The sequence below is a fragment of the Carassius carassius genome, chromosome 3 (assembly GCF_963082965.1).
Source record: "Carassius carassius chromosome 3, fCarCar2.1, whole genome shotgun sequence".
Taxonomy (NCBI): domain Eukaryota; kingdom Metazoa; phylum Chordata; class Actinopteri; order Cypriniformes; family Cyprinidae; genus Carassius; species Carassius carassius.
In genome coordinates, this window is record NC_081757.1 from 38,183,037 (window position 1) to 38,243,984 (window position 60,948).

A 60,948-nucleotide genomic window follows, 5' to 3' on the forward strand; every position below is an offset into this window, starting at 1 on the left:
CTGCTGCATTCTGGATCAACTGCAGAGGCTTGACAGTACATGCAGGAAGGCCCACCAGGAGAGCATTACAATAGTCCAGTCTGGAGAGAACAAGAGCTTGGACAAGAAGTTGGGTTGCTTGCTCTGACAGGAAGGGTCTAATCTTCCTAATGTTGTATAAGGCAAACCTGCAGGACCGGGTAGTTGTAGCAATGTGGTCTGTGAAGCTTAACTGATGATCCATCACAACTCCTAGGTTTCTAGCTGTCCTCGAAGGAGTAATGGTTGATGAGCCTAGCTGTATAGAGAAGTTGTGATTTAGCAATGGGTTAGCTGGAATCACCAGGAGTTCTGTCTTCGTAAGGTTAAGCTGAAGGTGATGGTCATTCATCCAGCTAGAGATGTCACTCAGACAGGCTGAAATGCGAGCAGCTACCGTCGGGTCATCTGGTTGGAATGAGAGGTAGAGATGGGTGTCATCAGCGTAGCAGTGATAAGAAAAGCCATGCTTCTGAATGACAGATCCTAATGATGTCATGTAGATGGAGAAGAGAAGTGGCCCAAGTACTGAGCCTTGAGGAACCCCAGTAGCAAGGTGGTGTGACTTTGAAACATCACCCCTCCAAGACACACTGAAGGATCTGTCAGAGAGTTAGGACTTAACCCACAGGAGTGCTGTTCCAGAGATGCCCATCTTTCTGAGGGTGGACAGGAGAATCTGGTGATTAACAGTGTCAAAAGCAGCAGAAAGGTCCAGTAAGATGAGTACCGAGGATTTTGAAGCTGCTCTTGCTAGTCGCAGGGCTTCAGTAACCGAGAGCAGAGCAGTCTCAGTTGAGTGGCCACTTTTGAATCCAGATTGGTTGCTGTCCAGGAGGTTGTTCTGTATAAGGAACATAGAAAACTGGTTGAACACAGCTCGCTCAAGTGTCTTTGCAATGAATGGAAGAAGGGATACCGGTCTGTAGTTTTCAAGAAGCGCTGGATTTAGAGATGGTTTCTTGAGCAGTAGGCTTACCTGAGCCTGCTTGAATGCTGAGGGAAGTGTTCCAGAGTGAAGAGAGGAGTTGATAACGTGAGTAAGCGAAGGTATGACTGCAGAAGAAATCGCTTGAAGGAGGTGAGTGGGGATCGGATCAAGTGGACAAGTAGTAGGATGATTGGACAGGAGAAGTTTGGAGACGTCCATCTCTGAGAGTGGGGAGAAGAAGGAGAAAGAGTGTGCGTCGGTCATTGTGAAGTTGTCCTCAGTCTGCGGTGCGGAGAATTGGTCGCTGATGGATCTTGTCTTATTTGTGAAGAAAACTGCAAAGTCGGCCGCTGTAAGAGTCGATGGAGGAGGTGGTAGCGGCGGATTAAGAAGAAAAGAGAAAGTCTTGAAGAGTGTCCGAGCGACCATTTCCTCTCTGCAGCCCTGAGTTTAGAGCGATGTTCACGGAGAACCTCAGACAGCCAGGGGGCAGATGGGGCTGTGCGTGCTGGTCTAGACAACATTGGGCAAAAGTTGTCCAAGCAAGATGTTAAAGTGGAGCAAAGAGTGTCCGTAGCGCTGTTCGTGTCCAGAGCAGAGAACTGAGAGAGTGCAGGAAGCGAGGATGAAACCACAGAAGATGATGATGAGGCGAGATGGAGAGAGTGAGCATAGGTTCTGTCAAAGGTGACCTGCGTTGGAGTGTGAGACACTTCAGGAGTAAGTGCTAGGTTAGCAGTAATGAGGAAGTGGTCTGAAGTGTGCAGTGGAGCAACTGAAGAGTTGTCCACATAGCAACAGCGCGTGTAGATGAGGTCCAGTTGGTTGCCTGATTTGTGAGTCGCTGTAGTAGACACTAGCTTGAGATCAAATGAGGTAAGCAGAGTTTTGAAGTCAGCAGCCTGGGGTTTATCTAGGTGGATGTTGAAGTCACCAAGCAGTACCAGAGGAGTACCATCTTCAGGAAAGTTTGAAAGCAGCACATCCAACTCCTCCAAGAAGTTTCCCAATTGACCTGGGGGACGATAAATGACCACAAAGTGGATTTTAACAGGGTGAGTTACAGTAATGGCATGTGATTCAAATAAACCAGTACCTGTAGGTGATGGCTGAAGATCAGATTTCCATTCTTTTGATATAAGGAGAGCTGTCCCTCCACCCCTCCCAGTGGTACGAGGAGTGTGGGAACAAGTGAAGTTAGTGGAGAGGGCTGCAGGGGTGGCAGTATCTTCAGGTTTGATCCAAGTCTCTGTCAGTGCCATGAGGTTGAGACCGGAATGAGCAGCAATAGAAGAAATGAAGTCTGCTTTGTTAACTGCAGACTGGCAGTTCCAGAGACCAACTGGAATAGAGAGCGTAGTAGTAGAGGTCAGAGGGACAGGCCGTAGGTTTGTCAGACAGGCCTTCCTGCGACGTCCATAGCGTGCTCTCCGAGTGTTAGTAGTGATAGTAGAGATCTGAAAGCACATAGTGACTACAAGTGTAAGAGATATTTGAGAACAAGGTATACAAAAAGTAAAGAAAGAGGAGAAAAGCAATACTCAAGTGCCCTGTCCGTGTCCTTGCTCGGTGGAGTCGCGCAGGTAGAGTCGATTGTCTTTACACTCGTCGGTCTTCACACGAGGAGGGCTCACACGAGGGCTGCTGCGACCGCTGCCGCGGTGAAACTTAGCGCTTTTGTATTAGCCTGATTACCTGTGATTGAAGTCAGCTGGCCACGCCTCACTATTTAGCAGATCGAAACCAGGCAGTCCCGCGATAGGCAAATGCAAAACCAAGCGCCACTTTCAGCACGTATTAAACAGGGTAAGACACACACAATTTAAACCTAAAACTTTCCTAGATTTCAGGAAACCTGTTTGAAAACAATCTGTTTGGCTAATGTAATCACACAAAAATTGTGCTGACTAATATGACAAGCATCTTGGATTATGCTGACACTAGTAGTGTGGATGCAGCATCATACAAAAGCGAGTTTTAACTTACCAGTTCCACAGTTCGAAATGCCCTATTTGCAGACATCCATAACTGGGTGGTTACTGAGATGAAGTGAGTAATAATAAAGTTGTGTCGATTTATCTTTATGTTCACTAAAGGTACAAGAACATGAACCTTTAGTACACTCCTTTAAGTATAAATAGTCATTAAATATATGTGATAGATAAACCTCCAAAACAATTTTTTTTATTTTTGAGGGGTTCCAAAAGAAATGTCTGAGCGTCAATAAGCTGAAGCCTTCATCTCACACCGTTTGTACTTATTGTATTATGATGCCAAATCATAATTTTTTAATGCCTGCTGAACGATTTGTTTAAACCTACTGTAGGGATTGGCACTGAAAAAGGTGGGGGTTAAGGGTCCGTTTGTGCGAGAGGAGAGCGTGTGGGGGTTTTGGGGAAGCAAGGGTTATCGACAGGCATGGCGCAACGAATAGCTGGCGCCAGACGAGCTCCACAAGCCTGGGGAAGATTTAGCACCAAAGAGAGTGGAGTGTCACAGCGAATGTGTGTGTGTTTGGGAGTGTGTGTGAGAGGGTCAGGCTCTGAATGCAGTTCTGTTCAGGGCAGATTTCACGGCTGGCTGATCACAGGCGTCCATGGCTCGACCCTCGCGACAGCTGCAAGGCCCTGCCGTCAGGCCCGCTCTCCCCCTCCTCCCCGCTCCGGCACAAAGGGGGCCCTGCCTGGCCAGTGTGGCCCAGCACGGCCCAGTACAACGCGGCAGCGGCTGACAGGCTGCGGTCGCTAACGATGGCAACTGTGTGAGGTATGCATGTGTCGTGTAGAGGGGTACGAGGGGCGTCATGCTAATGGAGCAGGCAAGCGGGAAATAGAGCGGCCTCCCTCTCGCCCTGTCCAGTCCGAGGGGTTCCCAATCCTATGAGATTATTTGTCTTTCTTCTCTCTATTTACTTGGCCCATTTGTTTCAATAGCATTATTTTCACTCCTTCTCAAATCTTTTCCTCAAAGAATTTACTCCATCTGCATCTCCTCATGGCCATCCAAAAAAAAACTACTTATTACCAGTACACGGATGCTGTGGCCTCTACACATGGGGGTTAAACTGTGTCAAAGTTTTCAGAAGACAGGCTGATGTCATGGACAGCTAGATTTACTGTGTCTCATCAATGGGGCACAGCACCAGTGAATGACAGGATGATAAAGATAGGGCATGAATGGCCAAAAGAATTGATAAATGATGGCTGACCCATTGCAAACGAGTGGGAACAATCTGAAAACTGCTGACCATAAACTTTTGAACTTTAAGGATATCATACTATATTTTTTGTAACACAAGGGTGTATAAAGCTGAACTGTCATAAACAAGAAACAAATAATTGTGCTTGATTTTATAATCTGTTACAGAAACCATAAAGTCTTAAGTTTCCTTTGAAAATAATTTAAACAATGAGTACAATAAGAGTACAGTAAAATTAAATTTCATTTAATTTGCTCTGATGGGATTAAAATATAGAGTTTGCATCTGGATGCTGTACATCTGGATTTGGTTGACTCTCAGTCAACCGTCCCACAATGCACTTGGATTCCAATCTTATATCCTGAATGCATATTTTCTGTATTAATTTCTGGCGTTTTCTCTGTTTTTTATTTACTTATTTAAAATTGGAAGGCTTATCACCATTTGTCGGAACTACCTGAGGTGATATCAGCATCTGGAAAACAGCAAAGTACACATTCTCTACAAAGCAAAATTTGTTCCTGTGCAATCAGACAACTATCTCTTGCCTCGTGGTCATCACAGCAGCAAAGTCTTCCTCTGACCCAAAAGGATAACCCCTTTGACCCTTCAGGGTCACTAGGCTAGCCACCAGAGTGTGCCTCAAAATACTGTAATGAGCTTAGACTGACCTGACACTGCTGGAGTTTACCAGAGTGCAACTAAACCACTAACAGCCTTAAACTGTTCTGATATTAGCTTTACACTGAAAAGTCTTAGCAGGACGCAGACGGATTGACTGCAACAACCAGTACCAGCCCTGATAGCACGTTTTTAGCATAAGCTAACACATTTAAACTACACCTCTTTTAGCACCTAGTCAACAATGAAGCTGCAGAGTGTGATTTAAAATGCTTTTATATGCAATACATATTACATGCTGTTTTGGAAATCCATGATTAGAGTTTCAAGAATAGTAACATAAGACAGCAATCTAGTAGCTTTATGCACCTCTGGATACAGCGCAAGTGGTTACATTTGAGCCGAAACATGCATTCCATACACCAGGACTGCCTGGATGTGCTGTGCAAGTGGAGAGAGGTGCAGCTAGCTGAGTTTCACTGCTCAAGACTGGGCTTATTGTCCCGTATCTGTGGGAAAGCCACATTACTTCCTTCAAGAGCGATTACCAGGAAACTTAAGATGCTGTATCAATGACGCTTCTCACGTTTGCCACAAGAACACAGAGATCTGCCCCTCATATCTACACACATGCACTGAAGGACACATATACACTCACCAGACGAAGACTAACTGTGCTTTATCACTTGGCCTAGGTGTGAACATAAGTTTTTTCAGCGTGGCATATGGACGTGACCTGTTGCTTCTTGGCAGGGAGACAGATAAGTCGCTCATTCTGACAGGGCCAAAGACGAGAAGATGCAAAGGCAAAAGGTCACCGTTATCTTACTACACAGGGGGAGATATTGCAGCTGTGCATCTTTATTTCTCAAACAGACTATATTTGCAGCATGGAATGGCTAAATGAGTTGTTTAACCAGGACACAAGAGTCAAATGCGATCTGCACTGGTAGGTTGTTACATAACAGGGTGCACTCTTGCAAAACAAAGCAGAGAGAAGTCAAAGAGATTTTCCTTACTCTTTGGACACGTAGCTCTTGCTCAATTAATCAACTCCGCCACATGCATCAAAACTTCTCAGTTTATTTAGAACAAAGGGAGCATGGGCTGATTGGCGCACACTTGTTGCCTCAGGCACGGTGCATAACGACCTCTAGTGGTGGCCGAAGTAGCTTCACTATGCTTGTGTGAGCCAGAAACACTGTTGACAAGGACTAATGGCCCCCTTTGCAGCTAATGATGGAGCTATGTAGACAGCTGCTGCGCACTCCCTTCAAATGCCAGCACTGACCCCAGTCTTTGAGGATGAGGGGAAAAAAACTCTCTCTTTCTTATTTTTTCTTTCTCTCTCTCTCTCTCCCTTCCCTGTGCATGAAAGTATCCCTATTTTGCTATTCAAAGCTCATCACCCCATTCGCTTCCTTTATCTAAACCTGCTTCTTTTGGCTTTTTCTTCTTCTCACCTGTATGCAAATTGGCCAGCATTCTGTTTCATTAATCTGGGAGAGGTAGGGTGAGATAGCAGCAGATTGCTTCCGCTGCCGCAGAATGTTCGCCGCACTTTGGCCACAAGTTAATTTATTACTGGAGAGTTTGGAGCGCCTGGCACACAGGGGATGTTTGTTAAAGATCCTTTTCACTCTATTCAGTCGGCCAGAGCACAGCGCTTTGAACCCCAGCTATTCCCCCTAAAGAGTGCCCATTCAGAGTGCGCAGGCAACCTGAGGAACGAAGCGAGGGGGCAGTTCTTGAGAAAGAGAGAGACATAGATGGAGTGGAAAGAAAGAAAGAAAGAAAAAAAGAAAGAAAGAAAGAAAGAAAGAGAAAGAAAGAAAGAAAAAAAAAAAAGAAATGTTCTATTTTATACAAAGGGTTATTAGGGCGACGCCAAGCGGAGGGGTCTTGTATTACCCTAAAGTGGGTTTATTTTGCAGCAATGACCAATGGGCTACACATTATCCTGGTTATTATATGGCCAAGAGACCACGAAATGAAACAAGACAGTCAACATTGTACAGTCACTTATACAGGTTAGTGGTTATTATGCAGAAAAACTTTAATTCTACAAATGACTAATTAGGAGTGTTGAAATCCAGTAAAACACCCGTTTACAGCATCGCTGTGCAGCCCTCATAGCTGATCATTCTTGCACAGCACCATTCTTTCAGGTTCTGTCTCTATCCGAATGTGCCTATGTCATTATTATATACTACGTTAAAAGCAGCACATCAAATGAGCAGTGTAATAATACAGAGTATTCATAAAACATTAGGCGAAAACACCTGAATGGCCTACTGTTGACTAAGATTCTAAATTGTGCATCCATTGGACACTATTGGACTGAACTATTTTTATCACATACTCTCTAGTAGGTGCTATATTTGATGAAGAGAACTGAACAACCATTAAAAAAGTATAAAGTTCTATAAACTCTTCTCTCATGGCCACATGGGAGGGTAAAGTATCAAGCAGAATTGAATCAGTGTGTAAATAGTAGGTCGTCCAGGTACTATTATAAATACTATGAATTTGGATATACACTCTTAGAAATAAAGGTACTTCACAATGCCATAGAATAACTTTTTTTGTTTAAATGGTTCCATAAAGAACCTTTAACATCTGAATAACATTTCTGTATCATAAAAGGTTCTTTGTGGCGAAAGAAGGTTCTTCAGAATATAAAAAGGTAAGAAAGAGATGGTTTCCTAAAAGAACCTTAGACAGAATGCTTCTTCGTGGAACCAAAGATGGTTCTTCTATGCCTGGCATTGCTTTGAAGCACTTTTAATTTGAAGAGTGTATTTGGATACCTGCGTACTTTGATGCAGGACTTGATTTTGAAAGAGTTCATGGTATGTGGTGCGTCCTCTGAGGATAAAACTCTTTTCATCTATGACTATGTTCACAATATAGCACAGCCTCTGATTCTTTGTTTAAATATAACATCACAGATTAAAGGAGTAATTGTAAAGTGGTCAACCAAGTGTGCTACATCATTAGTGATACAGGTTTTTTTTTTAATGCCAAATGCCTATATTCTTATCACTCCAGTAGATTTTTCACACACACACACACGCACTCCTAAGCAGCTGCTGTTCACAAAAGACTGGGCAGCGGGAGTGTGGGTTGAGCTGGAGCTGAACAGTGCTGAACTTTTTCTCTCTCATTGTCTCTCACTATCTCCCGCCCTCCTTATCCTCGACCAGACCAGAACAGGGAGCGGCCCGGTGATAAAGCGGCACCTGGCAGACAGGTGTTTGGGAGAGTCTGTCAGGGGTCGCAGGAGATTAACTGTCCTCGCTCACCTGAGCAGAGGAAGGCAGGGGGCAGGTGCATCTGCTGGGGCTGCCACGCAAACTTAAAATCAAAAGGGTCCCGCGCGGCAGGGACAGCCACCTAATTACAGTTAAGGAGGTTTGCGGAGAAGGCGTTGAATTGCAGCAGCTGAGGAGAATAGAGGAGGAACAAGAGGAGTGGATGGTCCAGTCTCTACATGTCAAATCGAGGACCCTCCTTGATCCAACTTGCATTGTGTAGGTGCAGTGACACCTTCTACTTTTTTTTCGCCATGCCCTGCCAGAGGGTGAGGTTGGACAATTCTTTCACTCCTATTACAGCAGAACCAGGCTAGTCTTCTCCTTAATTACAGCTTGAAAAAAGATGGCTGGGTTTTTTAGGAGCGGGATTCGAGGATGGGGTCCAGGTGCTGGGCGGGTGAGTGGAGTGAGCAGAAGTAGAGGGAGGCAAGAAAGAGGGGCATCATTAGTGTTTAAAGAGGCATTTAGCTGAACTTCCCGCCAAGGACAACAGAACTGTCCAATCTCCCTAAACAATGGGTTCTTCACAAGCATTCAACAATATTTAAAACCTTTGGGTAACATACGTGGAAGCAAGCTGGTAAAAGATCAACAAGTTTGATGAGCTTAAACCTTTGGTCTTGCTAAACGGCATACAGTATGGCATAAACAGTACTGCCAGAGTACTGTCACTTTATTGCATTTTGACATATTTCCAAGTAATATGACTTTAAAACCCATCAAAATAAGGGCAAAATAATTGAATTTATCCACTGTTTTTGTTTGGATTGTAAAAATTAATCTTTATATACAGAAATGAAGGTAAATCTGAATGTGATGGACTTAACTGCATTACGGCCTTGGATACATCATAAAGAACAAGTGACTCATTTTAACATACAAAAGCATGTTATTACATCTTGAGTAAATGTTATGAACTCAAAAAACACAGCAGCTGCTTTTGCTGCACTGTCCACATTGGTTGTCATAAATGCAGGGCATCCAAGTATGGGTTCACGGAAGAGGTGAACATTTGAAGAGGTTGGTTGTTTTGCTAACTTCAGCTTGTTACAGAAAACATTAGACAAGCTCTGCAGTCTCAACACTATGCCTGTGTAAGAGTTGCCAATGTTGAGTTGTCAGTCACTGAAATAAAAAACATGATTAATGACTTATGTAATTCTTTATTTATTAATATTATTTATAATATGATCAGACTACTAGGGTGTAAGTGTGCACTTTATACTGATTTTTCAGTACAGGTCTTTCAATTCACCATACATGTCTGCCGAACAAATGCAGTGTTTAATCATTGTAATATGTGTGTTTTGTCTACCTGCTGTACCAAATATATCCCAAACCATAATTTTTGTGTAACGTTATGCCACTACTAAAAAATAAATAAATACAAATTAAACCTATTTCAATTGCATAGGCAAAATAAATAAATGATAATAATCTGATTTTGGCTTCCTGTCTGGACCAGGCCTTATAGAAACACGTTTGACTTTTAAATATGGGTCCTTTTTCAAAGTCCCTATCCCATTTAATGTCAGATTTTAATTAATATGGTTGGTGTACATTTTCTGCTTAAGAAGGTGGTCTAGAGTACAAATCATAACTTTAATACATTTTGCAGATGCTATCAATGCAAATGTGAACAACTATGGCATGTAATTTTCATCTTTGCACCTACCTATTCATACATATTATAGTATAATCAATGCATTCCAAAAACAAAAAGATAATACAACAAATAAAATTTAAGGACATATTTTCCTCCTCTCTCCCTTTTTTGAGTCCACATAATTCAACCACAATCTAATGTCATTAGATGAGCAAATATTGCTATGTTGGATTTCTTAAACAAACAGAGCAATGAAAATGCCACAAAATCATTTTTGGGGGGACCCACAGATGATTCATTTAAAGTTGTTTGCAGGTTAAATTGTGAGAAAATGGAACCTATACACATAAAAGAATAATAAATGTTGATGACCCTTCACTGCACTCAGAAGCAGGTGAGATGTTTCTGCTAAAGGCCCAATAGAGATCTGTTGACCTAGCTAACATCAGCAGCCGCAGGGGGAAGTTGAAGCTAAAGGAATGGCAGTCAGGCTATCTGACAGCTGAAAGTTTTGAACCTAATAAGATCAACACATGCCAAAGCCCCACTTCAATATCGTTCTGACAACACTGCAGATTTATGGATAAACTGAATGGATTTGTGGTCACTTCAGGCATGTAGTTCCTCTATGAAGTCGTAATCGTCCTATAGATGCATTTACTTACTCTGAACAGCATTTACAAGAAATGGTGAGAACTGCGTTCTAACAGACTGCTGTAGCTGACAGAAATGGGAAAGGACACTTGAAATACAGCACTGCGTAATGAGAACTCTGTGTGTGAGCAAGTAAAGAATGCAGTGGGAGGCAAGGCCTAACAAGCTGCAAATTCCACATGTAAAACCCTCAAAAGAAGTAGTAATGGGAAAAATCTCAATCATCAAACAAGCAGGCTGCAGAGACAAGATAAGCATGGGAGAACTAACAGACAGTGGCATTGCTCACATACCACTGTGCCTGACATCACTTTTTACAGCTGTCAACATTGTTCGGACCTGTATTCCAGTATATGATGGGGGACCGAAACCTGTGACTCTGTTTGAGCTGATGATCCGAACAAGTGGAAAACAGAAAACACAAGACAACACTGCCACTTGAATAAAATACTGCCACCTGTTGAGCTTTGCTGGAGAGATGCCTGGACATGTGAATTGGTCTTCAGTGGTCTGGGAAGCTATCGTGAAAGTTTAGCTTATGAATTAGAGGTAGAATGGTTGTTTATACTTATCTGATGTATGAGCTGGTAGTACAGAAAAGCTGGATGGAAAATTATTATAACCCTAAGCTGTACCAAATGTTACTAAGGCTACATTTTTACGCCCAAGGTGTAGTCAAAAATAGAAAAGTGTTTCTCTTGTGTTTTTAAAAAATTCACGTATACACAACAACATTTTCAAAATGATTTGCGTTTACACATATCCATGGAAATGACCAAAAATGTTGTATTACGTATGCCAGGCCAGTAGTTGGAACTGTCACCTTGTTAGTAAACAGTACCTGTAGGGAAGTGACTATTATATATGTATAGGATGCGACTCCGCTGTTGGATGATTATTGGTGGAGTAAATCCGCACTTTGCTGAAGAAGCGTTAGCAAACTCTTAAGCAGCAACAACAGTACCAGTACTCTGCCATTGTTGTGTATGTTTGTTCGTGCTCGCCTTTGAAGTCAAAACACACTGCGCATGTCTATATACCTAACACATAGTACATACACACATGATGTCACCATTTTCAAAGATTCCTGTATTGGGTGTTTACACGGAAATGATAATGGTGCAGTTTTAAAAAACTTGCACTTTGAAACCTGTTTTCAAAAATATGCATTTTCTGTTCCCAAAACGCCGTTGTTATGTAAATGTAAAAGTTTACATTTTTTTGGCATAAAATGTTGTCATGTAAACAGCCCCTAAGTCTGACAATGCTTATGCTTAGAATGGACTTGCTCTTTACTATTTCCTTTATACTGCATAGTAAATAACACCTTCTGCCTACAGTAACAATAAAACAGTATGTACTTATAGGTATTCCTTTTGAATTAGTAATTACTTTGCAATACTTTGCTAAAAAGATATGTTCTGCATAGCAGGAGAAAGTGGGGTAAGTTGAGCCAGTGGGTAAGTTGACCCATCCCCTGTATATTTGGCAACTGTACACTTTTACTGTCATATGAGAGGAAGGTACCCATTTACTTTAAAAACCTAAGTGAAAATGCAGCATAACAGATGTAATGGCTGTCACATCAAAGCAAATTGATCCAGGTCTAGCTATATTTATGATGCATATGGGTGATTTATGCAAATAATTTAGCTAAGTATAAGCCTTTTTCTTGAAAATGCCAGATATGGGGCAAGGTGAGCCAAATGCTGTGATGTGGGGTAATTCAAGCCAGCACTTTAACTTACCCCACCATAAGGCACTAAATTTAAGTTAAATCTCTGACGCAAAAACTGTGATATTAAACAAATGGTTTAGTTGATCATATACATAAGGCCTGTTCAACATTCCAGAAAAGCTACCATGCCAAGTATCTTTTGACTAAAACTTTTATTCGTTTCAGTGACATTTATTCCTTCATTCTAATTCAGGTTTTGTTTTTTGGTTTTAATTTTAATTTTAACAAACTTTGTTTAGTCTGTTTTTGGGCAGGTTAAAACATTGATGTTGAACATATTGTTTCAGAAATGCAAATAATTAAAAATTGAAAATGAAACTTTATTTGACTGGTTTAATTTGGTTTAAGTTAGCTTTAAGAAAATAAATATTACTGTTCGTAAAATGAAATATTATTTATTAAGTAATTTTTTTTAGAAGAGCTCAATTATCTTTCACATGGGTTGACATGCAAGTAAAAGGCGGCTCATCTTACCCCACTCTCATCTACTATGTGTGCAGTATGAATGTAATTATTGTAATCCCAATATTGTTACTGTCATTTGACCTACCAGCATCGGTTTAGTCACTTCAAATATGTAACAAATCCTCTTCCGTTGCATCATCATGGGATAGTCCAGGCACACTTATATATGAATACTAAGAATTCAGACATTCTACTCTTTTCCACCTACTATAGTATGGATGCCATTTCAGATGCAGCCACAGACAATTTTATCAGTAGCCAAAACTGGATTGGTTTTTAAAGGGGTCATCGGATGCTTCATTTTTATTTATTTATTTAACCTTTATTTTTCCAGGAAGGTCCCATTGAAATTAAAATAAATCTCTTCTTCCAGGGAGTCCTGGCCAAGATGGCCGCATTAAAGCTTCACATAATTACAAAACACATAAAACAAATTCTAAACAGACAAGGTAAATACAAAAACATTAATCAAATGTCACCAAATTAATCAAAAACAGCCACACACTTTTTTAGCCACACACGATTTTACATCACAATATATTTTTAAACACATTCAAAGAAGGAATTCTTTCTAGTTGAGCATTAATTTGAAATTCATTCCACAGCCAAGGAGCAGAGTAGGAGAAAGCTGATTTTCCATGTTCTGAGTGTATCCTAGGCACTTCTAATTTAATGCCAATCGATGATCTAGCCAAAAATCTTCCAAAATTTAGAAGTATCGTTCATGTTATTATTAATTAGATTAAGATAATATTGACTTTTAGAACTTTTTATCAATTTTGTGCACTTATTTCATAGAAATCTATAATTGGACCAGTCCTCATCACTATTTGTTTTCTTTGCTTTGGACCAGGCTAAATTCCTTTGTTTAATAAGGTTAGAAACAGATTCACTGAACCAAGGATTATTTTTTCCACTCACCCGATATCTACGTAAAGGTGCATGTTTATCACAAATTTTAAGAAAGGTAGATTTAAAATAATCCCAAGCATCAACCACATCAGGTATAGACGAAACTAACTGTCACTATTATACACATCATGCAAAAAAGCTTGTTCATTAAAATGTCTGTTTACTGTCGTTTAAATATAAATCTGGGTGAACTCTTAGGCAACTTAAAATTTCTCACACAAGATATTGCACAATGATCGCTAAGGTCATTACAAAAAACTCCTATCGCAGAAAAAACATGAGGTATATTAGTTAAAATAATATCAATCAAAGATGATTTGCTCATACTCTTTCCATTTAGACGAGTTGGTGAACTTATCAATTGTTCCAAACACAAGGAGTTACATATGTCCTTAAATGAGTCCAATGACTGAGACAACCAGTCCCAGTTTAAATCTCCCAGTAAAACTAAATCAAAGTTAGCCCAACTGTGCAACATATCTGTAAGCAATGAAATTGCCTCAATTGAAGCTTCATGCACTTTTACAAGTTGTTTGAAATGAAACGTGTGTTGGCGGTTTGTGACTCGTTTGAGAGAGACGGGGCATAGAGGACCTACAATAATGTACAGTATTTGAAAAACAATGTGTTTTTTGAACATTAAAGCATGTCAACATATTCTGTTACACCAAATACACAAAATAATGATGTTTAAAAAAGCATCATATGACCCCTTGACCCCTCATATGAGGACACCATTTCCTCTTTCTCAAATCCAGAGGATCTCATGTGATGCCTGTCAAGTCTGAAAAGAGCTGTTTTTGGCAGGGTAAAAAGAGTGTTGTTTTAAACAGTTGATACATTTTAACCAAACTACGCTACAGACTTTTGATTAAGATGCTGAGGAATCATATCAACTTGTGGAAAATGGGCATCTGATGACCCGTTTAAGGCATGGCTTACCAAAGTGTCTATTTAAAAAAATTAACCCACCAGACCATCAAGACAATTTCAAAACAAAAACTTTTTCTTGAAGAAACATTCCTACTGAAGCATCCACTTGGATATGTAATTGTGATACCCTTTCCCCTCCTCATGAGTTCGTGTCCCTAAAAAAAGTGTTAGTAACTTTTTTTTTTACTTTTTTTTGAGTAATCCTCAATATTATCACCTAAATTGGAAACTATTACGCAACTTTGCCTACTAGCGCAAAAAAGTTCTGTCACAGAAAGTTGTTATTTGACAACTGAGCTGAAAATCTCTTTGGCAGCTCCACACATTCCAGAGCAATATGGATCTCCTCACAGCTGACAAAGCCATTCCTCAGAAGAACAGCTTGTTTATTGTTTAAAGCCTTCACAATCAGGCTGTGTAAACTACTCTTTAAAAAGATCAATAATCTAGTTTTGAATGTTCAAAGCTATTTATGAAAGTGCTGCTATCTAAGCAATTCTGACCACAACAGTCCTGCTTTAAGCTTGACATTCTCACTGAAATAGAAGCTGGAAGAATATTATTGTGTAAACATGTTAAATCATTCCCAAACTGTATAGCCATAGGCGTTTACATAGTAAAATAAAGCAGGGTACAAACATACCTTAATGATATATAGGGGAGAGTGGGGTAAGATGTGCCACTGTTTAAGTTGTTCTCTACAGACAAAGAAAAAAAGTGCTTATACATGTAATACTGTAATTTACATGGTTTACAATGCTAAGGTGTCAGTTACACTACATGTGAAAAGTTTGGAATAATTAAAATGTTGAACGTTTCTGAAATAAATGTTATATAATATATAATATTTGATCAAAATACAAATGTTTTCTATTTTACTACATTTTTAAATGTAATGTGATGGCTGAATTTTCAGCAGCGGTTACTCTAGTCTTCAGTGTCAGACGATCTTTCAGAAATCACTGTTAATATGCTAATTTGTTACTAAAATATTATCAATTTATTGGTGCTCAGTTATTAATAATGGTTCTTATTCTACATTTGACTTATTTAAAGTTGAAAGTTAATATCATTAATTATGCTTTCCCCAAACTGTTAAATGCAATATATATAAGAAATTATTCTTGAGCACCAAATAAGCTAATTATTTTTATAAGGGAACATGTGGCAGAACTGTCACATGAGTAATGGCTGTCTAAAATTCTAGAATATATGAATACAGAAAAGTTGTTGTTTTTTTATTGTAATAATATTTCACAGTATTACTGTTTTTACATCATTTTTGCTTATATAAACACAGCCCTGTTGGGCATAAGAGACTTTCAAAAGCATTTAACATTATTCCCCATTTGACTAGTAGTGTATTTTTTCACCCAAATAAATTTGATGTGATAAAAATTGACCTGCGTGTATAAAAAAAAGTAAGATATTGACACATCTTACATGAAAAAAATAAATAAATAAAAAACCATTACTTTTCTCACTCAAATTCTCACTGAAGCTACAACAGATCTGGAGGAAAAAGTAAACAAACAGTGGAAGGGAACTCTGTGTTTTTGTTTGGAAGATGAGGTGAACGACTCTGATGTGTGTTCAACACAAGGCCAGGCAGACCACAACACCTTTGGGAAAACATACACTGTGTAAGAGGTTGTGTTTGTATGTTTAGCCCCCTAAATCAATGCAAAGAGAGTGTGTGTGTGTGTGTGTGTGTGTGTGTGTGTGTGTGTGTGTGTGTGTGTGTGTGTGTGTGTGTGTGTGTGTGTGTGTGTGTGTGTGTGTGTTTGTGTGTGTTACTTAAAATGATCTACTTTTCTGGAGGCTGAGGAAGTCCATATAATCACCTGGGAGTTTCCAACTGACCTATAAAATGGTCTTGCTAAATAGACTGTGTTGGAAATTAGACATTATGTTAAGACCTCAAGCACATAAGCATGCATGGTCCACTTTTCGGGGTTATTACACTTTTACTAAAACGAAATATAAAAAAACTAAATGAAAATAAAATATAAAATATTTTTTGCCTCATATGTAATGTCATCTAAAGTTGGTTTGATGTAAAGCATGCTACAGAAAAGCAATGATATAAACCAGATTCGCCTGTAGACATTAAACAGAGACATTTAATCATGAAGTTGATCTCAGAACAGAATTTATTGTGCATGACAATAATTCAGAAAGTTATATAGTAAATTTACTATAATACAAAACACTTCTCAATCCTCCTGTCAGGAGTGTGTTTCACATTACAGTAATGAGAATCAATTTCCTTTTACTTTTATTTTTACGGATGAAATATGATCTGGACATTACTTGAGAATTTTTGAGGGATTCACCCATAAAGATTTCTGTAAAATATACAGTAAATTCTAACATAAATAAAAGCTCTGAACAAACATAATGTCACAGTCAAAAATATAGAATCTACAAATCAATAAAAACACAGATAAAAGTATTTAAACAGTAATGAGTAATGTCCCTTTGTTTCCATGACTTTTAAAACAATCTATACATTGTTTTGTTGTTTGATTGTAACAGGCTTAAAAAATAAATACAAATATGGATTTTGTAAAATGCACAACGAAAATGTGACTTTCAAACTCAAAGAATGAAATTCTTTTAGACATAGGGTAAATCAAAAACTGTGGTATCGATACAGTATCATAAACACTACTGTAATTTACAGTCTGTCTTGAGCATTAAACAAGGACTCTGGGACTCTTGATTTGAACTAAAGCCTATTTATACATTGAAGTTCCTCTGAACATTAATTGTGTGACGCTCTGGTAAAAACACATACATCCTTTCCCAGGCCGACCTGAGGTTACACAGATCCTATAATTGGAAACAGGTCCTCCAAAATGGATGGATATGTAAACATGAAGCACACACAGACGTGATGGAGTCCTGAAGAATCCTGGGTGTTTTGGTGTAATTATGTGTTAAAGGCGTCCCGTGAGGTGGAGGTGGGGGGGTGAGCTAAGGGTCACCAGGAGAGGTGCAGATGAGGATGTTGTTGTAGTTGAGCTAGTAGCTCTTCTTCTGTGGGCTCTCGAACATGCTCTCTGAAGATGGCAAAAGAACAGAAAAACATCAGATATTTAAACAACCAAACTAAAATTTCTCTCTCAGTTAAAGTTACAATTCACCCAAAATGAAATCTTGTCATCATTTTATCACTTTCCACTTGCTCAAAATCTGTAAGGGTTTCTTTTTTTGTGATATTTTGCAGAATGTAGGTAACCAATCAGTTGACAGCAGCTATTGATTTCCATAGGAATGTTTTTTCTATGGAAGTCAATGGCTTCCGTCAACTGTTTAGTTACTTACATTCTTCTTCGGGCTTGTTTATAATTAAAAGTACGGCATAATCATCAAGTTCCCTCTGGGCTACCCTGTCACATGAAGGAAAGACTAATAACAATATTTAATACATTGAGTACAAAGATTTTACTAGTTTCAGCGTAATCATATTTTATTGGCTTTCATTAAAACAGTTATCAAATCAGTAGAATCTCATCTGTAACCCATATATTTATTTACAAAATAGTTTATAAATCAATTTTAATAAATAATTACTTAATAAAACATGTATTTTAATATTTTAAAAACAGGGTAACTGCAAGTCTGAGTCATTGAATGTGTACCACAACTTATTTAATTGAGTAAAATATTCTGAAATGTAAGATGTTATTTTTTTTTTTTTTTTTTTTTTTTTTTTTGCCATATCGCTCACCCCTTAGTTTGGCACATGATTATATAGGAACATCATTCCAAGACCAACAAAGGATGGTGATCCAGGCAAATCACAGATATAAATAAATAGCAGAAATACTGTATATAAGGAAATGAAGATTTGCACTCCGTCTTAAGGAGTGATAAACAGCTGGATAAACCACAGCACATTCCACTAAATTAAATCATTACCCTTCCCTTCCTTAATCAGAGAGGAATGTGAGGGAAAGCTGTGAGGAAAGAGCAGAATGCAGCCTGAAATACTGAGCAGAGGAGCCTTGGGCAAAATCTGTCAAGTATTGGCACATTTTTGTATTAACTTGGTTAACATGTCCACGAAATGCTTCCATTTTTCTACAAACAAAAAGTGTTTGCCTTTTACATCACTTAATATGGCTCGACACCATGAGATTCAAAAAAATAATAATGTGTACTGACTATGAACAAAACGAGCATTCACTTCAATGAGTTACTGAACTGAAGTGAGGTCCCTATACTAAAGGTAACACTTTAGTATCTGGATCAATTCTCACTATTAACTAGTTGCTTATTAACATGCCTATTATTAACACATTGGCTGTTTATTCATACTTATTAAGTACATATTCTGCATCCCTAATCCTACCCAATACCTAAACTTAACAACTACCTTACTAACTTTTAATAATACTGAGGCAAAAGTCGTAATTAATGGTTTCTTAATAGTGGGAATTGGACCTTAAAATATAGTGTGACCATTCAAACTCATTTTAAATATATTTTCAGCTCCATCTATTGAATTATCACCAGTCAGACAGACATTCTGATAACTTAAGGGTGTTCACTAAATAATTAACAAAATGAATCTGAAACAGCTCTACTGATAATATACTACTGATTCTCGCGGTTTCATTTTAAAGTGGAAATGTTGCTATTAATAGAACAATTTTTTTTTCTTGTTTTCTCCCAGGTCTCTGGAATCATTGATGAGAACTTTCCAGAGGCTCCATTCATACCTAAAAATAAGCTGTACAGTGCTTTGATAGGCAATTCTCTCCACATCTTCAACAGAAAGAGCATTGCTGCGGTCCCACTTATAGGTGAAGTTCTAAACAAAGGGGGAAAAAAACAAGGTTAACAAGCGTGCTTAGAAACGATTGTACTGCCCTGTCAAGAAAAGGTCAGAATTTATTGATTCAGTTACAAACAGTAATGCTAACTAACAGGATGTGCTACTACTGGTTATTAAGCAGAGGTTAGGGGTTAGTATTGGTTTCAGTGTTGTATAGGCAATCAACACTGTCACTGACATGACCAATGAAATCTTTACAATCAGCTGCAGGATAGGGTGCGTGTTTAACTGTTTTGGAAAAAATGTCATGCTATTGATCATTTGTTCAGTAGTTCATCAGATTTCAGTCAATTTCCTTTTGGAATAGGACGACTAGGAATGTGCATTAATAAAGTAAATATGGTCAGTCTTGAATTATTTTACAGCAAACAATCTACTTACCTCCAAAATAAGGGCCACAAACAGGTTGACCCACATGACTGAAGATGTCAACCACCAGGCCACAAAGTACACCAAGGACCACCTGACATGGAAGAATTATGGATACAAATTTACAAAACCCCTTTCAGTTAAAGCACACGTGTTAAGGGTGTGTGTGTAGAGCGTCGCACTTACTCTGTAGTGTATCTGGTGTATGCGTCTGTGAAAACATGCCAGTTATTCACCACCATGATGTTATAGAGAAGAACCAGAGAGGACTGGAAAAATATGACAGGAAAAATACAGTTACATTTATTTTTTATTTAACAGTTCAATAATTAACATTCATTTGCGAGACCAGAAAACTGTTTTCCTTCATTTTTATGTAGGCTTAAACCTAAAATATAGGTTTCACTCTTGAAACTCGAAATAGTATTAAAACAAAAACCCAATTTAATACTATAAACCTAGCAAATCTGGTCAAATCCTCTGACTTCTTGTTCCTCATACGTGCTAATTATGGCATTCTGGGAACTTGTTAAAGACCAAGTTCCCAGAGGCCTCTGTGCAACTTACAGCAAAATCATCAAAGTTGTTTGGCCAGTACTCCAGCTGTTCAAAAGTGCCACAATCCATGCTGAAGGGACCATCCGTATGGTTCTCTATTCTGGCATTGAAGATTAGACTAAAAGGAGAGCACACAGAAAGAGAAGAGGCTCAGATGTCAAATCGATGAAAATAATGAGAAATGTTTCTCAAGCATAATCATGTGACACTGAAGACTAAAGTAGGTATGGATGCTGAAAATTCACCCATCACAGTAATAAATTACAATTTAAAATATATATATAAAAATAAAAACAGTTATTTAAAATTGTAATAATATCTCACAATATTATAGTTTTTAATGTATTTTTAAGTTTCCTGTTAAATGTGCAGTTGATGAACAGTACCTTGTGTTTGATGGAGGGGTTATAGCTCCCTGGAAAAGCCAGGTACCAAGGACGGCAAACACATAGTACACTACCTGCGTCAGAGAAATGTACAAGTGACCATCAGTACGATCAATCACCATTCATAATAAAACTGTTAGTAGAAAGAGTCTGTTCACTCACTAATAGAATGCCAGCAAACGCCCGTAAGTTTTTCACCAGGTCCACAAGAGTGCTGGCCACCACGGCCATCAACTAAAGTAAGCACAAAAAATCTTTACACATTCATTAAGCATTTATTACATCTTAATGTCAGATGGTATGATAAAATTCTGGCTCCTGGCTCTTCTATCTCTCTAGTATTTTTAAGCTTTTTATTTTGGTGCACTGAAAACCTTTTAACTTTACTGGAGACTGGCAAAAAACTATTTGAAAAAAGAAATGCAATGGTTGCCAGTATGTTTCATACAGCTTTAGTACCATTTCTCCTTGTGTGCATTTGGAACCAATGTGATTCATGTGAGAAGGCCGTCACCAACCTTGATTTCTGGAATTATTCGGAGGAAACGGAAGACAATCAACACGTTGACCAGTCGCACCATCTCCCACAAAACCATCACACGTTGTGGAACTGGATCTCTGTTAACATAAGAGGAAAACATCACATTAAACATTTGGAGACGAGATCAGAAGATTTGTTCTTTAAATTGAGCACACTCACACATCCTCAAAGGGAATCCTGTTTGTGATGATTATGGCAATCTGAAATGCCTGTTGAGAATAAAAGAAAAACACAATGTATCTCCAGTAATTGCCTTCGCAATGCAAACAGCTATGTATGCCGCAGAATTCCTAATGATAATTTTAAATCAGAAAAAAATGACAACGGAAATGTGTTACCAGAAGAAGAACAGTGAGGAATCCGTCAAAGATGTTATTCCTGTAAGACAGGTAACCTCTCCAACCAAAAGCCACTATTTTCAGCAGCATCTCTATTAAATAGTACATGATGAAAATACAGTTGAGGATCTAGAAGACAGAAAATATATTTACATGAATATTAATAGAACCACACGGAAAATGCAGAAAACACATATATCAACTATTGCTGATTTTTACAAACGAACCAACAACTAATATTTATCTACGAAATTATATATTTACAGCAACATTAATTATTTTCAGTGAATGAGACAGTCACCTCCATACAGAAGTTATTTTTCTCTGACACAGATTTCTCTGAATTCAGAACCAAGACAGTCTGCAGAAAAAGAAGAACAGAGATCAGAATATGAACTTCAGGATTCAAATCTTTTTTTTTTTCTTTTCTTTTTTTGCATATGCTATCCACAAGATGGCACCATTTTACAAAAAAACAAAAACGTGCTCTACATAAACTTTGTAATCCATTTTTGAGAACATTATTCAAATATTTGCTGATCTGATTCCAAATAATTCTTTAATTTTTTTTAATAACAATTGTAATTATTAAACTAGTTTTTAATTGAAGCACTCTCAAATTTGTAGATTTAATTTAGAATATAATTATAATCTATGGTCAATGTTTAAATACATTTAATGACTTGTTTGTGTAAGAGTAAAGTGTTACACTTGATTATTTAATATTAAAACTTACATATTTCAATCCAATTCAATTTAATTTGCCAGTTCTATGTCAAGAGCCCCTTGCAGCTTAATAATGAACCACTAGGTGGTGAACAACCAATGTGGAAAACCCCATTTTATTCTACTGAATGCAGGAAAAGTGTGTAATGTTCTTTATGTAGGGTGATATATAGTATGATAATCAAAGCAGGTAAAAGGAAATACGGTATCTTACACAGATACAAATGACATTTGCCAGAGCGACAACATTCCCCAGCACAGTAATATAAAAGTGACTGTAGATTTTCTGGATATATCGTAGGACAGGAGAACTGTACTCTGGTTTTGGTGGATGCTGAAGGAAAAAAATAAATAAAAATAGAACAGTTAAAATGTCTGTTGACACCAAAGCTGAATTCAGAATTAAATTAAAAGTCTCTTTAGAAATTCCAATTCATCTGAAGAAATGAAGTCAAATTGAAATGAAATTCAAAAAAAACTCTGCTACAAGTGTGGTTTAATATTACATTATATTAATATTTACATATTAATTGCCCATTAACATGATCAAACACAAAACGTGGGGCACTTCCTGAAAAAGTATATACTATTAATATTCAATGTTTGTATAAGAATTTTCTACACAATTTATATACATTTTATTATATGTGACCCTGGACCACAAAACCAGTCTCAAGTTGTAGCAATAGCCAAAATTACATTGTGTGGGTCAAAATGACTGATTTTTCTTTTAAAAATCATTAGGATATTAAGTAAAGACCATGTTCCATCAAGGTATTTTGTACATTTCCCACCATAAATATATCAAAACTTCATTTTTTAATTAGTACTATGCATTGCTAAGAATTGCTGGGACAACTTTAAAGGCATTTTTCTCAGTATTAAGATTTTTTTGCACACTCAGATTCCAGATTTTCAAATAGTTGTATATCGGCAATATTTTTTTCCTATCCCAATAAAGCATACATCAATGGAAAGCTTATTTATTCAGCTTTCAGATGATGTATAAATCTCAATTTCCAAATAAAAAAATTCCCCTTATGAGTGGTTTTGTGTTCCAGGGTCACATAGTTTTATATTCAATAATTTAATTTCATAATTAATCATATTATATGTTATTATACATGATTATATTTGTAATAAGAATTTAACTTATTTGTTTGGAACATCGCTGTTTTGTTGTTGTATTGGATTCATCAAAACTTATTTTGTGAGTTTTGTGAATTGCCATAAAGCTGTCATCCTGATTCCAAATCTAACTCATAAAATGCAAGGGAACCAATTCTCAACTTGCCCAACCCTGCTATGCACTAATGTCCAGATAATTCTAATACTAATTTAACCAACTTGCACAAACTGTTCAAAAAGTATGACTTCCTGAATTCAGAATGTACTGTAATGTAAACTGATCCACAAATGTAGACGATCAAACCTCTTTCATAAAATCCTTATCCAGCTCATTAAAGAGCCTCTGGAAAGCCTCGCCATTAATGAAGCCGTCTGGGAACTGCTGAGCAGCCTGGAGGAAACAAAAGACAGGTAAGACATACAACCATGTCACACACTATTTACTATAACAGACTATTCTGCCATCTGTATTGACCTTAATGATAGCCTGCCTGCAGTATGACTTCATGTGGACTCTATCCATGACCTGCAGAAACATGTTCACCGCCACTCGCTCCCTGAGCAGCAACAGGAAAAGTCATGTGACCAGTCATAGATATATAAAGAGGAAATGTTTGCTGTAAGGAAGAAAGACTGAAGTGCTGGAGAGGACTGGATCTTACACATGGCCTTCAGACTGAGTGCTGATGTGCCCACGGCCTGGACAGCACAGCACCTCGAAAGCAGCCCGAATACCCAGACGCCTCCTGATTATAGACGTCTGAACCGACATCTAAACACACAGACCATAACATTAATAATTAAAAGAACAGTTCAACTAAAATCAACATTTACTGACCCTCATTTTGTCAAAAGCATGTACGACTTCACAGAACACAAGAGGAATTTTTGAAGAATTTTCACGGCACACTTTTCCATACAATAATAATTATAGTACGTCTTAAAATGAATTGACAAACAGGGTCATACGGAAAACTTTTATTGTGCCTTTTCATTTTTGGAGTTTGATGTACTCTGGTCAGTTCTGTTGTATGGAAAAGGGGAGCTTGAAAATGATAAAATACTTTCTTTGGTCTATGAAAAAAAAATACGGAATATTGATTGCTGAACTATTCCTTTAGCAAACAAACACAGATTCCTAAAACAATGTCTAATGTAAGTCACGAAACCCGTTACTCACCTGTAAATATCCCCTGAACTGGTTATAAATAATAGCCGTCATTAGATTCATTAACAAATATGTCCCTGAAAGAAAAGAAAAAACATAAATAAAAATGTCAACGTTTAATGCAGGTATAACATTTTAAATGCAAGTAATATTAACTGCAGTGTGTGCATGTACAGTAAATATACACTAAAAGTCAAAAGTCTCTTATGCTCACCAAAGCTGCACTGTTAACATAGTTAAACATTTAAATAGCATAAAATTTCATGCAAATTTGATGTAATTTATTCCTGAGTTTTAAGCAGCCATTACTCAAGGACACATTTCTTCAGAAATAATGCAAAATCTTGTATGATTCCAGTGTTTTGACCAGTAGTATATGTCTGTATTTGTGTGTGTGACTGAGTGCAATTAAAACTTACCAAACACACTAAAGAGTATAAAAAATATAGAATAGCCACGGTTCAGAGAGTATGCTGGAATCATGACTGTTGAGAGAAGACAAGTTGACATACACCCAGATTACAAGAAAGGTCACAGGTCACTGTAGACAGTTTCACATTTAAAATGAATCAAGATACCTGTGAAAGTTTAACAGAACGTTGTGACAAGTCACAGGACATCATGTCATGTGGTTAAAGCTAATGACTCATTGCCTCCACTGCAATGAGCCAGAGATGACTGAGAATTCGACACGGCGGTGCCAAAATGTCATTTGTGTCTCTGACCATCTAAAACTTTACTGAGTCATTCAGAGATTTGCACCTTCTGAGAGACACATTTGCAGTCAAATGATGACGTACCGTCAGGGTTATTGGCTGTCGTTAGCAGCACTAGCAGAGAAGACAGGGCCTTTGGCAGGTTTTTGAAGTAGGTTTCCCATTCTCCATTCTTCTTAGGGTCCTACAGAAACACATCTATTCAGTCAACTGTAGCAACTCACTTTGAATAAAAGTGTCTGCTAAATGATTCCGTGTAAATATTTGCTCCTTTACAAATTGCACAAGGGAGAAGAGTAGGAGTATTTCAGTGAATCATGCAGCATGATTTACTAAGAGTTGCAGTAGTCAATTTACTGGTATTTGCACCATTTTTGCACTACTCCCACCACTGCCAGGAGGAAGCATTGCTTGGTAGAAGGGAGAGACTTTTTCCACTCGTATTAATTTATAGGAAGATGTTATCCATACATATTGTATGCAAAGCCACGTTATTTTTAATTTGCTCTGCTTTTTTGCTATCTTAATTTGTGCTGATCTTGGTAGATTAGTTGTTCATTATGGAAATAAGATGTTGCATCTGTTCTTTAATTTACGCATTGTCAGTAAATCACCTGCAGAACTTTCCACTTCCATCTGCAGTGATTTTTTTTTTTTTTTTTTTTTTTGGGGAACTGTGCTCTCACACTAATTTGTCTTGTTTAGTAAATCTTGGCAACACTTTTAGGTGAAAACAAACAAACACTTGAACAGCTTTCTTTCCAACCACTAGTATATGGAAATAATTTTTACTTTACCTCCTGATCACACTGCAGAAAACAGTGATTTTCTTCCACAGTAATTTTGTACAAAATGTCTCTTAAAACAAGAACAAATATCTGCTCTTTGAATTAAGTTATTTTTTCTGAGCCCATTGGCAGATTATTCATATTTTAATCAAACTTTCTTAATTTTGATACATTTCAGACTTCTTATGTCAATTCGCTCCATAACTAAATGTATCTTAAACATAAACTCATTCTTACATTTGCATGTAAATGTATCTCGATTTAAGGACGATTATATTTTTTTTAACATTTTATAAAGAAAAATGTTTTTACTTTTGCAATGTATGCAACATTTAATGTCATGACTTTCTCAGTTTTAGACTTCCTGATCTTATTTAAGACTTTTTAAAGGCTTTTTTAAGACCTACACAAACCCTGATTACAATTTTACATTTTCTGAAGAAACTTTTTAGCGGTGCTTTCCTGTGCAAAAATTGCTGCCAGGATGCTATAGTGTTGTGGATGGATCCTGTGTGGTTTCTGAGGTATTCAGCATGAAGCTATGTGGTTACAACGGTGCTCTACTAAGGTTGCTATGTGGCTGCTTACTGGCTATGTCAAAAGATCCCACATCCAAGTCTCTATATACTGATCTCTAGACATGACTCTGGTTTCCCCATCAACGTAAGCCTTTTTTGCCTTTTTTATTGTCTGCCCAGTAAAAATCTGATCTCTTGAACATCTCTTACGTATCATTCATGTCCAAAGCACAAATTGTAAGTAGGATTTATGTGGCAAAATGTAATACTTGGGCACAGGGGCTTGTTTAAATCAAAAAGTGGGGCAATTTAAGTATTGATAATGTAATAAGAATGTGATCACTTCTTACATCTGATTTGGCAAAGATCAGCATTCCTATCATGGTGAATAAGCAGATGTGTAACGCCAGAAGCAGAATAACACTGAAACAGAAAGATCCGGTCAAAGTTTATCTGGTCATTTTTAAATTATAACAGTAGAATGCAACTGCACACAAATTGAGAACTGAAAATAAGGAATTAAATGGAGGCTGTTATGGGGGAAACCCCTTATTACAGAAAATATGTTATTACCTTGCTATTTCTGGAAGAGTCCTTTTGATACATTTTAGAGTTTTCTTCATAAGGGAAGAGTTTTGCAAGAGGAAAAATGGGCGAATTAGTCTCCTGACTCTTAAACTCTGTGGGACAGAATGACAGGGAAACATTACAATCAACGGACCTGACTATGACAGCCGAATGAGACATTTACTTATTTAAGATTATTAAGAAATAGACTGTCCAAAAATGTAAATTTCCTTCCATTTCCCCCAGATCATATTTGATTGTGCTTATGCAAATGAGATGTAAGTGACAATGGAGGGCAAGATTTAAAATACAAACTTAAATTTTGGTCTGTTCTTCAAATGAGGGCAAGTTAAATCAAAGAAAAAAGAAAGTTTTTATTAAAATTTTAACTGCACTTTAAAGAAGTTCATTTCACTTGCATTTCGATGCATTATAACAACATTTTATTTTGCCAATAGAGTTGGGCAGATTACATGTGGGGACTTTCGATATTTAATTTAATGAAACTACATAAAAAGGTATATTTATGTCATATTTAATTAATTTAATAATTTATTGTCACATCAGACTTAATACAACTTCAATCTTCAGTTTAATTTAATGCTTTAATTGCCATTTCTTTGTAATTATTTGTGGAATTTACTAGTAATTTCGAGTCAAAACTTTCTACACCAATTTTTTATAGCGTAAATATTGTCATATACTGTTATAGTGTCAAGAGGCACCACAAATAAGCAGCTTTGTAGTACAGTTCTTATAAACTCACCTCACTGCACATCATGCTAATACTCAACATCCAATCAATAACTGATGCTGCAATCACTATTATATAACCAATCAGCCATTTGTTCATACGAAACTCCTCCCATCCTATCAGATAACTCTGCAAAACAAACAAAACATTCAATAGGTTCTTATATATAATATTAAGCAGCTTAAGTCATATTACAAAAGAGGTCTGTTAAACTCTGTCAAATGGCCTTGAATGATAATGAATGACAACTGGATATTTCTGGATGTCTACCTTCACAGTGACATCTAGGATGAAGATACAAAGGCAGACCATCTCAATCCCCTCCGTCAGTCCACAGGGTGGCTCCCAAGGCTTGGGTTTGAAACGAATGTCCGAGGTGTAGGTCAGAGAGGAGGGTGTCTCAATGAAAGCCAGTCCCAGTACAACAGCAATAGTGAACCCCAGACCCCTTCAAGAGAAAGAGAGAGTGTGGAACTGATACTGACAGAGAGAAGCATACTGTAAGCAAATGGCTAGAGGGTACAGGTTAAAATAATTGCAGGAATGTTGCAGGTCCAGGTTTGTTTGTTTTTTTACCCAAAATGTATTCCTGTTACTAATAATGAACAAAGCATCAGAAAGCAGCCATCAGTAGACAGACAGGTATCAAATTGACTTAATGTTACTTAATATTACTACAGAGACTGTCTGGCATTGTATATTTTATCATGATACACAAACATACAGTCGTGGCCAAAAGTTTTGAGAATTACATAAAAATTGGTTTTCAAAAAGTTTGCTGCTAAACTGCTTTTAGATCTTTGTTTCAGTTGTTTCTGTGATGTACTGAAATATAATTACAAGCACTTCATACGTTTCAAAGGCTTTTATCGACAATTACATGACATTTATGCAAAGAGTCAGTATTTGCAGTGTTGGCCCTTCTTTTTCAGGACCTCTGCAATTCGACTGGGCATGCTCTCAATCAACTTCTGGGCCAAATCCTGACTGATAGCAACCCATTCTTTCATAATCACTTCTTGGAGTTTGTCAGAATTAGTGGGTTTTTGTTTGTCCACCCGCCTCTTGAGGATTGACCACAAGTTCTCAATGGGATTAAGATCTGGGGAGTTTCCAGGCCATGGACCCAAAATTTCAACATTCTGGTCCCCGAGCCACTTAGTTATCACTTTTGCCTTATGGCACGGTGCTCCATCATGCTGGAAAATGCATTGTTCTTCACCAAACTGTTGTTGGATTGTTGGAAGAAGTTGCTGTTGGAGGGTGTTTTGGTACCATTCTTTATTCATGGCTGTGTTTTTGGGCAGAATTGTGAGTGAGCCCACTCCCTTGGATGAGAAGCAACCCCACACATGAATGGTGTCAGGATGCTTTACTGTTGGCATGACACAGGACTGATGGTAGCGCTAACCTTTTCTTCTCCGGACAAGCCTTTTTGCAGATGCCCCAAACAATCGGAAAGGGGCTTCACCGGAGAATATGACTTTGCCCCAGTCCTCAGCAGTCCATTCACTTTACTTTCTGCAGAAGATCAATCTGTCCCTGATGGTTTTTTTTTGAGAGAAGTGGCTTCTTTGCTGCCCTTCTTGACACCAGGCCATCTTCCAAAAGTCTTCGCCTCACTGTGCGTGCAGATGCGCTCACACCTGCCTGATGCCATTCCTGAGCAAGCTCTGCACTGGTGGCACTCCGATCCTGCAGCTGAATCCTCTTTAGGAGACGATCCTGGCGCTTGCTGGACTTTCTTGGATGCCCTGAAGCCTTCTTTACAAGAATTGAACCTCTTTCCTTGAAGTTCTTGATGATCCTATAAATTGTTGATTTAGGTGCAATCTTAGTAGCCACAATATCCTTGCCTGTGAAGCCATTTTTATGCAACGCAATGATGGCTGCACGTGTTTCTTTGCAGGTCACCATGGTTAACAATGGAAGAACAATGATTTCAAGCATCAACCTCCTTTTAACATGTCAAGTCTGCCATTCTAACCCAATCAGCCTGACATAATGATCTCCAGCCTTGTGCTCGTCAACATTCTCACCTGAGTTAACAAGACGATTACTGAAATGATCTCAGCAGGTCCTTTAATGACAGCAATGAAATGCAGTGGAAAGGTTTTTTTGGGATTAAGATAATTTTCATGGCAAAGAAGGACTATGCAATTCATCTGATCACTCTTCATAACATTCTGGAGTATATGCAAATTGCTATTATAAAAACTTAAGCAGCAACTTTTCCAATTTCCAATATTTATGTAATTCTCAAAACTTTTGGCCACGACTGTACACTCACTAGGCACATTAAGTTATTGGCCATTTGGAACTTATAACTTCTGTAAAATTATAGATTTACTCATCACATCCCTCCAAACTGGCTAGCGAGTTTATATGTGTAACCAGCATGGGTGATTTTCACCTACATTTGACCGGTTTTAATTTCTATCCCTGCCAGGATACCAGAAAGGGACATGTTGCAACTATAAGTGCTGTTTACATTATGCCCACAGGAACTATAATGGTAATGCATAATACATTAATAATAATACAATACATAAAAACAGTAATCACACCACAAAAGGATAACATTAACAACGTAATAGCTCCAAAAACAAACATTTTGTACCACTTTTGTTTTCACCAGCTATGAACCACTGATTGAAATAACAACAGTATGCAATGAAAAGGAAAAACAAAGTGCCTACATTTTGTCAAAACTGAGTAATGACTGAAATTACCACTCCCTGGGTCTTGTTACTGATGGATTTGGCTCACCTACAGTATACTAAGATTTAGACGCAACTACAGAGTGTGAATACTGATACCAAATAAACTCAAATTCAGTTATGTTTTTACCTATGAAGCAATTTTTTGTGTTGCCATAGTAACGGTTTAGCATTTATGGCTAGCAAAGAGAAAAATAAAAAAGCATTAATTTGTGCTTGCTTACCACTGACAAATTTTGGAATAATACCATCTATATAACCGCAAGGACCCAGAATCAACCCTGTGATTAATGGATCGATACTGTGGAAAAGAGCACAAACAGGGAAATCAGACATTCATTCAATCAATGTAAAAATAATTAACAAAAAAAAAGGTAGAAAAAAAATATAATAACCTGAATTGCATCTTCAATAAATACAACTGCCTGCTGGATACAGAGGTTTGCATCTGTGTCAAAAGAAAAACGAATAAATAAATATTTATATATTTATATTTATAGAATCGTCCTAAAGCTGGAAATGGAGGCTTAAGCTGTTGATAGCATTCTAATGCAGTTATTAATGAAGTTATTAGAAAGAGAATGAGAGAGACAGAGACACACACAGAGAGAAAGAGAGAGAGAGAGAGAGAGAGAGAGAGAGAGAGAGAGAGAGAGAGCTTGTGTAAATTAAGCTACCTCTGTGTGTCCCCCAAGAGTGTTCTGCAGCAGCGTCTCTAAACAGCACTGTTTTTACCTCGCTGGTGAGAAATGTCATGTGTGGACTTTAAGTTGCTTGCTGATAAAATCGTCAAGTTAGTGCTGACAACTCCATTCTGTGCAAAATGCGTGAACCTTATCACAGTTAATAATGCGAATTGATATGGAACTGTAATGCGGTCAAAAGAGCTGCCTTGAACTATGTTCACTGTGTTCTTCCCTGAAAATAATTGCAAACCTCAGAACGTTCATCAGCCAATCAGATTCAAGCATTCAACGGCCCTGTGGTATAACTAAGATTATTACATGGCTCTAAGGAATACTTGATTCCGATTGGTCAGTCACAACATTCTGAGGTATGTTATCCCTGGATAACAACCTGTAAAAGCTAATAACACAGGCTCATCCGGGTAACAGCAGTCGGAGCTGTACTCTTGCTTGAACTATTTTTTTTTTCTTGGTGGAAGCTTTGCGTTTGTTTAGCTAATAAAATATTAAAACTTGATTCAAAATGGTGTACAATTGTTTAAATTATGTCATCCTGGTATCGTGGACTCGCTCTCGTTTCATACAAACGCAGCTGCTGCCATTTTGAGATGATTGTTTTGTATGCTGTAATGGATTATAAGACAACTAACAAACTGGGTCCTGATCACCCAGTCAGGGTTTATCTGGCTGGATGTACATTATCTGCTATTTGTTAGTTTGTAATAACTAATTTAGCTAACTAATGTCAACAAGTAAAAACATTTTCTAAACATGCCAAAATCACAGACTAAAATAGCAGTTTGACATTCAAATTACCCTGACATTAATGTTCAAATTGTATTTTGCAACACTTTTTTATAACAAGACTGAACGAGATTTTCACACATCCATCCAAAACACCTTTAGCTGCCCCACATTTCTGCTAAAATGTGAAAACTAATATCTGACAAGTATAACATTAACCGTAAACAATAAAAAATACAGACTAACTATCTCCTCTTGTAATTGAATACATCATTCAAAAAAGCAACAAATTAAGTCAAAGTAGATTACCTGCAGAGGCAATAAAAAGACAATGGTGTGTTTGTCTGATAGCAAAGACAGTAACCAAACAGAGGTAAGTTAAATGAATATGATAAGCCTCAAAAAGACACAACCTTTAGACTTTTATTAAATAACACACAGAAAAAAATAATAAACTACAAGACAGCTGAACAAGATTGAGGAAAAGATTTAAAGGCTAAGTCAGGACAGGCTAATAAAACATACGTACCCTCGTACACAGGGTAAGAATCGTCAGTCACTGAATGGGACAGTCGTTTCGATTCTGGTGATTCTTCATGATGATAATGTTCACCATTATCATGAGATCCATAATCACCTGGGCCCCGGTTAATGCTGCCAGTCAGTAGCGGCTCTTCTTCTTCCATCTAGACAATCACTACAAGTCTCCAAATATGGCAAATAAATCCCAGACAGTGCGTTAAAGGACAACCCTAAACGAGTCTTCTGCCCATGTCTGTAAATAAAGTTACAGTCTCGGTAGGAACCATAGTGGAGACGCACTTGTTTTTATTCCCACCGTACTGAGTCGGTGTTCATTTCAGAGAGAGCAACAGTGCTCGAAGTGTTTTTAGGAGCCTTCAGCTCCTCCCATATCCTCTGCTCACTCACTCAAAAGAAACTTTCTGCTCGTTTATGTCAGAGCACTTGTCTAGGTAAGTTTCATTTTAGCGAATCGGTTCGAATGATTCTTTACAATGAACCAGTTCACTCTCCAACAATTTACTTGTTCAATCATAACCCAAAATCCGTTTTAGTTACATTCTGGTGTTTTATCACAATGTCTTATATATTAAATATTATACAGAGCTCGTCACATGCTGAAGTTTAATGTGTTTCTGAGGGCACGTGATAAAACGATCCTATGCGAACCGGTTCAAAGGAATCAGTAAAAAGAACTCATTCGAAAGAAGAGCATTGTCTCCTGCGTTCCGTCGATCAAACAAACGTCCGCCTTTGTTTATAATGAAGGGTAGTTTTAGTCTAGACAAATGTTTGAGATTTACGAGCCTGTTTTGTTGTCGTAAATCTTACTTCGAGTTAATTTGCGTCACGGGTTATAATAACAGTTAAATAATGAATCTCCCTGAAATAAACTTTTTTTTGTCTTCTCATTCAAGTATATTAACAATTGTGTGGGCACTCGTGTGTAGGTGTGTGTGATCAGACCGTTTCACACATACAAAGAGGAAGTCAATTCTAACACCCAACTCCACATCCGCTCTCTCGTGCTTTCTGCCGTATGACAACTTTATTAAAGTACCCTTCAAACTTTAAAATCTCTTTCAAATCTACATTGAAATGAAATATGAAAATATTAATAATCAATTATTCCTCAATTGTCCTCAATATAACATTATATCCTGTTAGTCTTTGAAACTATAATATCTAAACAAAAAGCCACTTCCAAAATATTTTTAGGAAGCAATTTTTGGTGGGAAAACAACCACCGGCTTTTCAACAACACAGACAAGTAGCATTATCAAAAAAGAAAACGTAAAAAAAAGGGTTGATTTGCTGTATTAGTTGGTTTGTCTTTAAAACGTTCCCATTTTTTTTTTTTTTTTTACATTTCTAAAATTACCCTCAAGTTAAAAGCATTTTTCATTTCAAAGTGAAAATCCTGCCATTATTTACTCTCTCTCTCCTGTCATTCCAAACCTGCATGACGTTCTTTCTTCTTGTGGTCATAAAATATACAATATTTTCAAGAACAACCATAAAACTAAACGTTATAACTATAAAAAAATAAAGTCAATGGTAACCAAAACAGTTTGTTAACCTACATTCTTTTAAACAAAAATACTTTGGTTTGGAAAAACATACAGTTTCTTGCAGATAATCAAGCTACAATTTAGAAACCTAAAGTGCCTGAGCTTTACCAAAGCATACTATATAAAGAAAGAGCATAATCTTTTTTGTAGAAATATTTATTATATTACAGAGTTCTGCTAGGAATGACCCAGTCATCATCACGGTTATAGCACAGGCATGCCTCTTTTCTTCAAAAATGCTAGTCATTTAATTTGCTTGGTTATAGTCATTACATACCCGAGCTGATCTGGGCATATATGGTTGGCAAATTATTCAGTGGAAGATTATGAAAGTGAAAGTTACAATACAGGATATCTTATTTAACAGTAACTGCAAATGAACAATTTCATTTGTATTGTTTTATTTTTAAACGACCATTACCATACACAACATCAATGATCACAAACCTGATTGTTTGCATCGTAATGTGAACAAAATTATTTAGGATTTATACATCCTAAGAAAAACAATAACTACAACAAGTTGCAATGCATGTAGCCAAACAGAAAGAGTGCAGAGAACTTTTGAGTGCTCACTATAACATCAGCGGCCGAGATGAATCTTTGGACCAAGAATCAATGGCTTCTGATAACAGTTGTACATAAATCTTCCATATCACTCCATCACAGCCACCTATACAACAGAAAAACAGAATGGATTTCATACAAATAGAAAAAATACACACAGACTTCTTCAGACAAATATTTACATCTATATACAGTATACAGCATTACTGTAAGTTTCAATATTAAAGCTTGTATAATACAGCCTAATGAAATCACATTGTTCTGTAGATCTGCTGACCTCATTGTCAATGCAGCGGAATTGCCAGCTCCACTGTGTGTTGTAAAGGAAAGGACGGAGGTCAAAGCGGTTATCATCTGGACTGTAGTTTTCAGCATGATAAGAGGGTGTTACTGTTGTCATCTTATGTCTGTTGATTGAGTACATCCTAAAGAAATGTTTCACTTTAGTAGCCACCTGCAAAACAGACAAAAATAACAGTGGTCAAATATCAGTATTAACTGCTTTTAAAAGTGTCAGGCACTATGAGTACTGTAACGTTTAGGGCATGTTTGACCTGTGAGGGAGAGAAGGTCTCTTTCCATGAGTGAATCAGCTTGCAAAACATGCTGTATGGACCACACTTGGAGATCTTCCTGAGTCTGCCAATCACAGACAGCTCTGAATAGGTCATTCCCATGTCAACCTGTGGGAGGGAAGCACAGAAATACATGCTGTAAAACAATCTGTCTGCATGCACACAGTGATGGAGGAAGCACAAAAGGGCACAGCAGCATAGTAAACATGCCCTATAAAAGTAAGGACAACTCGAACAAGTAAGTGGAAAACAACAATAAATAAATAAATGACTAACAAAAATGCATAAATTACAAATAAATAAAATAAATGTCCACAGTAGTTACAAATCCTACACTGATTTATTTACTACAAGGTATTTAGAATAACAATATATAAATATAATGTATATTTTTAATTTCACCTATAACTGAATAGTTTAAATGTCATAAAATAATATATTAAAATAAAAAAACTAATTGAAAATCAATTATTAAACATAATTTTATTTGCTATTTGACCACTTTGCCTAAGTTGATTCCATCCCTACCATTCTTTAAAAGCCACTAAAAAATTATCTAAAGCCATGCAGGCATACAACAACACACAATAATCGTCTCCAATCTGTCATTGTTTAAAACTGAATTCATATATGTAACATAAGACACATCTGCACCATCCAGTGATTTAATTAAACAGAATGTGTGTTGTTGTTGTTGTTTTTTTACATTCATTCAGATTCTATATACTAGAAGACATTTTCTAGAAATGAAAAAAATGACATGAATGCAAGCTCTAGATTGAAATATCAGTAATGGATGCAATGCTTTTGGATTATGTTTTCCCATGACGTGCTAGATTTTAATGTTTAATGACAACAAGAATCGCTTGTAATAAATCTGCTTTGTGTTTCAAACTGCAGAAATCACATGAATGCAATGAAAAACTTTTCAAGTGAAATTTGATCATTTTGACTGAGGAGATGGCTTAGAAAAATACACAGTCTACTGCAGGAGTCATATGGACAACCATTGCCAAACACAGTTGAGTTGTGCACAGTCCATTGCACATCCCATCTCAATCAATCACAATGACTGAGAAATGCAGTAGTATTCAAACCTCATTTTGATCACTGAATGAGGCTGACTATGTTTACCTCATCAGTCTGGACGACCTTGCCATCAGTCAGTGGCTCAAGCTCTGCAGTTGGTGGAGCATCCAAAATGCTGTACAGAAGATGGGCACCAAATCAGCATATTAGAATGATTTCTGAAGGATCATGTGGCACTTGAAAACTGAAGTAATCGCTACTGAAACATCAGTGTTGCCATCACAGGAATAAATAACAGGTTAAAATGTTTTCAAATAGAAAACAGCTATTATTATAATTTTTTTTTTTTTTCAATTTTGTTGGCCAAAACATCACTACATCAGCTATTTGATCAGCAAATGTGCAACCAAAGGAATGATTACACACCTTATGAGGGCAGTGAGCTGAAAGCGCTTTACACAGTACTGCAAAAAGCACTTCAGGTCCATCTTACTAACGCCTCCAATGGGATTGATATCAGCACTGGAGCAGTCATACTTCGTGAAGTATCCAGTCAAGCTGCAAAGAAAAAAGAATAATTTTAAGCAACCTTCAATACTACTGACAGTTGGATACTGAAAGAAAGAACAACATAAAGACACACCTCTCATCCACGTTTGCTGAACCAAGAACTAAGAGACCACCAGGTTTTCCCTGAGCCCACAGACACAGCTGGGCAAAGAGATAGGCCAAAATCATCCTGATACGAGCCTGTATTGAAGTAAACATACAAACACACATGCATCATGTACATTCATCAGACACATATACCACTTTCAAAGCTGTGACATCATAAATGTCTTAAATAGGTTCTAATCAGCATTACTTTGCCAGTCTAAAAGTACAAGCTATTTTCTTGGAAAGAGTTGCATAAAGTTACTATGTTAATTCAATCATGACAACTCTCTGAAGATTTTAGCATGGTGATGGATATGGCAACGTTAATGTATTTGGTCTAGGTGGAATAGATCTGCTATGCTGCTGCTGAATTGGTGCTGCTGTTAGTTATTGCTTTAGTTGTAGATTCTTGCTGCTACTGCAAAGAAGTACAAAATTTGCTACTGCCAAAACATATGGCAATACGGTGCAGTGAGTATTTAAGACATACTGCTGCTGCACATATAGCATATAAAATAACCCGTAGCAGATCTATACAGGTGGAGCTGGGGAAGGTGGAGGGTTTCAGAGAAACGCACGCTGCAGGAATCTCATGTGAATGCTTGCCAGCCATATAAATGCATGTCAGTAAGCTTATTGGTTGCATATGCAGCATGAACCAATCAGCTTGTGCCAAGTCATTCAACTCTCTGAATATCATCAGTTACTTTAACCACCCATCAGCCCGCGCTATCTAGAGTTTCATGACTGATCTATATATTTATGTTTTAAAGTAGTGAATCTAGAACTCGAACTCAGCAAATTCGCAGGTCATTTGACGCTTGGGGTGACTAACTGCAATATTATTCTGTGAAACTGTGGTGGTTGTGTTACAATGCAAGCAAACTGCATTTTAAAAAGTCAGCAAATTAGCATCACTCTGACAGAATCTGCTTTCTCAAGCCCGCGCTTTTGTGATGTCATGAGTCATGTAGAACCATATAAAAGAAATCATCAGCAACTAGTCAAATCAAAATGCCCATCAACAACTACATGTAACATTCTTAGTATCGCACATTCAATGGTATTGCATGAGGTGTAAATATTTTAAATTATTTGTAATTCTGAGATTCTCATGGTGGTCAACCAAAGTGTTGTTGTTTTTTCTGAAAATGTTAATTATGTATTCCTTGCAAAAAATATGCAACAAGTCACTAATAAAAAAAATCATACTGTACATTTATTAATAGCATCAGTGTTTATGATTTACCTGGACGTTCTGCAATGCCAGGTTTTCTCTGGCACTTCCTCCATTAGCACGAAACTGAGGCCACTTCCCTGTGACCATAGAGAAGATTCCCAGCATGCCTTTTACTGCCATGTCAATATTGATATTTAGGTGATTGCTGAGAGAAAAAAAAATCATATATTACTTTTTATAATAATAATTGTATTTTAAATATTTACAATCAGAAAAAGATACTATTACATTTATAATATAATTGTAAAAATTATTATTATTCATGAATTTTTGGCATCATTACTCCAGTCTTCAGTGTCACATGAGCCTTCAGAAATCATTATTTTATGCTGATTTGCTTCTCAACTATTATACTTTCTTATTTATAAATTATTATCAATGTTGAAAACGGTTTTTGCTGCTTAATATTTTTTATGAAAACTTTTTCAGGATTCTTAGATGAACAGTTCAACAGAACATTAGAATTTATATTTCAAAAATGATTTGAAATATAAATATTTTGTAACATTATGAATGTCTTTAATGTCACTTTTAATGCATCCTTGCTGAATATTCATTTACTTTTTTCTTAACCCAAATCTTAAAATGGTAGTGTATCACAGTTTTTCATAAACATATTAAGCAGCAAAAACTTAATACTGGAGTAATTGCTGCTGAAAATTCAGCTTTGCCATCATAAAAAAAAATTATAAATATATTAAAATAGATTTTTACAGTGATTTCAATCTAATAAAAATGCAGCCTTGGTGAGCACCAGAGGTTTCTTTTTAAAAGACATTAAAAATGTACTATATGCCATGTCATCCACTGACCTGCCGATCTGTGCAGCGAGATCTTTAGCTCTGTTGCGAGTGTCCTCGGAGGAGTTTTCACTAGCCATGTAGCATGTGGTGAAGAGGCGTCCACACAGCTCACGTGGGTCCTCGGGCCTGTAGGACGAATCACTGACCACCCGCTGCACATCCTCCAGCACCTGAGGATCTGAGACCAGTGGGAAACATGTTTAGAGGGTAAGCTTTAAATTAGCTGGTTCTGTGTGTGTGTGTGTATTTTGGACTTACTGCCATCTTTGACAGCTCGGCAGATTTGCACACACATGGAGTACACAATACAGGCAGTGGACGAACTATCCACACCACCGCTAAGGGGAAGAAGGAAACCAGCCTAAATGCAACAAAACACACAAATCCCATTAGTTATCAATGTCCTATATGTTCACATTCATGACCATAAGCATATGCATGCAAATATATAAAGATATTTGCTAGGAAGACTAATACGAAAACAAGCATCAAGTTTGAATAAATTGCCTAAATGAATGTTAACATTCATATTTACATGCATAATAGAATAAAAATGTACACCTGTCCACTCCTCCTTAAGTAGTCCCATAACCAACAGGCAGGACCAAGACTGAAATAACACCCAAAACAAACATGTAATAATTGATTTTATAAATGTGCACCAATAAAATACAATTTATAATACCAAAAGGAACATATACTTGCAAACTGGTTTACTGTATGTAGATTATTATATGGGTTATTATTATTATTAGATTATTATTATTACACTTTTCCCCTCTTACAGTTTTTCATCTTTAAGTCTGACTCTTTATTTGCCAACAGAGATGATACAGCCTGGAGTAAATTAGTGTCACAAGGTACTTCTAAAACTCTAAAGTAACAAAAATAGTCTCACTGGAACAGAACATTAATTTGGCATGTTACAGGAAAATCTTAATCACCAGGTTTAAATAACTCGCGATCAGTTTGAGAGTGTATTAATATGCAGCTCCGCTAGAGAGCAGCAGAACATGTCTGTTCATGCATTATGAAAATTAACAGTCTTCCACAAGTGTATATGCTTCTACTTTGTATTGTTATTTTGTAATGTAGAAACTGGAATTGTAATTAAAAGAGATATAAAAAGATTACAAATTATATTATTTGCATAACAATTTGAATGAAAAGGTGTAGCGACAAAAAAATCTAAAATATATACACAGAATCTTAAAAATGATCCTTCTTTTTACATCTATATATTATATGATGTTTTAAAGTTTTCAAAAATCATTCAATGTTCTGTTTGTTTCCAGGAAAAAAAGAACACATTTTCAATGTGGTCTCTGCCATTTATATGTCATTATGTATGTACATTTACTTAAGAATTTAAATGTAATGAGAAAATTTTACTCACCCTCAGGGCATCAAAGATGAGTTTGATTCTTCATAAGAACAGATTTGGAGAAATGTAGCATTATATCACTTGTTCACCAGTGGATCCTCTGCAGTGAATGGATGGGTGCCCTCAGAGTGAGAGTCCAAACAGCTGATAAAAACATCACTATAATCCACAAGTAATCCACACGACTACAGTCCATCAATCAATCAATCCATGTTCTGTGAAATGAAAAGCTGTGTGTTTGTAATTAACAAATTATGTTTTTAAGATTTTAAACCGTTGCTTTAGGCTAAAATATGAGTTCTCTATCCATAACAGAAAAAGTTGCCTCATATGTATCAGGAAAGAACATTTTTACAGATAAAAAAACGCTTACAAATAAAAAGTCCAAGACAGTTCTAAACACAAATGTCAGTGGATTTTCATGTCAGGACATAGACTTGTGTTATCATGGAGTCGATTCAAAGTTCAAATGGTTTAAGGTTAAAATGCATTTATGGTGGATTATTTTCTTACAAACACACAGCTTTTTACTTGACAACACATTAACTTATGGACTGGAGTCTTTGGATTACTAGTGGATTATTGTGATGTTTTTTATCAGCTGTTTGGACTCTCATTCTGACGGCACCCATTCACTGCAGAGGATCCACTGTAGAGATACACAGGTGATGTAATGCTACATTTATCCAAATCTGTTACAATGAAGAAACAAACTCACCTACATCTTGGATGTCATGAGGGAGAGTAACTTGTCAGCAAATGTTTCTTTTTGGGTAAACTTTTCTTTTAAATGTATTGATCTAAGTTATATATGTAGGGTAATTTTTTCCTCATTGAAGTTACCTGATCTCTTCTTCTGGGGTGTGGAAGATCCATTCCACAGGCTGATGTGTGGGCAGACACCTGTCACCACAGTCAGACAGAGAGAAGTCTGTTTTGATCCTCTGATAAGGTTTGTGCTCATATTCCTGCACAGTAAGACAAATATTTAAAGTATGTTTTGACACTTCAAACTCTGATGTCTTTTACAGTTGCTCACCATGTGTGGGTGACACCTCTCTCCTCGATAGCTGCGAACATCTTCCAGATCAAGAGTGGCTGTGACAACCTCCTGCAAGTCAGAAGAAATCTGACAGATCAATCACAGTCACTTGGGCGAGTCTCAGTATTCAAGTAAGTGTGAATTGGCACATACTACATCCTCAAGTGAGAACTGCGCTCCTCTGGCAACAATATCTCCATTGATGGCAATCATAGCACACCCGTCGTAGTACAGACGGTCTCCATCACAGCCCTTCTGATTGGCAAATAGATAGATCCCTCCACTCTGAAACAAACATATCCTATATATAAGGCTCAGTGTCAACACTAGCTTCATTAATACAGTATATACTGTAAAAGGTTTGGAATAATTAAAAAGGTAAAAAGGTTTTTTAAAGAAGTCTCTTATTCTCACCAAGGCCGAGCCTATCTATTTGATATTATATTGTAACAAGTTATTACCGTTTAAACTGTTTTCTATTGTAATATGATTTAACTCATTCAGAAATATTAATATAATTTGTTTACCTTAGTGGTGGCAGATTTGACCAAGTTCACCCTATGGTCAGCCTTACGTAGCTCATGGTAGCTTGCAGAGGAATTGGTAAAGATCTCAATACCATCTAAACCCATGTCAACATGTGGACTGAAGAAAGAAGTAAAAGCAATTTATGGAACTACATTCATGTTTTATTTCACAAGATTATAGCATAGCATATAATACATGTATATTTGGACATTAGGAAAGGATTTAAGATGCTAAATGAAGAGATCATTGTTTGCAGAGCATTACCTCCTGGGGCTCCACAGCTCAGCACAAATCTCACTCCCTAAGCAGGTGTCCTTGGTGGACAGCACCCCATCTCCAAACGGCACTGTGGTCTATAAGTGACAACAGATGAGATGATTATTTATGCCAAATAATGTGTCCCTGCAAATATACAGTGGGTACAGAAAGTATTCAGACCCCCTTAAATTTTTCACTCTTTGTTATATTGCAGCCATTTGCTAAAATCATTTAAGTTCTTTTTTTTTTCCTCATGAATGTACACACAGCACCCCATATTGACAGAAAAACACAGAATTGTTGTCATTTTTGCACATTTATTAAAAAAAGAAAAACTGCAATATCACTTGGTCCTCAGTATTCAGACCCTTTGCTGGGACACTCATATTTAACTCAGGTGCTGTACATTTCTTCTGATCATCCTTGAGATGGTTCTACACCTTCATTTGAGTCCAGCTGTGTTTGATTATACTGATTGGATTTGATTAGGAAAGCCACACACCTGTCTATATAAGACCTTACAGCTCACAGTGCATGTCAGAGCAAATGAGAATCATGAGGTCAAAGGAACTGCCTGAAAAGCTCAGACACAGAAGGCACAGATCTGGCCCAGGTTACAAAAAGAATTCTGCTGCACTTAAGGTTCCTAAGAGCACAGTGGCCTCCATAATCCTTAAATGGAAGACGTTTGGGACGACCAGAACCCTTCCTAGAGCTGGCCGTCCAGCCAAACTGAGCTATCGGGAAGAGCCTTGGTGAGAGAGGTAAAGAAGAACCCAAAGATCACTGTGGCTGAGCTCCAGAGAAGCAGTCGGGAGGTGGGAGAATGTTGTAGAAAGTCAACCATCACTGCAGCCCTCCACCAGTCGGGGCTTTATGGCAGAGTGACCCGACGGAAGCCTCTCCTCAGTGCAAGACACATGAAAGCTCCCATGGAGTTTGCTAAAAAACACCTGAAGGATTCTCTGGTCTGATGAGACCAAGATAGAACTTTTTGGCCTTAATTCTAAGCGGTATGTGTGGAGAAAACCAGGCACTGCTCATCACATGTCCAATACAGCCCCAACAGTGAAGCATGGTGGTGGCAGCATGATGCTGTGGGGGTGTTTTTCAGCTGCAGGGACAGGACGACTGGTTGCAATCAAGGGAAAGATGAATGCGGCCAAGTACAGGGATCTCATGGATGAAAACCTTCTCCAGAGTGCTCAGGCCCTCAGACTGAGCTGAAAGTTCACCTTCCGACAAGACATTGACCCAAAGCACACAGCTAAACTAACGTAAGAGTGGCTTCACAACAACTCCGTGACCGTTCTTGAATGGCCCAGCCAGAGCCCTGACTTAAACTCAATTGAGCATCTCTGGAGAGACCTGAAAAAGGCTGTCCACCAACGTTCACCATCCAACCTGACAGAACTGGAGAGGATCTGCAAGGAGGAATGGCAGAGGATCCCCAAATCCAGGTGTGGAAAACTTGTTGCATCTTTCCCAAAAAGACTCTTGGCTGTATTCGATCAAAAGGGTGCTTCTACTGAATACTGAGCAAAGGGTCTGAATACTTAGGACCATGTGATATTTCAGTTTTTCTTTTTTAATAAATTGTGCAAAAAATATCAACACTTCTGTGTTTTTCTGTCAATATGGGGTGCTGTGTGTACATTAATGAGGAAAAAAATGAACTTAAATGATTTTAGCAAATGGCTGCAATATAACAAAGAGTGAAAAATGTAAGGGGGTCTGAATACTTTCCGTACCCACTGTACATGCAAATATACATGTGAAATAAGAATAATTGGTAACACTTTATTTTACAGTTACATCTATTAGTTGCTTATTACTAATAACTATGACTTTTCTCTCACTAAATTCTTAATTTTCTGCTAATTAATCGTGAGTAAGGTAGAATAAGGTCATGGAGAATAAGGCATTAATATGTGCTTAATTAGCACTAATACATGGCTAATATTCTAGTAATATACATTCTAATAAGCAACTAGTAGATGTAACCGAATAATTAAGAACATACTTATTTTTGGTACTTCATTTTGAATAACCGTTCTTATTATTATCAATGTTGAATCTCTGTCAGGATTCTTTCGTGAAAAGAAATGAAAAAGAACAACATTTAATTGAAATAACTTTTTTCTAACATTATTAATGTCTTAACTGCCAGCTGTCTCAGGTGTTTAAATCTTACCTATACCAAAATTTGAATGCTTGTATACCACAGTTTCCCAAAAAAATTATAATAATAATTAACCTAACCTTAAACCTAATATTGAAATTTTCATCAGATGTCGGTGACAACCAAAGTAATCCATACATACAAAGAAAATAAAAACAAATAAGTTCATAAATTAAGTTGTGTAGTAAAATGGAATGAAACAGGGAAAAAGTATTTAACACATAAAGAAAGGCAAGTGCAAAAAAAAATGGAAAGTGAAGACACCAGCTGAAATCTATCAGTAATTAGAAAGCAATCCTGCCCTTCGTCAGTGGAAATTAATATTAGCTGGTTCAGTCCCAACACCTACAGTACCAGGATGATGAAGATGAAACAAGGGTGGACATTTGAGCAAGACAATGATCCCAAACAGAGCCAAGAAACCCTCGACTGGTTTCAGAGAAAGAAAATAAAGCTGCTAGAATGGTACGCCAATCACCTGACTTGAATCCAACAGAAAATAAGATCAGAGTTCACAGATGAGGCCCACAGGACCTTCAAGATTTGAAGACTGTGTCGAAGAATGGATCACAATCACACCTGAGCGACCCATGCCACTAGTTTCTCCAAACAGAAGACGTCTTCAAGCTGTCATTACCAACAAACAAGGGCTTTTGTAGGAAGTATTAAATAAATTTCCGTTTCTTTTTCCCTGTGTCCTTCCATTTTATTACACATAACTTAATTTCTGAACTTATTTGTTTTGTTTTATTTATATGTATGGATTACTTTGGTTGTTACCGACATCTGGTGAAGTCAACAGCACCTTTAGAAATATATTTACTGGGAAAAAATGGTGACGTGTTCAATAATTATGTTACCCGCTGTGTGTGTGTGTGTGTGTGTGTGTGTGTGTATACATATATATATATATATATACAGGTCCTTCTCAAATAATTAGCATATTGTGATAAAGTTCATTATTTTCCATAATGTAATGATAAAAATTAAACTTTCATATATTTTAGATTCATTGCACACCAACTGAAATATTTCAGGTCTTTTATTGTTTTAATACTGATGATTTTGGCATACAGCTCATGAAAACCCAAAATGCCTGTCTCAAAAAATGAGCATATCATGAAAAGGTTCTCTAAACAAGCTATTAACCTAATCATCTGAATCAACTAATTAACTCTAAACACCTGCAAAAGATTCCTGAGGCTTTTAAAAACTCCCAGCCTGGTTCATTACTCAAAAACGCAATCATGGGTAAGACTGCTGACCAGAAGGCCATCATTGATCCCTCAAGCAAGAGGGTAAGACACAGAAAGAAATTTCTGAACGAACAGGCTGTTCCCAGAGTGCTGTATCAAGGCACCTCAGTGGGAAGTCTGTGGGAAGGAAAAAGTGTGGCAAAAAACTGGACTTTTGGACAAATTTAGCATGTCATTCGGAAATCAAGGTGCCAGAGTCTGGAGGAAGACTGGGGAGAAGGAAATGCCAAAATGCCTGAAGTCCAGTGTCAAGTACCCACAGTCAGTGATGGTCTGGGGTGCCATGTCAGCTGCTGGTGTTGGTCCACTGTGTTTTATCAAGGGCAGGGTCAATGCAGCTAGCTATCAGGAGATTTTGGAGCACTTCATGCTTCCATCTGCTGAAAAGCTTTATGGAGATGAAGATTTCATTTTTCAGCATGACCTGGCACCTGCTCACAGTGCCAAAACCACTGGTAAATGGTTTACTGACCATGGTATTACTGTGCTCAATTGGCCTGCCAACTCTCCTGACCTGAACCCCATAGAGAATCTGTGGGATATTGTGAAGAGAAAGTTGAGAGACGCAAGACCCAACACTCTGGATGAGCTTAAGGCCGCTATCGAAGCATCCTGGGCCTCCATAGCACCTCAGCAGTGCCACAGGCTGATTGCCTCCATGCCACGCCACATTGAAGCAGTCATTTCTGCAAAAGGATTCCCGACCAAGTATTGAGTGCATAACTGAACATAATTATTTGAAGGTTGACCTTTTTTTGTATTAAAAACACTTTTCTTTTATTGGTCGGATGAAATATGCTAATTTTTTGAGACAGGAATTTGGGGTTTTCATGAGCTGATATATGAAATATATGAAAGTTTAATTTTTATCATTACATTATGGAAAATAATGAACTTTATCACAATATGCTAATTTTTTGAGAAGGACCTATATATATATATATATATATATATATATATATAGCATTAATATTAAGCAAATTAATAATAAGACCCATTATTAATAATTAAATATCTTTAATAATTTATAATAATTGAGCGTTTTGATTAGGTAATACAAAATAATAATATTTTACCTGTCCTGTCACATCTTGGATCATTCTGGGTAAAAAGTACTCCTCAACATGTCTGCAACAAAATTCATTTCATATGTGATCTATCATTTATCACTGATTATTAAAGACTTTGCAAGGCAAACAACCCCAAGATTTAACCAATATATCATGGAATATACCTGGGTCGACTCCAAGGTGAAAACCATCGAAATTCCCTGTTGTTGCCATAATTAGCCAAGAGCATTTTAGGACGAATTAACAGTATCTTTCTGTCAAATATAAAAGTAGACATATTATTAGATATATTATAAGATATTATTATACATTATTGTAATTTAGCAGTATATGCAAATCATTTATAATACTGCGCTATAGTAAAATCTTACTTGTTCAAGAAAATGACTCTACAGTTGTATCGAACATTGTGATGCATAACAGGCCTGTGGATAGAGCAAGTTAAATGCTTTCGAAATCATATACAACTTATTATTATTATTATTTCACAATGTTTTAAACAATATCACCTACATTCCCACATCACAGATGATGTCTTGTGTCAAAGGAGATTCCAAGAGTGACTTCAAAACCTGGAAGCAATGGAGCAGGGTGTCGGACTCGTAGAAATGATCTGCACAGCCGTAACCACTGATGCATATGAAAGATTTGTGAAAGAACACAAAATACAGTATCATCAGTTTTCTCATTTTCAAAATTGAATTACAGATGGTTTATATTATATTATATTATATTATATTATATTATATTATATTATATTATATTATATATGAATGCAAATATTCCAATAATCTGGGTGTCCTCCCTATTCTCAATAGAAAAAAAAAAGCATCACATATTTGTTGAAATATCTACACTCTATGAATGACAATATTACCAGATTTCTAGCTCTGGTCCCAGTCTGTACTTGGCTCCTTTCTTTTTGGCTATCTCAATACCTGTTTTAGAGAAAAGAATAAATGTAAAATGAGGCAAGGTCACTTTAAGATCATAAGACCTTTGGTGCTATTAGTTAATACTACTCGAGACAAGTAGCAGATGAAGAATCAGAACTTACTTTGAAGTATTCTTGTCAAGTTGCCTTCAAAATCAAGTGCCCACTGATTCAAGGAGCAAGTCGCTAATGTAACCTTGCGACCCATTTTACACAGATACAAATGATTTAAAAATGTATCAAACCAACCCTGCCGTGCAACAGTACTCTAAACTTTTATTTGTTGTAGTTCTATTTCCGGTCTGTACGATTCTGCACTTCAAAATAAAAGTAATAGTTTAGAGCAAGAAAAACTATTTAAACCTCAGAATATACAAACATATTTACAGTAAACTACTAGCAGAGACAGCACATTGAGACAAATTTTGAGGTTAAACATTCTTTGATTAGAAAATAAATTAATTAATTAATAATAAAAGAACATGCAATCTTTGCTATCCAGAGCCAATCTAATATTAAACTACCAGCACCATACAATATTCTTTCAACGTATTTTAAGTTTTAAATAATTCATCCATAAGAATAAAGATAAAAATGAGTCAGACTGTTATGTCAATGCAATAAAATACCAGGATAAATTTAAAATAAATAAATTGTGAATAATAAATGTAATTAAATGTAAATGTAAATGTAAAACTTTCATTAAAATTTGTTATTTTACGTTCCAAACTAATGTTTATATATATATATATATATATATATATATATATATATATTTATTTATTAATTATGGCAATTAATCATTAGCTTTTAACAACAAGTGAGGTGTTTTCTCTACAAATCTGGCAGTGAACCAAATAAAGCTTTTACGAGTGTTTATTAAAAGGTTGGCATTTTCCTTCAAAAAAATTTTTTTTATAAATTCATTGTTATAGACTGGACAATTGCAATTTAAATGTACTTTTCATTTCTAATGCTGTAATGTAACTGCGTAAATGTGGTGCAGGTGGATGCTCTTGATGAAGAAGACAGCAGGACCCATGGGCTGAGCTCATCAGGCGCTCATGGCTTCAGGTCTCGGTTGTCCAATCACTGACACGAGTATGCATTTCATGTGTCTCTGATTGGATGCATGGTCATTACGTCACCTGTGGGTGGAGGCAGAACTCGGCCAAAGACTCCCCTTTGCTCGGTGCATCACTGTGAACATCTGGGCAGCGTGAACTGTACACCTATAACTGTAAGCTTTTTTGATATTTCACTTTTTAAACAGTTGCTTTTATGTAATCTGCTATATTTATTTTAAGGCAATATTTCCAGCATTATACATTGCATGTGCAGTTGGTATGCGTTTAGTGTGCAGTACAACTAACGTTACACATGCAAGTTTATCAACAGAATGTATAATTCTTTGAGTGCATTGTAGACTATATGCATGCTTTATCGAGCATTTTATGTACACGCATCTTTCAAATACTTTTTTAGTATCTGCATCCTGCTTAATTATAGTATCGGATTGGGGGTAATTACAACTATTACTTTGGATTGGCATTGATATGAGGAAGTATGTTACGACTGGAGTCATATTTCCCTTTAAACTCGTTTTTGTCGCATTAATCTCAACGAGTATGTTTACTTTGGCAGAATAATATATAATCTCGTGGAAAAAGGCCAGAATAATGTACAGGTGTAACGCAAACCTTATCTATGGTATAACTAGCATTGTATGTCTCCTAAATAGACAAAAACTATACTTTTGATTGATTTGATACAAATATAGCTTGATTGTAAATAAAGCACCATTGCATATTTGAAACCATACAACGCTAAGTAGAACATTGCTCTTGGTGTTATTCATGCGCATACTTGTTAATATGCCCATAATAAAAGACAAGAAGAGTTTTCAGTGGACTAAAAATCCATAAACTGAAAATAGATTTATGCAAAGCATCCGTCTTTTCTTGCATAAAATAAACACACAATTAACAACCTCATATCAGTTGGAAAGATAACATTATATGTCATAGCGCTAAAGGATACAACCCTGGCCTTTTTCCACGAGATTATATATGATAAGTTATGTTATAATAATTATTTAAAACCATGGACTTATAATATTTATAACACCTAGATCTTCTGTTTGCTATCTGTTATCTGCAGTGCACTTTGTTCTTCTCTTGTGCACTCATGCTAGATACATGTTTACCATCTCAGAGGTTATTTTTATGATCTTCTTCCCAATCTAACTCTGTCTTTCTCTCTGCTTTTTTAAATTTCACTCCCTCAGACATCATGACGACAGCCGACGCTGTGAGAAAGCGCCATAAGGGCAGCTCCAATGGAGCCCGGGCAGGGGTGAAAGACCAAGCGAAGGAGCCGGTGCAGTGGGGAAGAGCATGGTAAGCCATTCAGTCATACATTAAGCATAGTTTGATCCGGTTCAGTGTTATAATATATATTGTTTTTTATTTTGAAGTAAATAACTGATGAATTGTATGCATTGAAAGTACTATTTCTGTGTTCAGTCACTGCTTGTATGAGTCACTCAAAAGCTCAGTATAAGTGAATGATCATATCATTATTACATTGATATTGTGAATGCATTGTCTACAATTATGTAAAGCAATTATTTATTATTAATCGCTCACCCTCATGCTGACTATGCAACATAAATGGAAAACAATAAATAACATTTTGGTGGCTCTTTTCAAATTGTCCATTTGCAATTAGCTACAATACTGTAAAACCTTAGAATTGTCATAAAAGTTGTCAACGGTGTAGAATTGAATAGAGAGAGAGAACAGTGGAATTTTCCCTAGTAGCAATTTTGATCTATATTTGTAAATCACCACTATTGAACAGAAATGGGTGATTCCATTGACTTTACTTTACATTGACATCAGTTCTTCACATTTTACTCATATTGATACTGATACTCCGTGATATTGATTTTAGTACTCATATGTGACCCTGGACCACAAAACCAGTCGTAAGGGTTTTCAAAATTTAGATTTACACATCATCTGAAAGTTGAAAATTGTCTTTCCAGTGATGTATGTTTTGTTAGGACTGCACAGTATTTGTCAGAGATACAAGTGTTTCAGAATCTGGAATCTGAGAGTGCAAACACATCAAAATACTGAGAAAATCGCCTTTAAAGTTGTCCAGATGAAGTCCTTAGCAATGCATATCACTAATCAAAAATTATGTTTTGATATATTTACGGTAGACAATGTACAAAATATCTTCATGGAACATGATCTTTACTATTATACTATCTTAACATTGCTATTGCTACAAATACACCCATGCGATGGTTTTATGGTCCAGCGTCACATATTTGACATGACTTTAGGCTCATATTGCTAATCTGTTTATCTCTGTAGGGAGGTGGATTGGTTCTCTCTGACAGGTGTGATCCTGCTGCTGTGCTTTGCCCCCTTCATCGTCTTTTTCTTCATCATGGCATGTGATCAGTACCAGTGCTCCATCAGCCACCCGTTACTGGACCTCTACAACGGCGACGCCACCCTGCTCACCATCTGGAGCCGCGCCCCTTCCTTCACGTGGGCTGCTGCCAAGATCTACGCAATCTGGGTCACATTTCAGGTGTGCAGAATTACAGATGAATAAATGCTCAATAACATTTATAGTGAGGAATATTTCAGTAGTTTTGAGCTTGAATTATGAGATTTGGTTGTGTCTACACTAGGTGGTGCTGTACATGTGCGTTCCAGATATCATGCATAAGATTCTTCCAGGTTATGTGGGAGGAGTGCAGGATGGTGCTCGAACACCAGCAGGTAAAAAAAAAATACACGATAATGAACAAAAACATAAATTACACTGATTTACTCAAATGACTCGCTATTGGTTTGTTTGGTACAATGTATCAAAACCTTATTTAATTCATGTAATGTAAATGTGTTGCTCTCTCTCAGGTCTGATTAATAAGTATGAAGTCAACGGTCTGCAGTGCTGGATAATCACTCATGTTTTATGGGTGGCTAATGCGCAATACTTAAACTGGTTTTCTCCAACCATCATCATTGATAACTGGATCCCTCTCTTATGGTGCACCAACATCCTCGGCTATGCCGTGTCCACTTTCGCCTTCATTAAGGCTTATCTGTTCCCTACCAACCCAGAGGACTGGTGAGAAAACACGTTTTGATTGTTTACAGTGCATACAGTGAATCTACACATCTCTGTTAAACTCGAGCTTTGAGAAGTAAACCAGTAAATTCATTTCAGATCTTTTTCCACATTTAATGTAATATTGAAACCAGCAGAATTCAGGTAACACACACATCCTTTGTAAGAAAATTCTACAGACACGGTTGATTTTTATTCAGGGTTTGGCATATTAAATTTATGGCTGAAATCTGGTTTTGAGTCGGAAGAGATGCGTGTTGTAAAATTATAAATGAAAGTGTAAACAGTCTTGCTTTCATTTGAACATTTGAAATGCCTAACTGAATAAATACTATAACTAAAAATGACAAAACAACAATAGCAATAATTATTTTTATAATAATAAAATACTTATTCTACTTAGAATTTTTTTTTTTTTTTAACCATTAACAATATCTCGAGTGTGTGTGGGTTTTTCCCCACTGGTCACAAAAAAAGCATGATGTGTGTTTGATTGAATTGTCCAAAGATTAAAATACATGCAAACATTAAATAGAATCTATCTTATTTTTGTTTGATTTGCAGTAAATTCACGGGCAACATCTTCTACAATTACATGATGGGAATTGAGTTCAACCCTCGCATAGGAAAATGGTTTGATTTTAAGCTTTTCTTCAACGGCCGGCCGGGTATCGTGGCGTGGACCCTGATTAACTTATCCTACGCTGCTAAACAGCAGGAGCTGTATGGATATGTGACAAACTCTATGATCCTGGTCAATGTTTTGCAAGTGAGTCAAGTAGCCACTAGGTGTCACTATAAAACAACTTAGTAGTGCTTTACTATTACTTACATTGCCTCGTTTCAACAACATTGTTTTTTCAGTATTGATTCATAAAGTGTTTTTCTTTTCATTCATATCATTCCCTTCACTGCTTCATATCACAACCTTGACCCTTTTCTTCTCTAAGGCCATCTATGTGTTGGATTTCTTCTGGAACGAAGCCTGGTACCTCAAGACTATAGACATCTGCCATGATCACTTTGGCTGGTACCTGGGCTGGGGAGACTGCGTGTGGCTTCCTTTCCTCTACACACTACAGGTGTGTATCTGAGCAGTATATGTGTTGGATGGGACATCTACAATACTGGACACACACCTTCACTGAGTGATTTCAGTAGGAGTAATGCTGTTGATGTCATGTTCTTGTTCTTTAGGGCCTTTACTTGGTCTACAACCCCATCCAGCTTTCTACGCCTCATGCTGCAGGTGTCCTCATCCTGGGACTGGTGGGCTACTACATCTTCCGTTCAACCAACCACCAGAAAGACCTTTTCCGTCGCACAGAGGGTAACTGTAAAATCTGGGGTAAGAAGCCCACCTTCATCGAGTGTTCATACCGATCGGCCGATGGCGGGATTCACAAGAGCAAGCTGATGACCTCTGGGTTTTGGGGGGTGGCTCGTCACATGAACTACACGGGCGACCTGATGGGCTCCCTGGCGTACTGCTTGGCCTGCGGTGGTGGGCACTTGCTGCCCTATTTTTACATCGTCTACATGACCATCCTGCTGGTGCACCGCTGCATTCGTGATGAGCACCGCTGTAGCAGCAAGTACAGCAAGGACTGGGAGCGCTACACCGCAGTCGTGCCCTACCGTTTACTGCCTAACATCTTCTAGAGCACTTGGCCATATCCCATCCTGCTTCTCAACTATGTACAGAAAAGCAGTTTATCTTGTTATTTTATGTGGCTGCTCATACTCATTTTAAACAGTTGGCTTTTTAATCTTTTTATGAGAGTGTGAATGGCAGATTTTACAAAGAATATTTTGCCTTTTAGTGAGTGTGAGTGTGGATGTACTATACATGAATACATACGTGCAAGATTATCAAGGTGACACAATGCACTGCATTAAAGAATGACATTTGAAAAAGCTTTTAAGATACTGTGATCAGCTCAAGTCTTAGTGTTCCTGTCTAGCTCTATCTTACCCCCCCCCCCCCCCATTGTATAGAGATTGTTATTCATTATTGCTCAGGATGTAAATATACAAAAGTCTATACATTTAGAAATGCTCAGACTACAGCTTACATATGTATTCATATTTTTTCTACCAGCCAAACTTCTGAAATAAAGGTTTCCCACTTTCTCTTTGCTTGTTCTAGTTGTAATATTAATGAATCTAAAGCTGAAAATTGTTAAAATATTTGTAGTGCAAGAAAAACCTTTGTGCAGTAAAGCAGTTTAATAATAATGAAGCTCATTTGGACATTCATTTCATATAAATTAAATTACTTAAATAAAAAAAAATCTTAAAAAGTACACATCCTCAGTTTAAGTTCAGGATAATGATACACCACCAGCAGCAGGTGGAGTCAGAGTTTTTTAACAAGCCTGACAAGAACATGCAATGACAAAAGAGCTTAGTTGATCTTGCATATTTTTCTTATCTAAATACACTTGAAACAGATGCACATGAATACCATTGAATTCTTTTACAAAACATATGATTGGCTTTGTTTGCTGAACCAGGATAGATGGCTAATTCACTAAAAACAACATGCCACCTGCACTTACTGTACATTAATAAAACACAGAGCAAGATGCATACAGTATAAACCGCATTTTTACTACTATACTTGATTATTTGGATCATGAGTCTTAAGCTCGCTCTAGAACAGTGTGAGTAGTACTAAACATTGAACTGCAAGTATATGTGACAGGAAATCCCATACGCTGGAAATATCAAAATACTGAACTGTGGTACATGTCATAAATTCAATTCAGATTTCCTTTGTGGAATATAAAATGGGTAAACCACATGATGAGATTCTTCACACGGACTATAATGGAAATAAGCAAGTTATGCAAATCAAATTTGCATTGATTTCCCACTTTTTGTCTTACAAAGCTAATGCAGAACAATGAAAAAGCCATCCCAATATTCAAAGTGGCTGTCCAGAGTTTGATGAATGGGAGTCGGAGAGAAGAGAAGACCAAAACCATTCAGTTAGGTAGATTTCATTTCTATTGCTTGTGGCGATTGCAGGGTGTCTTAGATGAGCAGGGGACATTAGAGTACAGTACATGGAAAACACACCTAACTGAGCACACACAGTACACTGAATGTTAGTTTGAACAATTACTAACCTAAAGTATTACTTTAGAATGTAACTCTTGCATTATTTTGCTATTAACAATATTTCAAACCATGTGGAGTTGTTGAAGAGTGTTTCCCTTTAAATGCCCATTTTAATGCCCATTTATTTGGTTCATAAATAAATACATATATGACTGTCTAATGAGAACGCAGTTAGCATCAATATCATAGAAGTTTCAAAGGCTTCGTTGTTTTTCTGCTACTTTATTTCCTTGTTTTTATCTGACCTACAAATTGCATTGAGCAAAGGTTATCTGTTAGAAAGAGAATAAAGAAAGAAACTAGGGGGTTTTTTTTGTTTGTTTTTTTGGTGTGTGGGAGTTTACACAACCTTGTAGTTTGGCTTAATTTCAGAGAGAAATAGAGGAGAGAAGCGATCAATAGAAATAGTTTTGTGTACACACTCTGGACATTTTCCCACACAGATGTAGTTGGTGTTACACAAGGCGTTGTGTAGTGGCTTTTATGTGACCTTGAGGAGTCAACACACACATAAACACAAAAATCCCCTCCATCTCCACCTTTGCAGTGTTCATGTGTGACAAAGCCTTACTCATAAGCTGACATTAAATGGCGTTTAGACGCTCCCACTCTTCCATCATGCTTTGTCTTCTCTCTCTGTGTGCTTTTGTCAGGTCCAAGCTCTGTGTCCATCTCTTGAGAAGTGATGATCAGTAAAAGGCAGACTAAACAACCCTGACACCATGACCCCAAAGGTCACCAGACTGCTCCTCTCCAGCTCCACCCTGTGTTAAACAATACCACACATGAAAATGAGACGCTACATGCCTCATGGACAGCAGTGGACAGTCTATGTGTAACCGTTTCTCATAGGCAAGATTAAGAATATGAAAATCTGTCATCATATAACAGAGATTTCAATGACATTTCACATCAAATTGTTGGATTTCTCATCAAAGATCAAATTTTCCAACAAACGCTCATTGGAAATATGTCTCTTTGGCAAAGTTTCGGCAAACTCATATGACATTTTGTGACATTTTTTAAATTAAATTTTTTAAAAATGTTTTTACTTTTTATGTAAACATTATGGAGTGCCATAGCCACATGTACCTTCCAGGAAATCCCTACAAAGGTATCCAGCTATGCTGCTGAATAAAAAGAAGATAGAAACGCTTTGAATGATCAAACATAAAGATGAAAAACACAACTGCAACAATGTATGGTTTATCTGTTTTCTTCAATCTGTCGGGTATTTTCATAACAAGAGAGTCAATATATATTTATTTGTTTATATTTCTTAATTTACTAAAGATTTACTAAAACATGGTACTTGTAATCTACAGTACAAAACAAAATTGTGTTTTTCTTCTAAACTTGATTTCTTGCTTTCAGGTAATTATATAAAATGTACAATCTACTAGATTAATGTAGGACAAATCTGAATCAATCAAGCACTTGAAAATTATTATTATATTTAAATAACTGCATGTATTGCGTGTATTTATTCTCTCTCTCTCTCTCTCTCTCTCTCTCTCTCTCTCTCTATATATATATATATATATATATATATATATATATATATATATATATATATAATTATATATATATATATATATATATATATATAATTTCATTTGATGATGTTTAAGTTATGTGAACAAATACATTTGTGTTTGTTTTATTAACTCATGTTAAAACAATGCACCTGATGAAAGCATGTACAACACCCAACACCCTTTTTCCAGTCCACTGCAAGTGCTATTCTGTACCAGGTGAGCAACCGAGCAAGTTTACTATGTCAGAAAATACAATTTATAGAGCTGGTTATGTGATGCAGACATCAAAATGTAAGTGATTATCCTTATTTATCTAATCCTATTAGTAAATAATTTGTGTGAGAAAACAAAAAAGTAAAAAAAAAAAAAAAGCCTATTTACTGCATCCATCTGGTGTTAATTTTATTTGAAAAACTGTTGTACTGCATGTATAGGTAAGTTTTTGGAGTTTACTAAAAATGTAGATAGAAGTATGTTTTTCAATGAGACTATGTTGCAATTATCCGAGCTGTAACGCACATTTATTTTGTAGCTATTTGTATTGTACTGCTACATTGAATGACATTAACTTTCCCATTTTGTTTCTTCTTTTCTTTCTTTCTTTTTTTTTCTTTTTTCTTTGCTGCTTGTTTGGAATTTGTAAGAAAAATCTGGTAAAACATCTTAAAAAGTTGATTACAGTTCACTATATTACGCAATATATATATATATATATATATATATATATATATATATATATATATATATATATCTTGACTGCTCGTCTAATCTGGTGTTTCAAAAGAATAGAAGAGTTCCTGAGACCTCAGTTATGTGTAATGAGCGAGGCTCTTAACCCGTGGGTTGCTCCAGGTGAATTGTCCCTATACAATTAACACACAGAAAACCATTCAGGATGTAAAAGCATCTGCTAGAAGGCAAATAACTAGTCAAGTGTTTTATGCAGGAGGCATTTAGCATGGAATGTTTGTGAGTCAGTAAACTAGTAACCTAGAGATGATGTCAGATGATAATAGATGGCATCTGTGAGGAATGTGGAATGTGTTGAGCAGGCGTTGGATAAAGACTCTGCTGCCTGTTTCTTCCAGGATTGTAGGATACAGTGGATCACTCATCTGTGGAGATAAATTGTGGGAACAGGTGAGTGTAAGCTTCTGTCACCATGGAATAAAACACATCATCATATTGCTAAAAAAAATGCTTGTAATTTCCTGTCACACAAAATGCACATGTGCACGCTCACACACACACACACACACATGCACACACTAAAGGAAATAGCAAATAGTCTTTATAAATTCTCAGTACAATATTTTACCTTTATCTATTTATTTAGATTTTGACATTTTATTCTCATTCCTTTTATATATAATTCTATTTTTTATTCTTATTTTTTTGAAGCTGGTAAGGAACCCAATTTCCCTTCGGGGATTAATAAAGTAAATAAAAAGGACTTATTCTTATATAAATTACATTTTAATTAACATTCATTATAGATAGATCTTATTTTGGCATGAACTATTTGTCATGTGTATTTATAGAAAGTACACAACACATGAACAGAAATAAACAGATAGTCTTTTAATCAATCCACAGGCAGGAGATTAACACGAATCAACATCAATACCGGAAATAAGGAGCTAGGGCAAAACACAGGGCTTAAATACTAGAAAAGTTAATTAGGGAGAACTGAAAAGTGTGGAGCAAATTAATCAAAAACCATGGAAACTAATAGACAAGGGAACTCGGAGAAATGTGGAGACAGAAACAGAACCAAAACAGAACATAACTGTGACACTATTTCTTTAAGTACAACTGTTTTCAATACTGATAATAATAATAAATGTTAACTGAGCACCAAATCAGCATATTATAAGGGTCATGTGACTCTGAAGACTGTAATGACTTCTGAAAATTCAGCTTTGCCATCACAAGAATAAATTGCATGTGAAAATAAATTCTAACAGACACTTTTTTTTATTGTAAAGAATATTTCCCAATACTACATATCTGATCAGGAAAGTGTTGCAAATGCCCAAAACTGTCATGCAGTGAAAATAAAATGACAAATATCGTAATCTATTATAAAATTGTCTTCTATGTGACTACCATAATATTAAATAAATACAAGCATTATAGTATTTAGCTTTTCAACTAATAATCTAATTTACCATACCAACTAGTATTGTCGTGTTGTTATGCAAAAATAAAAAAACATAATTTGGTACATATTGTAAGTGACTTTCATGCACACCACACATATTCCATAAAATGACCCCTTTCTAACCCTTTGTAAAGGGCACCTTCAAGCACAGCTGATTCTCATATGAATATATGTATGGGGGATGTCTGGATATGGAGGAGTGACTCTTAACATTACTTGCTGTGTTAAACAGAGGGTCACGTTCAGGGTGCGGTCAGTGGGAGTTTGAGTATTTCTGTCTTTTTCCATACCGCACACTCTTTATCACTCCTTCTATATCCCTCCCCTCCCTCCATCGCTCTTTCTCTCTCTGATGGGAACAGGTGGAGAGATTCCTGAGGGACATCGGCTGGCAGTTGCGGTGGTGACTGATAGACATATTTGCACAGGAATGAAAGGGGATTGTTGGGACAGGCTCTGTGGGTGTAATGGTCAGCTGTCCACATGGGCTGGCGAGAGGAAATGTAGCTCAGACTGAGGCCAGACGCTTTTGGAGGCTGGCAAAGGTAGCAGGCAGAAAGGTCAGTAGGGCTTGTCTTTACACCTCACATCTCAGAATAGCAGACTTTGGCTGTGATCCTGACAGTGTGTGTAGGAACACAGAGCAGCCCATAATATTGTTAAAGGGATAGCTCACCCAAAAGCTAAAATTTGCTGTTAGTTCAGGCCATTCAAGATGTAGATGTCTTTTTTCTTCAGTAGAAATTTAAAGAAGATTTTAAGCTTAAACCTTAGTTAATGGTGATACATTAAATGCAATTTAGTGGCTGTCTGTTTGATTAAGAATAATAATAAAAAAAATAAAATAAAAAAAACCATATCAGGGAACACAAAATTAATAATCGTGGCTCTTAATTCTATAGTAAGGTCTTATGAAGCAAAATGATCAGTCAGTGCAAGAACCTGAACGAACAATATTTATAAAATGATTACCTGTAATCCATAGCCTCAACCGTATTCTTTCCACAAAAAAAAATTGTTCTTTCAGACAGTTCGTAATTATGAACTGCTTCAGTTCACTAGTTCATTTACATAATCATGCAATCATGTCACATATAAGCAATTATATTATTAAAGCATCCAATAATGATGTGAAACATGGAGTTTTTTTTTTTTTTACAAAAGGACTGCTTAAATTCAATGCAATAACTAACCTAACATCTAAACAATCAACAATTAACACATTTGATTCATTTTTTTTAAAACATTGAGAAAACTTGTAATGTACTCATTGCCGTGTGAACAACCAGACAGTAACTACACAGATTTAAGTCTTATATTAGTTGTAAGCCATATGTGTTTGATTACATAAAAGTATTGACTCCTCAGAAATCAGACTACACTGGTTCCACTTGATGATTCTGATTCACTAAAAAAAAGAACTGACTCACAAGAGTCAGGAATTGGAAAATAAATGTTGTGCTGTATGTTTTTATCCACTAAAAAGAGTGTAAAATGAAAAGTGACACAAGAGTGGTCACTTTGAGTTTTTAAGTCACTTAAGAGAACTAGTTCGTAAGAATCATTTGTTCAGATTGAACACACTGTATAAGGTTGAAATAAACAATACATTTAATATTCTACCTATTAGATTGTTTTTTTGTCTACATCTACCCTAACCCTAAACATACCCCTTACAATAATGCAAAAACAGTAATTTAATGTTGTACAGTGTGACGTAAACAACACTATATTAATGTGTGCATGCCCAGCAGCCGTAGCTGTCTCCCTTCTAGACTTAACCTCTGTATAACAATGTTCAGAGTATTGCAGTAAGATATTGTGTCTGCAAAAGAAATTGGTTGAAGTAGTTACATGCCAAAAACCATTAACAGAACCCTAATGTCATTCAATCCTTTTTTTGCCATTCAAGAACAATATAAAAGAAAAATGCATATGTAATCAAAAATGTACACAATATTACAAAGAAACGTTCTGTTCCACCCAGAATAAAACGCAAACTGAATCCAAGTTAACAATCAAATAAACTTAAATGCACTGCAGAAAGATTTGCACAATCAGCATCAGTAATCGCAAACCTAATCATGTCTGCCCATTAGCCAGAGGGCACTATAAGAGAAAATGCTGTTAAAACAATGACGTTCTTGCTGTAAAGTCCCATTCGCTCAACGCTCTTTGACTTGAGCCAAACTATTAAAACTCACATGCTAGGGGCCCATTACAAATCCATAACCCAGACTACACCCCTTCTCCCATCCCAGCATTATTCTCCTGACTCAGCCTTCTCCGTTCACACAAACCTTCCTCGCCATTGTCATCATCACCGTCATCAGTGCTTTTACAGGCCTGGCTTCCTCTTCAGTTCCCATGGTGACTCTTAACTGTGTGAGCTCAGTACCC

The 60,948-nt window shown here is 36.8% G+C and overlaps 3 protein-coding genes across 3 annotated transcripts; 1 reads left to right on the plus strand and 2 right to left on the minus strand.

The window, feature by feature from the left end:
• Positions 1-16,633: 16,633 nt before the first annotated feature.
• Positions 16,634-32,686, minus strand: LOC132126337 (two pore channel protein 2-like). The gene is made up of 25 exons (XM_059537543.1): positions 32,477-32,686; positions 30,913-30,965; positions 30,742-30,818; positions 28,068-28,245; positions 27,810-27,926; positions 27,050-27,156; positions 26,827-26,899; positions 25,255-25,354; positions 24,874-24,939; positions 24,467-24,531; positions 23,949-24,058; positions 23,762-23,843; positions 23,591-23,677; positions 22,373-22,492; positions 21,734-21,793; positions 21,433-21,561; positions 21,254-21,303; positions 21,072-21,171; positions 20,716-20,787; positions 20,554-20,627; positions 20,177-20,285; positions 19,796-19,878; positions 19,622-19,703; positions 19,125-19,216; positions 16,634-17,459 (listed from the first exon to the last, which is right to left on the minus strand). The coding sequence occupies exons 1-25, from the start codon at positions 32,631-32,633 to the stop codon at positions 17,381-17,383; spliced, it is 2,322 nt and encodes a 773-aa protein (XP_059393526.1). The 5' UTR covers positions 32,634-32,686; the 3' UTR covers positions 16,634-17,380.
• Positions 32,687-34,419: 1,733 nt separating this feature from the next.
• On the minus strand, positions 34,420-47,872 carry nadsyn1 (NAD synthetase 1). The gene is made up of 21 exons (XM_059537553.1): positions 47,689-47,872; positions 47,509-47,569; positions 47,145-47,261; positions 47,003-47,056; positions 46,796-46,885; positions 46,638-46,689; positions 42,130-42,218; positions 41,865-41,982; positions 41,491-41,622; positions 41,335-41,406; positions 41,139-41,263; positions 39,473-39,521; positions 39,170-39,272; positions 38,921-39,089; positions 38,118-38,253; positions 36,855-36,961; positions 36,638-36,769; positions 36,317-36,386; positions 35,162-35,290; positions 34,885-35,061; positions 34,420-34,713 (listed from the first exon to the last, which is right to left on the minus strand). Exons 1-21 carry the CDS (start codon positions 47,771-47,773, stop codon positions 34,696-34,698), a joined length of 2,085 nt encoding a protein of 694 aa, XP_059393536.1. The 5' UTR covers positions 47,774-47,872; the 3' UTR covers positions 34,420-34,695.
• A 796-nt stretch (positions 47,873-48,668) lies between these two features.
• Positions 48,669-53,853, plus strand: dhcr7 (7-dehydrocholesterol reductase). Its single transcript, XM_059537566.1, has 8 exons — positions 48,669-48,805; positions 49,853-49,964; positions 50,952-51,174; positions 51,278-51,368; positions 51,507-51,720; positions 52,285-52,489; positions 52,671-52,802; positions 52,918-53,853. The coding sequence occupies exons 2-8, from the start codon at positions 49,858-49,860 to the stop codon at positions 53,380-53,382; spliced, it is 1,437 nt and encodes a 478-aa protein (XP_059393549.1). The 5' UTR covers positions 48,669-48,805; positions 49,853-49,857; the 3' UTR covers positions 53,383-53,853.
• Positions 53,854-60,948: the final 7,095 nt, after the last annotated feature.

Excerpts from the sequence above, each read along its gene's own strand:
- dhcr7 (XM_059537566.1), top strand. The coding sequence starts at position 49,858 with ATGACGACAGCCGACGCTGTGAGAAAGCGCCATAAGGGCAGCTCCAAT. Across the intron at positions 51,175-51,277 it reads CAATCTGGGTCACATTTCAG|GTGGTGCTGTACATGTGCGT; the intron begins GTGTGCAGAATT and ends TGTCTACACTAG. Across the intron at positions 52,803-52,917 it reads CTTTCCTCTACACACTACAG|GGCCTTTACTTGGTCTACAA; the intron begins GTGTGTATCTGA and ends CTTGTTCTTTAG.
- nadsyn1 (XM_059537553.1), bottom strand. The coding sequence starts at position 47,773 with ATGGGTCGCAAGGTTACATTAGCGACTTGCTCCTTGAATCAGTGGGCA. Across the intron at positions 36,770-36,854 it reads TCAGCAAACGTGGATGAGAG|CTTGACTGGATACTTCACGA; the intron begins GTGTGTCTTTAT and ends TTTTCTTTGCAG. Across the intron at positions 35,291-36,316 it reads AGGTCGTCCAGACTGATGAG|GTTGACATGGGAATGACCTA; the intron begins GTAAACATAGTC and ends TCCCTCCCACAG.
- LOC132126337 (XM_059537543.1), bottom strand. The coding sequence starts at position 32,633 with ATGGAAGAAGAAGAGCCGCTACTGACTGGCAGCATTAACCGGGGCCCA. Across the intron at positions 22,493-23,590 it reads ATAAGGATTTTATGAAAGAG|CATCCACCAAAACCAGAGTA; the intron begins GTTTGATCGTCT and ends TTTTTCCTTCAG. Across the intron at positions 20,286-20,553 it reads ACCCCTCCATCAAACACAAG|TCTAATCTTCAATGCCAGAA; the intron begins GTACTGTTCATC and ends CTCTCCTTTTAG.